The sequence below is a fragment of the Colossoma macropomum genome, unplaced genomic scaffold (assembly GCF_904425465.1).
Source record: "Colossoma macropomum unplaced genomic scaffold, Colossoma_macropomum, whole genome shotgun sequence".
Classification (NCBI taxonomy): domain Eukaryota; kingdom Metazoa; phylum Chordata; class Actinopteri; order Characiformes; family Serrasalmidae; genus Colossoma; species Colossoma macropomum.
Window position 1 is genome coordinate 4,773,061 of NW_023494800.1, and position 57,993 is coordinate 4,831,053.

At 41.2% G+C, this 57,993-nt stretch overlaps 1 protein-coding gene across 1 annotated transcript; it reads right to left on the reverse strand.

Annotated features, from left to right (window-relative positions):
* Positions 1-582: 582 nt before the first annotated feature.
* jmy (junction mediating and regulatory protein, p53 cofactor) lies at positions 583-55,189 on the reverse strand. The gene is made up of 10 exons (XM_036587742.1): positions 53,517-55,189; positions 32,191-32,364; positions 10,458-10,608; positions 8,944-9,113; positions 8,223-8,388; positions 4,478-4,665; positions 4,199-4,282; positions 3,888-3,974; positions 3,187-3,718; positions 583-2,338 (listed from the first exon to the last, which is right to left on the reverse strand). The coding sequence occupies exons 1-10, from the start codon at positions 54,345-54,347 to the stop codon at positions 2,028-2,030; spliced, it is 2,694 nt and encodes an 897-aa protein (XP_036443635.1). The 5' UTR covers positions 54,348-55,189; the 3' UTR covers positions 583-2,027.
* Positions 55,190-57,993: the final 2,804 nt, after the last annotated feature.

Sequence of the window (57,993 nt, forward strand, 5' to 3'; positions counted from 1 at the left end):
TTAAACACAGGTTTCAGAGAGGCTGCGGATTCTGAAGCACGGGTTACCATGGACGTTGGGAATTTTAATCATGAAGTATAATATCATCTGTCTGTTACTGACCTTACAAAAAGCATCCATAAAGGCTTTGATAAGTCGCATGTTCAAGACCAAAACAGCTGATTGTTGTGCTGAATTTTAAATGTGAATGTTACTGAAACTTTGTCAGTTCGGAATCGGTCATTTGTTAGGTGGATGAGGAAAAGCACGTCTCCTAACACCATAAAACATCATGGAATGGACGTTTAAGAACAATGAAAACAAAAACATTTCATAACCAGTGGCAGGACTGATATTAAACCACTCTGAGCCAGCGAGAGAGAGAGAGAGAGAGAGAGAGAGAGAGAGAGAGAGAGAAAGAGAGAAAGAAAGAGAGAGAGAGAGAGAGAGAGAGAGAGAGAGAGAGAGGGGTACACATGAAGGAATTTTGTTGAATCTCGATGCCCAGCCACTGTGTGGTCAGTGTTCTGAGCAAGTCGGGGAGTTTTGTAAAGAACTCAAACACATCTGGAGCTTCACGTTGAGGTAAAGACACACCTGATATTCTACGTAAACAGCTTCAAAACAATGTATTGAATAATTATTTCCTTCACAAAACAAATGCCCTTCAAGCTGAAACAGTGAGTGGATTCGTGGGAAATGATTACTAGGTCCTTTGAATAACATTGCATTTACATTACAGCAAAGTAAAGTGCTTAGCTTGCCCACTATTGGCCTCACTGTCGCTAAAATGCAGGCCAGCTGATCCGTCCAAGCAGAGCTCTACGCTAACTCTGTGCTCCAAAAAAATGCAGATGAGAAAAGGCCAAATATCCATTTCAAAAATGTGACTTCAGCATTTAGTTTGAATGTGGATGTGGCATAACACACCGTGGCACATCTGAACAATCTGATTGGCTGCTGCCCACCGAAGATGACTTATCATTTGAATAAAGTTGAGAAAGGCTGAAATTTTTATCGCTCCCTCTGCAAGCTTTTCACCACGCTTCCACGATCCTCCGTGCAAAACTTTGGTACTTCCACACCTTTAGAGGGCGACGGTGAGCAATGTTTGCATATTTGATGTTTGTTAAAAACAGCTTTAGAGGGTGACAGTGAGTGTTTGTTTCCTTGATGTTTGTTAACACCTCTAGAGGGCGACTGTGAGTAGTGTTTGTTTACCTTGATGCTTGTTAATAACACCTCTAGAGGGCAACAGTGAATAATGTTTGTTTACCTTGATGCTTGTTAATAACACCTCTAGAGGGCGACAGTGAATAATGTTTGTTTACCTTGATGCTTGTTAATAACACCTCTAGAGGGCGACAGTGAATAATGTTTGTTTACCTTGATGCTTGTTAATAACACCTCTAGAGGGCGACAGTGAATAATGTTTGTTTACCTTGATGCTTGTTAATAACACCTCTAGAGGGCGACAGTGAATAATGTTTGTTTACCTTGATGCTTGTTAATAACACCTCTAAAGGGCGACAGTGAATAATGTTTGTTTACCTTGATGCTTGTTAATAACACCTCTAGAGGGCGACGGTGAATAATGTTTTTTTTACCTTGATGTTTGTTAATAACACCTCTAGATGGCGATGATGAATAATGTTTGTTTACTTGATGCTTGTTAATAACACCTCTAGAGGGCGATGGTGAGTAACGTTAGTTTACTCAATGTTTATTAATAACACCTTTAGAGGGCGGCAGCGTGTAATGTTTATTTTTTTTTGCTGTTAACACTTTAGAGGGCAGCGTTAATTAATTAGTTAATTGCAATTATTTATATGGCAATAATATGTGAGCTAAAATGTGAGCTAAAATTTCATCATCGTGACGGGAAACAAAAATGGTCTTGCTTCGCTGTAATGTAAACGCAGGCTAAGTCGAGATTAAAACTACGCAGGGTTTTAAGGTCTGTTTGTGAACTGGTTATCGTACATGTGTGCTTGGTGAGGGTATACATGAATACATATTCTGTGTGCAGATGTTCATGAAAGAGTGACCTAGCTCTCCCAGTCTGTGCAGGGCAGCCCCTCGTCCTCAGACTCGGATTCGGGGGACGCTTCTTTGATGCGACGCAGGGCTTCGTGGATGCTCCGAGTCAGTGGGTCGCTGGAGTCCGACAGCATTCCCTTCGCTCCTCGGTGCTCCTGTCGCCGCACTTTCCTCAGCTTCACACCCTTCCTGATCTGAGCCAGGATGTTGTTCCCGTCATCCTCGTCTGGATCAGGTGCGAGGACACGCAGCTCAGCCTTACGCAGGTGGAAGCTTCCTCGCTTCAGGCTGGCCAGAACCTCGTCCATGGGAGAGCTCGCTACGGAGAGAGGAATGAAAATGGAAAAGGATAATTCGCTCTTTTGAATACATCAAGATTAAAGCCATGTGTTTTATGACTCCATTTGGGAGTATTAAGAGGTTAAATCAGTAGCTGCCAACTGCCATGCCTGCTTTTAGTGTAGTTAAATGAGTACTGTACAACAGGAAAGGCCACTTAAAAACACAGAGACTCATGTTTACTGTAAGAGTGCAATGGTTTACAACTGTTAAATAAAAGTATTACAGTATTGACAGTCTACTGATCACCGATATCTCATTTACCTTCTTTTGTGGAAACCTCTATCATTGGTCAAAACGAGCCATCTGGGTGCAGCTTACCAGAGTAAAGTGTGCAGACAGGGGGTGGGGCTAATTTTTTTGCATGCAAACACACTGGGACCTGGCTGTCCGTACAGCAGAGTCTCTCGCTGTCTTCAAACGCAGACTGAAGACCGTCTCTTTATACAGCACTTAAATGAGCACTGAATTAAGTATTGATTGTAATGTATTGTACTGCACTTATGTGTTGTATTGTATTGCACTGCTCTGTGCTCAACTCTGTTCCTTTTTCTCTGGGTATCAACAGTGACTTTTTGTTTCTAGCAGTATCTGAGCTCAGGACTGGCTTTCTCTCTAACCTATTGGTAACTAGCAAAGATACTTTCTCTAGATAGACAAAGCACTTCTTGTAAGTCGCCAAAAAAGTGTGTTGTGATACAGACTTACCTTTATATGATAGTCAATTTACAGCTTAACACCTAAACTACAGCAAACTGGGAACTAAGGACTGTCTTACACAGAGCAGCATGTCCTCTGAATCTCCTAAAGTACGTCCCCCTTCCTCACCTCTCCTCCACTGGGACGACTCCAGCGATGCAGTCTTCCTCAGTTTTTTCCGGGCGTTCACCAACTGGCTGCTGTCAAAGAAGCGGGCGGAGAAAGGGCCAAGAGGGCTCTCTGCTTTGGGTTGGCGCACTGGGCTACCTGCCTGCCCCTGGCCCTCTGTGGGTATGTCCTCCAGTGATGGAGGTGGTGGTGGGGGAGGTGGGGGTGGAGGAGGAGGCGGGGGAGAGATGGGAGAAGTGGAAGAGTCCAGCAATGTCAGCTCTCGAGCTGGGGGTAGGGAGGACGGTCCCAAGGTCTCCGGAACGGAGGCGACCACTGGCGGCAAAGACAAGAAGCCTTCAGGCCTCCGGAGCTCGGGGACGGCTATGGAATGTTCTAGAGGAGCTGGGGCGTCTTCTGTCTGCACGCTGGCCACCTGTGTCTGGGGCTGGTCCACTTTCACAGTGGTGGGTGGTTGGGCGGAACCATTTTTCTTCCTAGCGAATGCTAGCCGGAGTCGCGTGGACTTCAGGGTGACTTGGCCTGGGTAGCGCTACATTGAGGAGAAAATTAGACAAAAGAAATGGTCAAAATCTCATAGGATGTGCACATATAACTGCTCCTCTGTATAGTTCAGAAAATGTGTTAACATTTTTGAATTGCTTGGCTTTTAATACTATGAGACCACATTATTTGGGTTACGCAGTGAAGTGACATTTAACCTGTTTAAAGCTGCGCAGTCTGTCAAGTGTTTTCTGTCTCTCTTGGCTGACGCGGGAAATCCTCACTTCCTCCTCTTCCTCTTCATCCTTTTGGGCAGAAAGGCATGTATTGCAAGGAGTCTCTTTTTTCTATGAAATCTATGCATATTGAAATTCATTTCTAATTTGGAAAGTTGATTTTCTTTAAAGAAAATCGTCACAAACTGGTAGGTTAGTGAAACTCAAAGCTTTAATGGGTTAGTTAGAGAACTACAGGCTAACATCATGCTTGCTAACACATGGCAAATGGGAAAGGCAGCAAAATCACACACCTGCCGCAAAGCTTGTGGGGAGTCGAAGCCCTGGCCGCTCTGCCGTTGCTGCAGTTTCTGGGTGTGATTGACAATGCAGATCTCCTAATGAACAAACGCTCCAATCAGCACATATTGTTGCAGAGTTCAACTTTCTTGACACAATCTAATCAATACCATTTTAAAAGGAGAAATGCCAGACAGTAATCCGTGCATTTTGAGTGAAAACATCATAACTCCTATTTCAAACGATCTTTTTTAGGTTGTATTGAGCCATTCTGCTCTGTGACCGGCCTGTACCTTTTTGTTTTTGAGGTAGGCTTTTTTGGCGGTGATGCGGCCCCTCCTAGCCTCCAGCTGCCGTGTTCTCTGCTGCAGCTGGGTGACCTCGTCTCTAAGAGGTGGGAGGATGAATGAGGGGTCATCAGTGGCCTGCATGGCATCAGGACTCTCGTATGTGTCATAGTAAACCACCTCGTCCTGCCTCTCTGTGAACCAGACAACACAAAACATACATAAACACACAAAGATAAAGATTACACTGAACAAAAACGCATCTTTCACATACAAAATATTCACAATCCTTAACAGTGTTTATAGTCAACATCCTTCCTTAGGGCATTAAGATGTGGCAGAAAGCCAGAGAACTTGAGGTTTGATTCCAGCTAAGTGATGACATTGAATAAGATGGTGTTTAAGATGGACTGAAAATGGTTAATGGACAAAAAGCATTAGCCAAATATACACCGATCAGGCATAACATTCTGACCGCCTCCTTGTTTCTACGCTCATAGTCCATTTTATCAGCTCCACTTACTATATAGGTGCACCTTGTAGTTCTACAGTTACAGACTGTAGTCCATCTGTTTCTCTGCATACTTTGTTAGCCCCCTTTTACCCTGTTCTTCAGGACCCCCATGGACCCTCACAGAGCAGGTACTGTTTGGGTGGGGGATCATTCTCAGCACTGCAGTAACACTGACGTGGTGGTGGTGTGTTAGTGTGTGTTGCGCTGGTCTGAGTGGATCAGACACAGCAGTGCTGCTGGAGTTTTTAAACACCTCAGTGTCACTGCTGGACTGAGAATAGTCCACCAACCAAAAATATCCAGCCAACAGCGTCCTGTGGGCAGCGTCCTGTGACCACTGATGAAGCACTAGAGGATGACCAACACAAACTGTGCAGCAGCAGATGAGCTAGCGTCTCTGACTTTACATCTACAAGGTGGACTGACAAGGTAGGAGTGTCTAATACATAAGCTAGGTCACATTTTGGATCTGGTCATCACTAAAGGTTTAAAAACAAAGGTGTCCAAAATCTCTGATGTTTTCTTATCAGATCACTTCTGTATTTTCTTTCAAATCAATTTAGAAGTAAAGAAGAAAGTACCTGAAAGTTACTTTTAAACACATTACATAGACTCAGAAACAGTTGAAAAGTTTAAAACTGTTTATAATAGTTCAGCGAATACAGATACAACTCCATCCTGTAATGATCTAGTCTCCGATCTAAGTGCTAGATTACAGGAAGGCCTTGACCTTCTCGCCCCTATAAAAAGGAAGAAAAGCTCGCGCACTCTTAAAAATCCATGGATGAATGCGGAAATACGCCAGCTTAAGAGAAATTGTCGTAAATCAGAGCGCTTATGGAGGAAAACTAAACTGCAGGTTCACTATGATATTCTCAAAGAGCAGATCTCAGTCTATAATAATGCTATGAAAATATCCAGACAGTCATATCTCTCTAGTGTAATCAATAGACACAAAAATAATACCAAAATCCTTTTTTCCACTATAGACCGACTAATTAACCCTAACCTCTCTGCTAGTGTGTTTAATGATGATTTATATTCTAATATCTGTGAAGAGTTCGCAATTCATTTCCAAAATAAAATAGACCTGATACGACAGGGTGTAGCTCAGCAGACGCAAACAAGCTCCTATAATGTTCCTGATAGGTCACCTACATCAGTAATGACATCTTTCTCTGTTATCAACTATGAAGAGCTCACAACTATTTTAAACAAACTAAGCTCAGGTGTTTTTCCAGATGCTTTCAAAACTGCCCTGGTGAAGCCTCTGCTAAAAACAGTAGCATGGATCCTTCCATACTAAATAATTTTAGACTGATTTCAAACCTACCTTTTCTAAGTAAAGTTGCTTTCAAACAACTAAATACGTATCTAATATCAAACAATTTATATGAGAAGTTTCAGTCAGGTTTTCGTTCTAACCATAGTACAGAGACAGCATTGATTTGTGTTATGAATGACCTCAGGCTCAGCGCTGATGCACAAAATCCTTCTATTTTGATTTTATTAGATCTTAGTGCAGCCTTTGATACCGTTGACCACAAGATTTTACTCCAGCGTCTTGAATGCTGGGTCGGCCTCTCAGGCACAGTTTTAGAATGGTTTAAATCATATTTAAGTAATAGGCAGTTCATGGTTTCACTTGGAAATCATTCATCAAAACGATTTGCCGTTTCTTGTGGAGTCCCCCAAGGTTCAGTCTTAGGGCCTTTGCTTTTCTCTTTGTACATGCTACCTCTAGGTGATGTTATTAGGAAACATAGTATACATTTTCATAGCTATGCTGACGACACCCAGCTATACATTACTATTCCTTCTGGAGATCAAGACTCTGTAGACAGACTGACCAGCTGTGTGTCAGATATTCTCAGTGGATGTCGCAAAATTTTCTACAATTAAATCATGAAAAAACTGAATTACTGATTGTTGGTGCAGAAACTCAGAGAAAAATTATTTTTGAGAAACTTGGTTCTTTAGCTTCATCTACCAAACCTGAAGTACGAAACCTGGGTGTGATCTTAGACTCTGAGCTCTGTTTTACCTCACATGTAAACACGGTCACTAAAGTAGCTTTTTATCATTTGAGAAATATCGCTAAAGTTTGGCCTTTTCTGTCTCAGAGCGACGCAGAGAAACTTGTTCATGCATTTTTTACAAGCAGACTTGACTACTGTAATGCTCTTCTTGCTGGACTTCCTAAGAAAACTATACATCCCTAACAACTTGTACAAAATGCAGCAGCATCCTAACAAAAACAAAAAAGAGAGATCAGATCACTCCCGTTTTGAAAGAACTGCACTGGCTGCCTGTATCATTCAGGATAGATTTCAAGGTTCTGCTACTAGTCTTTGAAGCTCAAAACAACCTAGCACCTGCTTACATCACAGAGTGTCTGTGTGTTTATGTTCCGGTCCGCAATCTAAGATCTGCAGATAGTGGCCTTCTACAGATACCCTCTGTAAAATACAGAAAACATGGAGAGACTCTTTCAGTTATTCTGCTTCTAAACTGTGGAATTCAATTCCACCTTTTATTAGACAGTCAAGCTCAGTGCTCACTTTTAAGAAGCACCTAAAAACGTCTCTCTTTAAATTAGCATTTAACTAAAACTGAATGTCTCGTGGTTTTTATCTTGTAATTTAATCTTCATTTTCTTCTGATTCTAATTAAGTACTAATGATCTTTTCTATAATTATGTTTTATCACCTGTCTGTAAAGCACTTTGAGCTGCCACTGGTATGAAAAGTGCTATATAAATAAAATTATTATTACTATTATTATTATTATTATTATTATTATTATAGAGTGGACAGTGAGTGGACACAGTGTTTAAAAACTCCAGCAGCACTGCTGTGTCTGATCCACTCGTACCAGCACAACACACACTAACACACCACCACCACGTCAGTGTTACTGCAGTGCTGAGAATGATCCACCATCCAAATAGTACCTGCTCTGTGAGGGTCCAGTGGGGGTCCTGACCACTGAAGAACAGGGTAAAAGGGGGCTGACAAAGTATGCAGAGAAACAGATGGACTACAGTCTGTAACTGTAGAACTACAAAGTGCACCTATATAGTAAGTGGAGCTGATAAAATGGACAATGAGCACAGAAACAAGGAGGTGGTCATAATGTTATGCCTGATTGGTGTAAGCAGTACTTTGAGGACTACTATCCAGATATTAGAGATGCCTGATGTGTCCTGCATGTAGCAAGTGAGCAGCTGAGACTAACCGGTCATCTGCCTGCGCAGGCTCTGCAGCTGCGCAGTCAGCAACAGCTCCTCATACTTCAGGATCTCAAACTGGATCTCATATAGCTGCAGCTGCAGCTCGTAGTACAGCGCCTCCAACTGGTCCAAACGTGCCATTGCATCCTCTCCACCCTGCAGTCCCTGCATCTGAGAGAGAAATTGTGAAAGATTAGAACAGTAGTTTTTAAACCGTTCCTCAGGAACCCCAGAGCGCCCACATATCAGCTCCATCCCTACGTGTTGCGAGCTGGGCTGGAGCAAAAATGTGGATTGTGTGGGGTCCTGAGGACCAGCTTGAGAACCTGGATTAGAGATCTTCAAGTTTAGACCTTGAATCTTATTTCTTTTCCTGGTTTTTCCAATCACTGATCTGCAAACAGTAACTTTCGGATGTCATGTGCATTACCGTATTTATGTACGTATGTACGTGTGTATAATTGCTGTGATAAACTTAAATCTTAAAATCTCCAAATCGGAACCATTTTACAAGAATGCAAATGTTCTTAACTTTAATGTATGTAATTTTGCAGCTTTTACATTCTTCCATCATGAAATGTTTCCACAACATAACAGACAGCTGGTGTTTTCAATTGATTGGGGAAACAAATAACAAACGAAGCCCAAGGCGTATGGATGTAAATACATGAATGGTTGGGTGTGAGTGTATATATGTCTATATATGCATATGGATATGTTTTCTACCTCCTCTCTCAGTCCATGTTTCCTCTGTTCCAGACAGATCTCCTTGGCGCGCATTAGTTGCAGTGTTTCCTTGGAAACAGCATACTGCAATTTCTCCATGCGTTCCACTGCGGCTCCCCACGCAGCTTTACCAAACTTCCTCTGATCTGCACGCATGCGCTCATACATCACTGAAACACAAACACATACGCACACATGCTACTGTCTCACTGTAAACAGTCACCTAAGCATTTGCACATTCTAGTGAAGTCCATGTCCTCCTCAGTCTTGTGGTTTCCCTGCTTTAAGAAACCTCATTCAGCTGATCAGGTAATTGGTCTGTCTCTGCTTCTATCACAAAGGCATTCTTTCACAGTCACCGCTGGACTGGACAAGGTTGGACAAGCTTTACATAATTTTGCCATTCAAATTCCATTTAACCAAATGAGAACCTGTACAACTCAGATTTTGTCAAAATACAGAAAATATTCACAATAAATAGCTACCGCATGTGTTCAGCTGCTAACTAACATTGAGATTCCAGTTCAAAACGCTACGCTACCGAGCTGGACCATGTTGTCGTAGTTCATCAAAGCTAGCTAGATTGGAAACGTAGTGTTAACTCAAACAAATAAATAAATATATAAATAATATTCCTTACCTTTTCTAATAGTGACTTATCAAATGCTTTTCTAAATGTAGTTATTTTGACAAAAATGACTACAAATTCTCATTAGGCTGAACAGGATTTTTCATTTCAAGTTTTCATTTCCATTTTTTGACTAAAAGAAAAAAATTAAACGATTAAATTGGTCTACATAGTGTCAACATCTAATCTAAACTGAAAATTAATGCAATTCTTAAATGGAAATCACATCGCAAATTTCTTTTGGGAATAAACTTTTTTACCTCTCGTTTTGAAAGTTTTTACTGCAAACATGTTTGTTAGATAATGCTGAAGATTATGTCCGTTCTTTCTCTAAATCTTGAACAGTAAAGCTAATAGCACCCCCTGCTGGAGAAACTTCAGACTGCTAGACGTGTCCATGAGCATTACATATTAAAAAACAAGATGTTTTCCTAAAGTGCGGGTGCCCTGTAATTCAGCTTTAGATGCTCTTTGGGAAAACATAAATATTATATATTAATCATTTTACAACTTTTCATTTTTAATATTATTTAGCAATTTGTTTAAAGTTAAATTAGTCCTTAGGCTTTCTCAGTTCTCTTTCCCAACATGGTGATTATGGCGTCATCAACATTAATATGTTAATTCACTAGCATAAACAAAATGGCAAATTATATATAAAAGAGCCCTTTCCTTTCATTTTTGTTTTTTTGCCAAGTGTGTCCTGAATTTCGGTTTCAATCAAGAATCTTTATTTAGTTGCATCCCTACAAAGTAAAGATTGTCCATCTTCACAACAGCTGCTATGATGTGGCTGGAGCTTGGAATAGGTCAGCAATCAAGCCCTTGATGACCCGAGTCTGATGCAAATGCATGAACGTGCAGAGAAAGAGAAAGGGTGCAGTACCTTTCTGTGCTCGTGCTGTGGTCTCGAAGTACTTCACGGTAAGGTCCTGGATAGAGAGCACAGCCGTGTGGGCCTTCCTCTGCCAGTCCTCATCCTCCCTCCTCAGCGCCTCGACTCGTCGCGGGCCCAGGTACTCCGTCTCCAGCGAAATCTGCAGAGAAGATACACAAACACCTTAAACACCAGGATACACTTCAGATCAGGCAGTGTGAGCTTCAGACTGAGGAGGGTTTTCTCACTGAGAGAAGGTTGCTTTCTCCATCAAAAGGCTCAATATAACCTCCCTTATTTTGGTTGATTCACCTCTAAAGACACACATGCAGACAAGTCAGACGAGATCCAGCTTGTAGAGAACTCTCACCTGATACATGCAAACACACCTGGATGACAAACACCTGCCTATGAATCAAAGCTGGCCAAAACTGCAGCAGACCGGAAAAGCAAGATGGCAGCCCTGCAGGCTATGAGAGGATTCTGTGGTACTCAATGGCTGTTAAGAATGACAAACGTTTAGTAAACAAAAGAAGGATGAGGCCTAAATCAAGAAGCCCAATTATAATAAAGAATACCGATCAGGCATAACATTCTGACCGCCTCCTTGTTTCTACGCTCATAGTCCATTTTATCAGCTCCACTTACTATATAGGTGCACTTTGTAGTTCTACAACCATCTGTTTCTCTGCATACTTTGTTAGCCCCCTTTTAGACACAGCAGTGCTGCTGGAGTTTTTAAACACCTCAGTGTCACTGCTGGACTGAGAATAGTCCACCAACCAAAAATATCCAGCCAACAGCGTCCTGTGGGCAGCGTCCTCTGACCACTGATGAAGCACTAGAGGATGACTAACACAAACTGTGCAGCAGCAGATGAGCTATCGTCTCTGACTTTACATCTACAAGGTGGACTGACAAGGTAGGAGTGTCTACTAGAGTGGACAGTGAGTGGACACCAGTGTTTACCAGCGCAACACACACTAACACACCACCATCACGTCAGTGTTACAGTGCTGAGAATGATCCACCACTCAAACAGTACCTGCTCTGTGAGGGTCCATTGGGGTCCTGACCACTGAAGAACAGGGTAAAATGGGGCTAACAAAGTATGCAGAGAAACAGATGGACTTTAGTCTGTAACTGTAGAACTACAAAGTGCACCTATATAGTAAGTGGAGCTGATAAAATGGACAATGAGTGCAGAAACAAGGAGGTGGTCATAATGTTATGCCTGATCGGTGTACTAGTTAAATGGGCTGTAGTGATACACTCGACTCATGACTCGATATGATTTGCAATACTAAGTTCACAATTCAAGTCAAGTCAAATTTATTTGTACAGCACTTTTTTCAACGTTCTCATTATATTCAGAACAAAATTTGAATGAAGCAAATGATTTTTTAATAATTATTTTAATAATTATTCATAATCTACTAATGTTTCCACTGAATGGGAAACATTAGTAGATTAGAGTGTGTGTGTGTGTGTGTGTGTGTGTGTGTGTGTGTGTGTGTGTGTGTATATCTGCAGAGTGTTTTTAACTGTACTACGAATAGGGTACTATTGGCCACCGTATATATCAGTCAGTAAAGTATTATTATTAAGTATTAAGTGACCCTTATTTGTCCCACAACGGGGAAATTTCACCTCTGCATTTAACCCATCCGTGCAGTGAAACACCACATACACACTAGTGAACACTCACACTAGGGGGCAGTGAGCACACTTGCCTGGAGTGGTGGGCAGCCCTATCCACAGCGCCAGGGAGCAGTTGGGGGTTAGGTGCCTTGCTCAAGGGCACTTCAGTCACGTACTGTCGACTCAGGGGACCTTCCGATCACAAGGCTGGTTCCCTAACCTCCAGCCCACGACTGCCCCCCTGTTTAACTAAAACTTTTGGAGTATAAAATAAAAATCTTAGATGCAAATCTAAAATGATCTTGGCCAGTATTATCAGCTGTCTAGTTTTTAGCCCCCTAAAATCAGTAAAGGGACCACAATATTTTCATATTGGTCTAACCCTAACTGTTACACCTTTATCAACTGCACACTTTTTTTGTTGTTTTCAAACTGTTTTGTTAAGTAACGGACTAACCCAGCGCTGCATACCTGCAGGTATCGCATTGTTCTGTTTTGGTCCAGCATTTCCAGATCCTGACTGTGGGTTTCCCCATGCACTACATATTTTTGTTTTCCTTACCAGCTTTTGTGTTTGCTGCTGAGAAACAGTGGCGGACCCAAAACAAAGAGAGTTTTTGTTGGACCTGCTGACAGGAATTCCTTTCCAAAAGTCATGGCACTGGATACAATGAAACCTTGGCATGAACAAGGCTGCCACCTAACGAGCTGTACTCTACCAGCACTACCAGTAGCTTCCAGCATGGCTTAAAGAAACAGAGGAAGAGTAGGGGTGGGCCGCAGACAGCTCTATCCCAGACCGAGTTCCCATAAAACAAACAAGGTCTTTCCTCATCAATCTGCTTTCATCTTCTCTGAACTCCGTCTGCACTAAAACAGGTGTACTAACTGCAGCATGTGTGCGCCCATGAGCTCCTGAGAACAGAATGTACAGAAACGTGCACGTCCGTAGAGACCCTCAGCACGCAGCATCCACACAGTTAAAAATATTGTAATGTAAAACAGATGCTGCTGCGGCTTACAGTAGATCACGTGTGCAGGCATACCCACAGACACATACACACAGCTCTTATTACTGCAATAATTGAGCAGCATAGGAAAATTCCCACTCCCATGAGAGTTCTTAGATTTTAAGGTTATGTTCAAAGGTTTAGTGCAGTCACAGATCCAGTCTGGGGGAACAAGAGCCAGACAGGAAAGCTGAGGACGAAAAAGAGGAAAAAAGTAAGCAGGAGTCAGAAAGTGAGCCTCTACCAAGTCCTGTGAATTAGACACGACCTCATAGCTCAGGTATCTTTTATTTGAGATGGGCGAGCATGCGCACACATAATGGCTTTAAAAAAAAAAAGTCTCTCTATTTTTGTTGATTTTAATTTTTTGACATCATTTCAACAAAGTGGATGCCCTTCACATTCTGTGAAATGTTAATGATGAATGGACCAACAGAAATGTTCTGAAATTACTTGAAATAAGACATCTTTACATTAAAAGTTAAAATAACTTTTAATATAAGTTTATATAATCCCTCCCGCTGGAGGGATTATATCTCCAAGTTGGCCTGGGAGCGGTTTAGGGTCTCCCGGAATGAGCTGGAGGAAGATGCAGGGGACAGGGTCATCTGGGATTCTCTGCTCTCCCAACTGCTACTGTGACCCTATCTGGATTAAGCGGTTAATGATGAATGAATGAATTTTGAGAAGGTTTTAGTCTAAAACGTCATTTTTAAAATCCATTCATGGTGGAGAGGTATGTGCAGAGTGTTGTGAGGCAAAACAGTCTGAAAACATTATAAACATTAGATATAAAACTCAGAAGACTCGTGTTGGTTCACTGGTGGTTTTGGATAGTAATTAAAGCATCTCTAATTGTGTTGTAGTCATGGTGACCCCTGGTTCCTATCACCACCACTGTGAAGACATCTGAGTCTCTACAATCAACCATTTCACACCAAACCACTCTGAATGAACATTTCAACCAGTGAATTATATAGAAATTCTTAACGGTCAATGGAAATCAATTTTAGGTGTGGAATGAATTAGAAATAAAAAATAGAAATAGAAAAAACAGGGTTGATAATAAAATGAGTCTGTGACAAAGAGGCAGCGAGCGTTTGTGGTGGCAGACAGAGTAGTTAATCACCCACAGAAGTATGTAAGGTAATTTTGTGAAAACCAGATGGCAGGTTAGCAGCGTGACATCAACAAGGAGTGCCAGGTGCCCATGCAGTGTGGGGGATGATGTGATAATGTCTCATGGTTGGTCTCTGTATGGTAATCATAACCCTCCTCGGTTCCTGGCCACTCCCCTTTAAGAGCTAACACCTGTCTGTGGTCACAGACGTGCAACGCTAGCCACAGGGTGAACCTTACAGACTGAATTATATATGACCACGACAGAGTAAGAGCCACATAAACACACACATGTTCATCATGTCTACTTAACTGTTACCTGGCAAAGGACAATGGAAAAATGAAAAGGGATGATGGGTGATGTGAGTATGTTGGCGCAGAAAGCATACAGGCTACAGCAGACTAGGCTGCTCACTGTCCCTGAGGTTCCTGAGCTTCCTGTCCACACTCCTGGCTAAAGGAAGTTTTAAGCTGGCTATCCAAACCCCTCTGCTTTGGATCAGATGCTGGACACTAGTCTACATACTGATTATATCTCATTTTAAGAGATGTTGTAAGAATGTCACTGTTTATTTCTGGACTTTTTTACTTGTTTGAAGACACAGGCAATTCAGTTATTTTAAGAAATATTGCAGATAATTTTGCCTTTTTTCAAGAAATAATGATGAGGTAAAGTAAACCACCAAAAGAACAAGTAAGGCATGTTTGTAAATTAGTTAATAAATATTATAAAGCGCTTACAACGTTCTAAAATTGAGAAACTTTAGACAGTTTGACTCGATTTAAGATGATTTCACTTGGCAAGATAATTTTTGCAGCGAAGCTAGGAATTCTACAGCTTTTCCCATATGCAGTGGCTAGAGCTCAGTTGAGGACCATTATGTCAGTATCTGCAATGGCATTTGCATGATGGCATGTTAGTTAAAGGGGAATTTCCACTGATTTCTCAAAATTTCTGCATAATGCCACTGTAAACAAATTCACACGGAGTGGTATGATGTGAGATTATAAAACATTACAGAGCATTATACACTGTTAGAAATAAAGGTTCTGTGCAGGTCATCAAGGTACAAACAATGTAAATGTTCCCTCAAAGGTACAACAGTGGTTCTAAGGTCTGATTGCGAACCTTAAATCAGTTTTTCCAGGTGAAAAGTTTGTATTTGTACCTTTTCATAACCAAATGTTTTAAACAGAACAGTAAAATAAAAGCCTGGACACGAGACGGGGTGTGTGGAGTCAGTACAGCTTAGAAAATACCATTTCAGTGGATTATGGTTCAGTTATGTTCCCTGACTAAAGGTACTGAGATGTACCCTTGAGGGTCCCACCCCAGTAACAAGACGGCTACTGACAGTTTACTACCTTTTTTTCTGAGAGTGTAGAGAAACTACAATACAAATATAGCCATTTTATTTACTACCCAAAACAACCAGTGAACATACATTCTTTTTAATATGTAAACGTTAATGATGGTACAAAAGCGGCAAATCCGAAAAACAAAACGTTTTGTTTGGGAACTATTTTGCTTTGCATCGCCTGTATCGCTCTACCACAAATGGATTTAAAAATTACATTTAAGGCCAAAACCTTATCATAAAACGTCTCAGGCATTTGGTGATGTATATGTAACAACAGCTTTCCACGAGGGAACTTTAAGAGGCATTAAACTCTTCAGACTTCCGGTTCCCATCACCACCACTGTGAACAATTCTGACTCAAACCGCTCTGAACAAGTGTTTACATCTCAATGATAAAACCATGCTGAACTTTTAAAAATGAGTGGAACTCCCCTTTACGTTTATCAAAGCTCAGTCAGCATGTCTTTAAAAACTACAGAGCTGCAGAGTGTACAGTCAACTACTTCCTGACAGACTCATTAAGAGGGCCAGCACTGTCCTGGGAAGCCCCCTAGACCCAGTGCAGATGGTGGGAGACAGGAGGATGTTAGCCAGACTAGCATCCACGCTGGAGAACAGCTCCCACCCCATGACTGAGACTCTGGCAGCACTGGGCAGCTCCTTCAGTGACCGGCTGCTTCACCCCAAGTGTGTGAAGGAGCGCCATCGCAGGTCCTTCCTTCCTGCTGCTGTTAGACTGTACAACCAGCACTGCTCCCAGTAGAACCTCCTCCACCCCCCCATTAGACCTCACACACCTACTGAACATAAACTGTAAATTTATCACCTTTTTCCGTGTGCAATATAATCAATACTCAATGTGCAATTTTAAAAAATATATATCTTTATAGTGTAAAGATTTTTCGCTTTCTATTTATAATGTTCATATTGTTAATTCCTCACCATCCCATGTGTAACATAAACCAGTCCCACAGGTCCAATGCTCCACGTGAATTTCGGGTAAAATATCCTTACAGTGTAAATATCTTAGCTTTTTATTTTTTATATTTATAATTATATTTATTTATAATATAATTTATAAAACTTTATATTGTTCATTTTTTGTAAAGGATAGAGTTTATATTTTTATCTTATTTTTCATTTTTAGTATTATATATACTGTCTACAGTAACAAGTAACAAACTGTAAAGACCTTGTCAAGTACTTAAAGTTAATTACTTGCTTGTTAATTCTCTTCTTGTTACTTCTTTTCTTTTCTTTTTCTTGAGTGCCCTGCTCTCCCTTTGCTGCTGAAACACTGAGCATTTCCCCACTGTGGGACTAATAAAGAATTGTCTTATCTTAAATACCTAAAAACTGTAATCATGACATGTTTGTCATGGTAGAAAGAGGATCAGTTAGAACATCCAGCCATATGCCATACGACAATGCTTACTATGTTATGATATTTTCTGGGAAATCTATCCAAGGCTCACGGTCTGTGGTCTACCTTAAAGATAAAGTGTCTATACGCAGCAAACTATATATCAGATACCACATGTATCTATTTAAAATACAACAAAGGTATAAAAGAAGCTAGAAAGTGACCAAGAAACTGCCCCATCATTCTCTGAGTTCAGTGAGTGTGTGTATGTGTGCTCTATGCTCTGCTACATCTAAACCAGCACATATCTTATTCATGTACGTCCCCAGGACCTGTAGGAAATACGATAACCACAATGCACTTCTTATAGGTCACCTGATAGGGCCACCCCATAAGGCATCATTCATTTATGGCCATGTGGGGCCTTTTGTGTCTAACAGCCATTGGTTTCATCACTCATTCATCCCTTCAAACACTCTTTCATTCATCCATTCTTACCATTCATGCACTGATTAGAAGGTAGTTCAGGTGCCACATGTTTGGGTGACAGCTTCATGGCGGTTACAAAAGAACGACAGATGACCCGGATCTAGAGGCCATCAATTCTGACTTAACAAGAGACACTAGACTAAGCTAATGTACCCACCATACAGCCACCGTGCACCTGAACCAGGGGTCTCAAACTACCGCCCCGTGAGACCGCTTCGTACAGCCGGTCACAAATTTACGATTTATCCTTAAATCCGATCAACAAACCATTTTTTCACCCTGCAGCTAAATAAATATATCCGACGGACAGATTTGCTTCACCCACCAGACACCACGGCTAGTCACCCCACAAGCTATATAAAATCAGCTTAGGCTGGTGCTTATGTTATTAAAAGCAAAAATAAAGATCTGCATGGAGGATGAACCATTGAAATAAAAATCTCACGCAGCATGAATGCTGCACAATGTGCTGCTGGAGTTTTTAAACACCTCAGTGTCACTGCTGGACTGAGAATAGTCCACCAACCAAAAATAAACAGCGTCCTGTGACCACCAATGAAGGACTAGAGGATGATTAGCTCATACTGTGCAGCAGCAGATGAGCTATCGTCTCTGACTTTACATCTACAGGGTGGACCAACAACGCTGGTGCGTCTAATAAAGTGGACAGTGAGGGGACACAGTGTTTAAAAACTCCAGCAGCACTGCTGTGTCTGATCCACTCGTACCAGCACAACACACACTAGCACACCACCACCACGTCAGTGTTACTGCAGTGCTGAGACTGATCCACCACCCAAATGGTACCTGCTCTGTGAGGGTCCATGGGGGTCCTGACCACTGAAGAACAGGGTAAAAGGGGGCTAACAAAGTATGCAGAGAAACAGATGGACTACAGTCTGTAACTGTAGAACTACAAAGTGCACCTATACAGTAAGTGGAGCTGATAAAATGGACAATGAGCGTAGAAACAAGTCATAATGTTATGCCTGATCAGTGTACACTTACACACACACACACACAGATATACACATACATACATACATACATACATACATACATACATACATACATATGTCCTAAAACAACCAGCGAACATATATTTATTTATATGTAATGCTGATGATGGTACAAAAGCAGTAAATCAGAAAAACAAAATGTTTCTTTCTATTTTGCTTTACATTGCCTGTATCTCTCTATAATGAATGGATCTAAAAATTACATTTAAAAACCTTCTCACAACTATCATAAACATGTCTCAGGCATTAGGTAATGTATTTGTAACCATAGCTTTCTGTGAGGCATTAAACTCTTCAGTCTTCTTCTTCTACACACTCCTGGTTTCCATCACGACCACTGTGAACAATTCTGATTCAGTTTCTCTAAAACAAAGCATTTCACATCAAACCACTCAGAGTTTACATCTCAATGATATAACCATGTAGAACTTTAAAAATTGGTGGAATTCCCCTTTAAATGCAGCAAAACCCAGCTAGCATGTATATATATCAGCGACTATAAGGAACTGGAATGAATCCACAAAGGCATATATATATATGGTGTGTTTAAATGAGAAAATATGATGTTAAAATTCATACTTGGACTTTTTCCCCTGCATTTTTCCAACTGGCCATTCTCAAAAAAGACCATCCAGTCAGGTGCCCTAAGTAAGAGTTTGAGACTCCTGATCAATTACTAACCTTAACCTCAGTAGCAAAATACAATATTTTGGCTCTTTTAATAAAAAAAAAAAACAACAAATAACACATTTTTCTTTTAAAAACTGACCAAATGCCTGACTTTTTATAAAGTTCACGCACCATGAGGACATTTGGTTCTCACAAAGTACTAAATACAACACAGCACTCTTATAGTAAGTTCTGAAGGCTACACATATCCTGCCTTTCATCCAGTTCACACTTCCTGCTTCTATTCCAGACAGCCCACATCTTTGTATGTAAATAAACCATTTTCACCATGTCAGTTAAATTTAAGTACTCTGGCCACATAACAACTGTTGACTCCTTCCTCCCGGTGCTTAAAATAATCCACAAAAAAATATAGGGAAGGTTTTGTCTTAGAAAATAAAGAACTGACTTATTTTAAGAAGTCTCTGTTGATTGGCTGTTCTGAACAAAGTAATGATACGTCCCTAAGTATAGCTCATAGAAGAGGCATTTGGAATTGGCTCAGATACTCAGGCTCAGACTTAACAAAGCCTAAATGTTACTGAACAGCTGCTGGTGAAATGGCTGTTTGACCACAAATAGCAGGTGGTCACAGTGTGGGGCGTTTATCGTTGTGGATGTGTGTGTGTATGTACATGTGTGGGCAGGGGGTGGAGGTGCTGATCAGGACACTGAGTGCATTTCTGTCCATGTGCATGTGCTCTGCTGAGTGTGTTCTTTTTGTGTACACAAAGCAAATGTCGAAAGCATGTTTTCCTCACACATACAGTACTGTGCCAAAGTCTGAGACCACCCTTGATTTATTTCATTTCCAATCAAAAGGGCTATTAAGTAGGTTATTCATATTTCAGGCATCATTTCTGAAAAGACTAGATATAAAACGATCCACCTGGGTAAGAAAGGACAAAGAAAAAACAGGAGCTTCCAAAACTAGAGAAACCGGATTCCTAACAACCACCTGAAAGACCCGGTAGACAACCAAACTGCCCCCATCAGATAAACAGCACTTAAAGCTCTCATCTTTGAGAGAGAGGAGAAAATCAAGCTGCTTCAGATCTGAAAACATCCACAAGTGTTTCTGTCCATCCTTCCACTGTGAGAAGACGACTCAGCGCTGTGGGTCTGAAAGGATGTGTAGCTGTTCAAGAAGAACCTCACTGAGAAAAGGAGACGGACACATCAAACAAAGAAGCTGAACAATGGACTGACCACCCCAGGGTCCAGACCTCAACATCACTGAATGTGTTTTAAATTATTTGGATCGTGAGAAGCAGAAAATGAAAAACCAACTTTAAAAAACTTAATTTTATTGGTGTGGAAAAATATCCCTGCAGATTTCTTTAAAAATTTTCTGTTAAATATACCCTACAGTGCAAAAGTCTTAGGCACTTAAGCACATTGTTTTGCAAAAAAAAAACAACATATCATTAAAAAATACAAATGAAAACAAATACAGATAAAAGTAACAAGAATGTTTTTTAATGAGTAATAGAACAACAGTTTGGTTCCAGATTTCTCAGCAAAGCCCCCAGCATTTATATGCAGCATCTCGCTGTTCTCAGAAGGAAACCTCGTATCTCCATTTTTGATGTTTTTCAGTTTTTGACATAATTTGAAAATGACTGTTTCTCTTTACATTGTACGTAAATTTCATGATGAATGGACCAAAAGAAACGGCCCAAAATGACTTGGAAAAAAGTCTGGTTCCATTGACTTACATTAAAAGTAAAGTAAGTTTTTCCTTCTCCTGTAAAGTTACCATTTTGGAGATACAAGGTTTTCTTCCGCCCACAGCGATTTGTTAAATTCTATTAGCAGCACACTTAAAAAAATAAATAAATAAATAAATTAAATTAAAAAAAAAGCAGGTATTGGATAATTACTGTAATTAATACTGGGGTGCCACAAAGAGATTTTTAGAGATGGTTAAACAATGCATACACTTCCGTATGTAAAATCACTGCTTACAGTAATAATTTTATATGCATTTAACGTAATATTACTGTTTTGTAAGCAAATAAATGCAAACAGCAAAGATAAATAGCTTTTTAAATCTAATTTAGGCGCCTAAAACCTTTGCACTATATTGCAGGTTTTCTGCTTTTCTCGAGATGCTGAAAAATGAATAACGTGTAATTAATGGCTGTTTTAACTGAATTAAATAAACCAAGTGTGGTCTCTCACTTGCACTCTACTGTACGCGGTTCAAGATTTTGGCATGTACGTCTGAGCTCAATTTTTTCTGCTACTTTTATTCTCATTGACAGCATGTAAAAGACATGCAAATACTGCTGCCACCTCACATGCGCACACATACATACTCTGTACACACACACTGCTGTATTTACATTACACAACCCTGAATCATCATTTTAAAAGAAGAACCAACCGTCTAAACTGAAAATGACGCTTATTTGCATACACCTTTGCCAGGTTTGCACACAGTTGTGTGTGTGGGGGGGTGTATTTGTGTGTTAGGGTTATTAGAGTACACCAAGGCCCAATCCAATTTCTTATTTTTACCCCTATCCCTTGTTTTCGAGTGTCACTTTGCCCTTAGGGGGGTAGTGGCTGAAATCTTCCCCTATGAAACAGGACCCTCAAATAAAAAGAGCATTACTTCATTAACAGCTACTAGCGCTGCTCTGTAGGCAACCCTGCCAGTCTGCAGTGACAGCAGAGAAAGGTAAAGTTCAGCTCCTCACTGCTGGGTTTTAGTTACATTTAGGGCATCATATACCTTCAAATGGTGGGGGGGTGGTTATCGTAATTTTTTTAACTGAGAAAATTCTCACATTATGTGTTTCTTTGGTCGCTCGCACCGCCGTCTTGCCGTTTTTCTTTTTTCTCATGACACTCTGTTTGGAGTGAGTCTCTGAAAAACCTCCGTTTGGAGGGCCATGTAGCCCTAACAGTTCGCCCTACCCCTCTATCTCAAATAAAAATCGGGACACCCTACCCCTAGGCATGAACATGCAAAACAGTGGGGTAAGGGCTAAGTGGTAGGGGCGAGGGGTGAAATGTGAATGTGCCCAAAACTTGTATGATGTATGATGTAAACATTGTTTAAAAAATCATTCACTCCCCAGTCTATACAGTGCATTAATTCAGCCTGGACTGTTTTGAATGAGGCACAATACAGGATAGCCAGTCAGAACAGAGCTCATTTACATACATCTGTCTTGAAGGCTGAGTAGCCAAAACAACCTGTTTAATTCTAAGTGATAAAGAGGGGTTAAAAAATGGCAGCGTAAAATGAAGTATGACTGGTTTTGGTACAAAATGTAGAGTATGGGCCCTTTAAATTAATTTAAACTCACAGCTATTGAACAGCATACAAAGTGTTTTTTTTTTTTTTTTGCAAACGCATTCTAAGCACAGCTGAATATACAGAATATAATGTATTATCATGTCTATAAAACTGTGAATGGTTATAATAACAATCTTATAATGTATAATCATATAATGTATATCACTGCCTACAAGTTTGTGTGTTGTACTTTGTCTACTAAATAAAATTAACTTATTAAAACATAATTAAATCATAATAAACCCTAAAATAGAGCTGGGAAATATGGCAAAAATGTAATACCATGATACTTCAAGAGGTTTCACTATACGTGATGAGTCACAATATTATTTTTTTCTGACATCTGGTAAGTTGAAACAAAGTAGTGCCACATTCAGAAATACTAAAAACTACAAACTAATATCAAAAACTATTAATCCACATGCAGTGCCCTCTACAAATACTGGCACCCCTGGAAATCATGAGCAAAATTAACTGTACCAAATATTCTTAAATACTTATCCTTTTTGATCTTTCATTCAAAATATTAGCAAATATCTAACCTTTATTTAAGGTATAATGACAAAGAAAAAACTACATCTTGTCATGAAATAAATATTTTTCTTAAATCTATATGTGCCACAATTTTTTACAGCTCATTCTGCTCATGATTATCAGGCATAAGGCATACTGATATTTGTGGCACTTTACATACTGTGCTACACTAAATCCAGTTATACAGGACTAACTGTGCTCTCTTTGTAATCAAACATGCATTTAAAAAGTGAGACCACTGGTGGTTCCAAAACGCACTTCGTCATATTCTTCATAACTGTCTGAGCTGTAACTGTGTTCTTTCCAGTCAAATAGATGGGTGATGTGATTTTAAACCCTTATAATAAAAGAAGCTGAACTCACAATTTTTTTTTGTCTACTGAAAGTCGACCCATTTTTCCACAAATCTGGGCTATAAACTATAAACAGATGGCGTCTCTTCAGTGATCTGCTCTGTAAACATTATTTTTATAAAATAATACAAAGAGCGTCTAAGATTTTTGGCTTTCAGCAGTAAATTGTAAGCATACAGCAATATGTGTGATCATAAAACACGTTCTGTTAATTTGAGGGGAGCTTTTACAAAAAATAAATAAATAACTAAATAAACGTACACTTATTTCATTCAGTTACTGGATAATTTGCCTTATGATTTGGTCATGTAAATTCAGATGGAAAAACCAAAATATACCCTGGTGAATAACAATGCTATCAAAAACTGAGCACAATGATTTTTATTAAATATTACACTACACTGCACAAATGGCAGTTAAATAAGACTACACTCTCTTTGTAATGAATCATACAGTTGGTCATCGTTCTAATGCACTGATATCCACAATATGCTCAGAAAAGCGTACTATGATGAAATTTATCAAAATATCATCATATTGCCCAGCCTTACAGTGACATATAAGCAGCTTCTGCCACAGATTCTAATAAACTGAGGAGCATTCCCACTGTGCTGTTGATGTCCTCTGGGAAGGGCACAGTCACTCAATAATAAATGCCAGTTCAGCAGTTAAATCTGATATGAATAAAGTCATAACAACGTCTGGGAGCCGTGGCTGCAGTTCAGAAACGGAGGAGCGGAAACTTAGAGGGCATCACCCTCCACAGACTCCGCAGAGGGAGGCCTAAAAACACTGTGTTTCAACAATAATTAACACCCTCTACAAATATAGAATCAGAACTTCAGAGGAGGATGATTTGGATCTTGGGATGAGGGTCAGACGTGGTCTCTGATGTGAGAATCTTTAGCGCTAGCAGTTCTTCTGCCTGCAGAATCAGCTAAAGGAGAAGGCAAGGGCTTCGGAGAGCAGGCCAGAGCGTAAACGAGACCAGAGCCACTGCAATGGCCAGCTGTTTCTGGCTGTGTGCCACCTAAGAGAGCGCAGATCTTTACGCCATGGCTAAAACCTCTTCTACTGGCAGGAATCCTGATCGAAAACAGATTCACCAGTCTCTGTGCTCACTGCTGAGCAAAGAGCTCACAGGCTAACTAATCCACTACAGAAAAATAAACTAATAAACAAATAAAAGCACAGCAGCAGGTCTATGGCGGAGAACACTGCTGGCAGGACGGCTAATCCACACCAGATTCACCCTCATTTTAGAATGACCGTGCTTGACTGTGGAGAGCTGGCAGGCAGACGAGGCGAGCGCCGAGCTGTAGCGATGTGCTGCACGTAGAGTTAAAGGGAAAGGCATGCTCAACACAGAGCAGCACAGAACAGCAGAGCGCTGGGTAAAGCATGTGGAACAGAGGAAAATTATCAGTCAAATCAGCCTCACCTGGTGACCTGACCTCAGAGAGAGAGAGATGAGAGGAGGATAGAGAGGATGAAAGAAAGAAAAACAGCAGATACACACCGATCAGGCATAACATTATGACCACCTCCTTGTTTCTACACTCATTGTCCATTTTATCAGCTCCACTTACTATATAGGTGCACTTTGTAGTTCTACAGTTACAGACTGTAGTCCATCTGTTTCTCTGATACTTTCAGTGGTCAGGACCCCCATGGACCCTCACAGAGCAGGTACTATTTGGGTGGTGGATCATCCTCAGCACTGCAGTAACACCGACATGGTGGTGTGGTGTCAGTGTGTGTTGCGCTGGTCTGAGTGGATCAGACACAGCAGTGCTACTGGAGTTTTTAAACACCTCAGTGTCACTGCTGGACTGAGAATAGTCCACCAACCAAAAATATCCAGCCAACAGCGTCCTGTGGGCAGCGTCCTGTGACCACTGATGAAGGACTAGAGGATGACCAACACAAACTGTGCAGCAGCAGATGAGCTGTCGTCTCGGACTTTACATCTACAAGGTGGACTGACGAGGTAGGAGTGTCTAATAGAGTGGACAGTGAGTGGACACAGTGTTTAAAAACTCCAGCAGCACTGCTGTGTCTGATCCACTCGTACCAGCGCAACACACACTAACACCCCACTACCACGTCAGTGTTACTGCAGTGCTGAGAATGATCCACCACCCAAATAGTACCTGCTCTGTGAGGGTCCATGGGGGTCCTGACCACTGAAGAACAGGGTAACAACAAGGGGGTGGTCATAATGTTGTGCCTGATTGGTGTATGCAGGCTAAACCCAGTCATGTTTGGGAACATTCCAAACAACAATTTAACATCTTGTGCATCCAGCCAGAAACTTTCTTGATAAGGCTGAAAATTCTGAAGCCTAAACAATCAGATCACATTGAACAAGCTAATTATTTCTATAATACATTTTGCTACATTTTGTCTTACTACACAGATCACACACACACACACCGGGCCACTAGCAGTAAAGCTGTGAATGTAGCCTTCTTTTACAAACATCTATCACAATGTTTTCTACTGTTTTGATGACGTCAACAGGATATTCCAATCTAAAAAAGTTAAATAATTATTCATTTATTATGAGGGAGTGATATGAACTTATCACAACTTCTCACAATATTTTCCACTGCTTTGATATTCTGATAAATTTATGATAGTATAGTAATAATTATAATTATTATTGTTTTAATATTATTATAATTATTATCACTACTACTCCAAAATCTCACAGTAAAGCATTGTATCATTGCAATTATACTACAAATTCTACCTGTAGGTTTAATAACGAATAACTTTAACAAAATAAAAAATAAATTTTTATTGACATTTGTGACATAAAAACTGATTAACATGAAAGTTTGTTTATACTCCACAAAGAAAATTAGCTCCGATCTCACGCTGGTGCACATAAATGCTACTAAAAGTATTGCAACACACAAAAAAAAGGCCGGATTTCTACACTGGAACACAAAACACAACATAAAATGCAAAAAAAATGCAAGCTAATCAGCTGATAGCTTGAACTAGCTATGCATTTTAAACTGAAACTTCCAGCAGACTAACAACATCCTTTCAAACATTAGAGCTCACTTTTCTTCACTTGATGGATTAGTTTCTCATCTGTTTTTGGCTAGTTTAACTGTGCTTTGACAAAGATGACAGATGTAACCACAGTTTTAAGGTGAAACATGAGCGTGACGTGACGAAATGTGTCAAAAACAGAAGCGGAGCATCCGTCAAAAAGAAGCTGGTGTAAACAGTGTTATCGATTAACACTGGAGCGTTTTTGGTTTAGTTGTTGCCGCTCCCTTGCTTTCTTTTCTTTGTGCAAATGTTAAAATGTCTCAGGTAGCTTTTTCAGTTGCCTTAAAAATAACATACATACATACATACATACATACATACATACATACATACATCATCTAAACCGCTTATCCTTCTGGGTCGCGGTGGGGTGCTGGAGCCTATCCCAGCTGTCATTGGGCGGAAGGCAGGACACACCCTGGACAGGTCGCCAGTCCATCGCAGGGCAGACAGACAGACATACACAATCACACACACACACTCACACCTAGGGACAATTCAGCAAGTCCAATTGGCCTGACTGAATCGAACCCAGGCCATTCTTGCTGTGAGGCGACAGCGCTACCCACTGCGCCACCGTGCCGCCCTAAAAATAACATATTCACATAAATTAGTATGTTACTGTGACAAAGAAAGCTCATTTTTCCACATTTGCCAAACTTACCACTCTATCCCACCTTCTAGAGTGGGTTTTACAAGCTGATTTGTCCTTTGTCGTCTTGCACAACAGGTAAAGGTATAAGCTGAATGTTTTGCCAGTCCCATACAGAAGCAGGTCAAGCGTGAAAAAATAAACTCACTTCATGCAGGCACCCCATACTCAAATTCGGCAAGTGGCACTCTGCAGTGTAGTCGTCTCTTCTCATGTAAAAATGTTCTTTTATTGAGTTTATAAGACTTACTGAAGCTGTTTAAAATGATGTTTACCTTGTCTGAGGGCTGTTTTGGACTTATCATGGTATCCACAGCCTGTACTACTCTCAGAATAGTAACCAGACCACAGCTTGGCATCCAGGCTATGTGTGAAAAATGGATAATTACACAATGAGCAGTTACACAATGAGCAACACATCACTACATCAGGAATAAGACTGAACTAAGACACACTGTCTCTGCCTTTAGTTACACTTCGCCCAGCTACAAAACATGAATCCACAGCAAAACAATATTGCTCTTCGTAAAGTGAGCAACAAACTGAGTGGAAAAAGGCTAACTGTTTCAATTTCTATATGCAAAATAGTGCTTAAAAAGAGATGAGAAAAGAGAACGAAGGATCAACAGCCAACGCATTCCAACAATGAAACTGGATCCGCGTAATCAGTTAATGCGTTTGGCCTCCAGTCAATGACAACTCACATCGACCTCTGTGTACAGTGCACCAGCTTTACAGAGGACCATGTTTGTGTGCGTCCTCTGTAATGTGTGTGTTGTATACCAGCATTACAGTAAAACAAACTTAACCAGGCTCCACTCCCGTAATTAGCTTCACTACGCATAATGCTGCTGACAGGCCTTAAACACAGCCAGCAGGAGCAGCTCCAGCTGATTCACAGCCTCCCTGCCTACACAGACATTACTGTTATGATGGGAACTGAATTACAGCATTCTCAGCGTGAACCAGTGCACCACTAACACACATTTCAGACAAAGAAAGAGTGAGAGAGGAAGAAACAAAGGAGAACAACAGTAAAGCCAGAGAAAAGGTCTACACAGTAAGAGAGAGAAAGCTATTCTGTATGCTCAGCAAGAAAAATGCTAAATATTCAGATTATTTTGTCAAACAGAACAAAAACGTATTTTTTGAGAAATGTTTTTGGCAGAATTTTACTGTGCTGAAAACAAAACCAAACAAAAAAGGGCCATAAATGGTCGATGCCATAGAACAGGGGTCGGCAAACCCAAGTGTTTTAAGAAGAGTCTTTCTGTCAAATCTCAACAAAAACCTAACCAGATTTCATGTCCATTTTATTGAAGTTACGTTTCACCATCTTGGCTGTAAACATGTCTCAGTATGTGGTGACGTGCTAGTATAGGCTAAAAAAAAAATAATATAAACGAAAAACAGACTAACTTTGCTCTGCTTTAAGCTTCAGCTCAGCTATAGCCGCCTTTCTGACATCTCCGGCAGGAAACGTTCCCGCAAAAATAGAACAGCTTCTTGCAAAATGCCTCTTAATATTTGACTTTTTTACAAGCTTAAGTCAGCTTGTCATTTGCCATCTCGTACAAATTTTCCCGTTCCACCTTAAATGGTGCCTGAAGTGCCAGAATGTTGCTAACTATGTAGCTAGCTAACTGCTGCACCATTTAAGGTGGAACGTGAAAATTCAAATAATAAGATGGTGAGCGAAGCGGACTTCAGCTTGACTTTTTAGTGTTTGACAGTTTCTTGTTGCAGATTAAACGTATCAGGAAACCAGCTGGAGTGATTATAAATGCAAAAAAAGTCCATTCATGCCAAAATTATGGTTAGCTACTAGCTAGGCGAGACTATTCTGTGTTGCTATGGTGATCAGCAGTCTGTGCACCAACCTCCAGGGTTAAAGGGTGAATTAGCAGTTCTACATGAACTCCAGTGTTTAAGACCATTTATTGTTAAACTGTGTTGAAGATCAGCAGAGCTTTATTTTACTGTAAAGGAGGATTATTTTATTTTTACCTACAAATCTAATTCAGCTGTGGAGCCACAACAGGGCAGTAAAAGAGCCCCATGTTGCTGACTGCTGCCACAGAACAATGCTCTGTGTGTTTGGTTCCCTACAGAACATTAAAGACAACAGTTATTGGTCAGTGGTAACTGCTGCAAAAATTGAACAAAGATGAACGTAAATAATTAGGGATGATATTACATTCATAGCACCAAAAAGCGTTCTTCTATTGTTACAAGCCTGTCATGGTAACCTTTTTGATGCTAAATAGAACTCTTTTCAAAAAGGTTCTATATAGACCCATCACATTCTCCATCCATCTGAAGAACACTTTGCAATCATGCAAAGGGTTCTTTGAGTGTTCATGGTTCTATACAGAACCATTTTCTTTACTAAAGAACCATCTTATTTTAAGTGTGTACTCCAGAAGAACAGACAATTTTGCGCTACTAAAAAGTGTTTATTCTATTCCTTTTACTGCATTTTTAATGCTACTGAAAATAAATGTTATATATTCTATGTAAGCCTAATCCAAGTATGTATAAGTCTCAATTTCTGCATTTTACAACCGATCAGGCATAACATTATGACCACCAGTGGTCAGGCCTCCCATGGAGTGGTCTGATCCACTCGTACCAGCACAACACACACTAACACACCACCACCACCACCACGTCAGTGTTATTGCAGTGCTGAGGATGATCCACCACCAAATAGTACCTGCTCTGTGAGGGTCCATGGGAGGCCTGACCACTGAAGAACAGGGTAAAAGGGGGCTAACAAAGTATCAGAGAAACAGATGGACTACAGTCTGTAACTGTAGAACTACAAAGTGCACCTATATAGTAAGTGGAGCTGATAAAATGGACAATGAGTGTAGAAACAAGGAGGTGGTCATAATGTTATGCCTGATATATATATATATATATATATCGGAATCAACCTCAGGCCAGAATTCCCATCGGTGCATCCCTTTATTTGATGTCTCATTTCCACCATCTGGGCCCAGTTTTCCAAAAGCATCTTAGTGTTAAGATCATCTTAAGTTGTAGAGAGAGTGCTCACTGTGATGCATGCTCTCTCATTTCATTCTCATCTCTTTTTGCGCTAAGATGCTTTTGGGAAATAACTGCATTATGCAAGATATCAATTATACATGTGTTAACCGTACAAACAGATAAAATCGGTACAAATCAGATAATTTATTTTACAATAAACTGTTGAATGAGGGTCAACAATGAACAACAGCTTAGGTAAACACTCTGAAAGCCGACTTGGCACTTTAGCTGATCAAAACCTAGTAAGATCTAAGGGGGGTAGAGGGTGTTAAACCACATTAGAGCTGCTTAAGCTGATTAATAACACTAACACAGAGAACTCAATCATTTTACCCACTTCTCAGTATTCTTTTTGTCTTTTTCATCCTCTCTAGTGCACTGTATGTGGCTGCTGTCCTCCGCCCTGTTTCTTCCCTTCTCTTCTATCCTCCATCTCCAGCTCTGCATCATTCTCCCACTCTCTGTGTTCCAGACCTCAGTTACTGTCTGCTCTTAATAGCATTACCTCAGGGGCTTATGGGGGGTCACCATGACAACCCAGAGGGAGCAGGAGGTAATGGTCACTTAAATTAAACAAAGAAACATGTCACCATGTTTTGAATGAGACACTCGCCAGTCAGAAAGGCGGATTAAAGATAGAATTCTGCAGGTCTTTCAAAGGAATGTGTCTGGAGAAAGTCCTTGAGCAGTTCCTCAGCAGAAGAATGTAGGACGCGTTAGGGCTGCACAATAAATGCTTTATTCGTTATTGCAGCAACGATAGGACAGGTGGCTCAAATATGCAAAAGAGCCCTTTAACAAATCCAACAACATATTTTATGATGTGCTGCGAGAATCCTGATCGATCTCAGACTTTCCAGATGAGTTTCTGTGGGTGTTCTGATGAATGAAGGCATTTAAATGATCCAACAAACAAATATTTTGGTCAAAATAAAGGATGCCTGTCTCACAGAGTCCGTTTAAATTAGACGGGTCTCCTGACCAAGTTTAAGCTTCACAAAACCGAACACATGCAGCTGCGTTTAACTCATTTCTCAACAGTGGTTAACAACTTTCTCTGTTAAACCAAGTTAAGATACTCAACCTGTGATTAATCCTTCTGCACATGTTGTTACGACAAACAGCCAATCGCAAGAAGACCATGAGGACGAGTCCGGCAACTTACTTTTCAAAGAAAAGATAAAGAAGTCAGACTATGTAAATATGCTGTAAGAATGCTGAAAAATACTGTCACTACTGTTGTGCCTACTGGACTAATACCTGCTGTATGCTTTACATATCTAACATCGCTACTAACACTGTGTTTACTAAATACTGTGTATATCCTACCTCAGTAACTGCTGTGCCCACGTATGTTATCTGACTGCGTTCACTCACATATCACAGCATGTTAAATAACCTTTGCACCTTATTCTCACTACTGCATGCTCAGAATGAGTGCTGTGTCAGCGCTGCACTGTCGTGTCTAATGTCTGTTTTATTTATCGTATTTATTGTATTGTTTCTAGGTTACATTTTTTTGCATGTTTGCACTTTGTACTGTCTATTTTGTTCCATGTTGTTCCTGGAGGAATGTAACTTCACTCCACTGTGAACTTGTACATAGACGGAATGACAATAAAAGCCTCTTGACTTGACTTGATATCTGTGAAGTATGAAATGGTACCTTCTCTGAAAAGCAGCATTTTTGCACATGATTGATGCCACAAGTGTCACAAAGAAAAAGAAGTGACCAGAAAGAGACTGCAGCGGTCCACCTCTGTCAGTGGGCTGTCCCTGATTGGTCAAAATCTCATCCTGATGGCTCCAAGAGCAGGTTAGGCATGCAGCATTAGTTGCCACGGTGAGAAATAATTAGAATAAAAACTGATTCACCATCACAAAACAGAAGATAAAGGGTTATACTGAACTAAGCTGAAGTGAGCTGGCCAAACAACACGTGAGTCTTCTTGAGACAGAGCCCTGATGTCACATCAAGCATTTACTAATGTATTTTTAATGTACTGTTAGATACATGTAGCAACATAATCATCATATGGTATTTTGGTTTGTGCAAAGTTGTAAATGTTTGTTTAGCTGTGTTCATGTCCTTTTCTGACCTTTATTTGTTGTCTGCGCAGCATGGCGAGCTCCCTCATGTCTCTGAAAGGCTGCAGTAGGTAGTGGTACAGCTCGGTGGTGGCCTCCACCAGGTCCCCATATGCCTCGTCCTGCTCTGAATACAGCTGCAGCAACTCCACCATGCTCTCCATCCCACGCTGCTTCTCCAGCAGCTACAAAGAGAAAGAGCGAGAGGGAAAACATCAGTACAGTGAATAGCTTACAGTTTATGTCAGCTGCTATCAGGCCATCGATGAGCATCTGCAGCTGACCGTCACCCACAGCTTTGGAGGTGTATTCGTCCCTTGGAAACATGGCCCTTGTCAGCATCCTGTAAGGGTGGCCAGTTTTCTTATACAGTATTTCATTGCTGAATTGACATGATGAATTGATTTTATTTTTTTTATGTGCCACTTGTGCATTTTGTTCCAACTTTTCAGACAAAAAAAATCATGAAAATGTCTTCAAGTGCAATATTATTTTTTGGGGATGCATCAATATGGGAACTGTGAGCCAATGGCAATAGCCGATAATTTTTCATGAACATATCTGCCAACATTGATACGTATACATTTATAAAATGTAGAAAATAATGTAAATCCACCTGGATTAGCATCACAGATAAATTTTATTTATTTCTATTAGAGATTCTGACTCACTTTGATATTTGAGCATCTGTAAGAGTTCATGAATGGAAAAAAAGAAAAAAGTGTAACACAAATACAAAACTTTCATTTTTTACATTTCTGATAAAACATAAAAATCGGTGTTTCACTGAAACTTTTGTCTGTGTATTTTTTCTGTTTTCCTGAATCGCGACAAATACCCAAATAGAGATTTTAGTATTCAAATACTGGCACCTCGAGTGGTTAACCAAGTACTTTAGTACCCATGTACTTCCTTAATTTCTGCAGGGTTACAAATATAGTAAAACAGACTTCTTAGCACAGTAACCCCGCATTGCCTAAACCAGGGGTGTCCAAACTTTTTTCAAAGAGAGCCGGATCATACCGCGTCAAAATACCTGAGAGCCAAAATATTCTTCACAAATTATTCAAAATGCTGAGTTATTAAAATATTAATGCACAGAATCAGAGCTTTCTGTGATCATCTGTGTTTCCTATCACTGTGTAAAAGATGCACAAGGCTCCTTTTATTGTTGAATTCTTCAGAGCAGTTTGGATCAACAAGCACTTATAACAAATTAAACTATTTAAGAGTAACATTAAAACATGACTAATGTATTTATTATTTTCACATTCAAGAATATGATGCAAAAATATCATTTGTGAGACAAACTAAGCAGATTTGTGAGATAAACATAACGACAGCATCAGAAATCACTCACGAGAAGAGCAGGTTAAACAGCACAAATAACCACGTTAAAGTGTTAATATTTACTGATCTGAATTAGCTCTGATGAGAAGTCAGTGCTGTGAGACTTGAGGAGCTGCAGCTGCTTTAGTTTCTCTCCTGAATATATCCTGAATATATTCATGCTGTGTTTTATGTCTGTTGATATTAAATTCATTACAGTCTTTTGAAATACGAGGCTCATTTGCTGCGTCTCTCTGAAAAAGTTCAAATATCCATCAAACTCAGTGTTAGTTTGAGCTTCATGGCTGCAGTCTGGACTAAATGTGGTCAGTAAATGAAGCTGCAGGTCAGTCAGAGAAGAAAGGCTCTTTAACTTTAGCTAACTTCGTTACCGCAGTGCAGCGTGTTACACTGTAATCTTACAGCACTGCAGCCGCCATCAGGTGAGAGGAAGAACTGCAGCGCGCTGGCTGGAGGGCCACTTATAACACACTCTAAAACAGAAGACACGAGCTGATCAAAATCTGTCTGAGGGCCGCGTTTGACCCTGGGGCTGGACTTTGGACACCCCTGGCCTAAATGATCTGCTCCTCCGTAGTAGTCGATTTGAAATATAGATCAAATCTGATCATCTGTACAACACAGATTATTTTCTAAAGCAATTATCTGAGAAGTGAAACAAAAGTAAGCAGAGCAGCTGGGCTAGTCTGCTTGTCTTTTCACCACACTAGGTCTCCCATTGTTTTTTGATGACGAATAAAGACTCCTGCCACCTCCTGTATGGAGACTTATTTCCTTGCTGGCACAGAATGTATGTGCGGGTTAGTTGTCAGCTTTGTGGTGTGCTTAAGCGCAACTTTCTCAAAGAAGACCTGAGGCGACAGAAGGCGATCACCAGTCTGCGTCGGTTGATGCTAGGGCTGAAAGATTGTTTTTATATCGAAATCGCAATTTAAGAGAGGGCAATTTTCAAATCGCAAGAGCTGCAATTTAAAAAAACCATTATAGCCAACATTATTAGTGGGAAAATTTAACCTAATAGTACAGAGCTTGTGAACTGCCTGTAGATAAATAAGATGCAACCAAACCTCCATGTGTTGTGACATCACAACCACAACTTACTGGCTCTCTGGCACACTACATTCACGGGTCAAGCCTCAAACCAGAAAAAGTGGATATTCTGGTCTTCTCAACAAAAAAAAAAAAAGCCCGAACCTGAATTTATAGAACATAACTGCAATTTAAATCGCGGTCGCAATATTAGTCAGAAAAATCGCAATTACATATTTTCCCCAAATCATTCTGCCCCAGTTAATGCTAGTTCTTCAAAATCAGCCTGGTATGGAATAGTTAGGAAGGAAATCTGCATTTTATTCCATCACTGATGGTAGCTGCGAAAACAAATGTGTCATGACGGCAGACACTGTCTGCTTAAGAGAAGCGAAAACGAAAAAAAAAGTCCAACTGTGATTCTCACTCCTTGAGTTCAGAGCTCAAAGCAGTGCTGTGAGCCAAGAGACGGCTGGCTGTGTAATAACAGTGATCCACCACATTACTCTTGTACCAGAATGAGCTGCATACGGCTCAGCACTTAGCTTTAGCGCCTGCGCTACTATTCTTCCCTACTTCAGGGGAAAACAGAACCTCTGTGTGCCTGCAGGACTGAGCTTTCAATGATTCACCATAATATGAAATTTCTCTTTGTGCGTATGAATCAGGCATTTGTCCACAGCACAGCGTCTGTCCAGCAAGCCCTCTGGTTCAGACGCAAATCTCCATTCCTCTCCTGCGTCTCTCTAGGCTGTGCGAGCGCTGAATGCAGGAGATTGCTCTCTGTACAAGGAGATAATGTGCACCTCTGTTCTTTTCAGCACTGTTCTCAATGCCTTAGATATGAATGGGCCCTCTCTCTCTCTATACCTCTCATAATGTCTCTCGCTCTGCACCTCCCTCTCTCTCTCTCTCCGATTCTCCCTTTCCTCTGCTTCTATTTTTGTATTATTCTGCCTGCCGCCGTCTCTGTCTGCCTCACCCTAGTCTCTCTCTGCTGCTTTCTCTTATTTCCCCTCCATTTCTCTCCCTCTCTCCCTCCCTCTGTGCTGTTAACTCTCACTCTCCCTGCTCCAGGGCAGTAACACTGGCTGATTCAGCTCCAACACTGCTCCCACTGTTTACCTTGGCCGCTGGTCGCTGTGGAGACCAGGCCTCAGCCCCTGCTGAGGGAAAGCCCGCTGCCGGAAAGAGGGGCAAAGAGCGTTACATATGAACTCAGCCAACCTGGATCCAAACCGTCTTCATTTCACCTGCCTTTTTATTTACAATGTATGTTTACAATGTATGTCCTCTCTTATCGGTCAGCTACTGTGATGCCCCCACCAGATACACAGAATCAAATCAATATGACCTGGACAACTGCTAAGGGGTGGTGGGTTTAGGCAATCGCTTTCCCGCTCCATCAGCGCGTGGTCTGGGCACGTTTACAGAAAAAAAGGAGCAGTAAATATGGACCGCAGATGGACTTCTCCTTATAGTGACAGATGTCTAAGCGATATCCAGGGCACCTTTTTCCAGTAATCCATTTCAACACGGCAGGTTGTGGTAACACCACACTACCTGCTGTTCCTGCTTGAACTAGGCAAAAAATATTCTTTCACGTCAGAAACTTGGTTAGAAGAATCTTTGTTGACATTATGGTTTGGTAGCTTTTGCTATATGTTTAATAAACTGTGTGTTTACAGGCTACAAAAAATTCTTTAAGTAACTGTAAATCGGCTAAATCTTAAAGTCAAGTATCCTAAAGGCTACCATATGCGCCTTACTGCATCTCCTCTTTATATTTTTTGCCCCGATGGTAGATATGGTACATTTTTACATATGTACTGGGAGTGTTTATATGTGCGCAAGTTTTGGACTAAGGTTTTTTACATTATCAGACATTCCCAATAAAACCGTTCCAAAAACAGCCCAAACATCTAAACCAGGGGTGTCACACTCAACCAGTACAAGGGCCAAATTAAACAATCTCAACAAATCTGTGGACCAGTTTTTATTTCATTTTTAATTAACATTTTGTTATAAACCGAACTGACCACTGTTTATTCAAAATACGCACAAACAGCAGTAAAATATAAGCGTGCAGTAGACCTTGAAATATTACATGAATACTTGAAATATTCAAAATTTAAAGTACCCAGGAGCTTTGTTTTTTTAAAACCTGCCTATCTGCTTGAACTAGACACCTGACATCCTTTCTTTTCTCCATTAAAACTTGGGCTCAGTTTCTGAGCTGCTGAGCTGACGTTGGGTGTTTATGTTGGTTTAACTGCAGCTGAAATGCTGCTGGTGTGTTTGGTGATATGACTGGTGTAGAATTGTGTAGAACTGAGGTGTAACCGCTGTCCCATAGGCTGTTGTTGGGGTAGGAGAGTTGGAGCGCACATTACAGCGCACGTTGCAGTGCATGCTGGGGACTGTAGTGCAGCACATTGTGAAACGGGCTAATATTAATAGAAAATGAAAATACTTTTGCGGGCCGGATAGGATTGTGTGGCGGGCCTGACGTGGCCCACGGGCCTTGTGTTTGACACGTGGGATGTAAATGATGACTCTGAATGTAACTTAAATTGTGCCGAAAAGTGAATCTGATTGGCTGGTTTCACTGCTGCCAAAAAAATGTTAGCTTTATGCTGGCAACCTCCACATTCTCTGTGCTAGCAGCGATGGATCCTCACCTTTGTGGATATTATTAATATGGAACTTTCAACTGCAAGGATCCATGAAAGGATACATGAAAGTGCAGCTAAGAGGATTGGTAACTTATTGTGAAACGCGTTTTACTTTTACCATTTTGTTGCTATGTTCTTTGTTGCCCACAGTATTTGATATTACAATAGAGCTTTATCTTAAAAATAAAAACATTTGATCACAAAAAAGTAGCCTAAAGGCTACTGTAACTGCAAACTAGTTTTATTTTTAACAACAGACATAATCACAACACCAAAATTTTTAAGTCCCTGTTCATGTTTCATGAAAGAAGGCTGCGGCACGGCTTTATCAGTTTAAAAAGCACAGCAATGGGTGGGGGGAAGATCTACTTTGCACTGCTACAGAATGTTATGATGTCAGACAACATAGGCAAATATCTTGCCTGTACAAAAAGAAACCCATGCTACGGTTTTTTGTTTCATGACATCAGTAAAAGCAGCATCATGTCTCAGCTTTCGTACAATTTGTCGAAACGACCCAGACAAAAGCAGCAAATCAAAGTGCGTTTCAAACCAGGGAAGTATTGTGTGACCCTGCTATAGTCACACTGCAGACAGTCATGATTGCAGCTGCATGACTGATTAGAGGCTCAGGAAAGAAAGACCATGCCCTACTCTATAACCAGATGAGTTTCCGAGTATACAGCCCTGTATAGCCCTAAGGGTTAAGTTGAAAGTGCTGAAACATGTTCGCTCCAGCCGTGCAAACTAAACGACTGAATTTTTCTGTGTTCAATTACATTCATAAACTTCACGCAGACGTCGCCTTCTGAGCTCTATCCCCTCTTTAAAATCCACCGCACTATGTGAAAACTATCATCTCCAAAGCTGAACTTAAATCTATGTAACAGCGAATCCTACTGAGCAAAAGTAATGACGGTAATGCTGAATGCTCAACTCGTCTGCCTCTTCTCAGTTTCTGCTTTGCATCAATATCACTCTGCACATTAACAGTCTACAGTGGAAAGAAATATTAAAGCATTGTACTATGACATAACTTCCTGTATCATCCCTATGACTTATCTATGGCCTGCGAGTTGGCTACGTCACTCCGAACAGGAGGAACAAAGCCATGGCTGGACAAGATGATCTCATTCACAGAATATGTTGTGGAATTACAGCCAACTTGTTGCTGTCAGCTACCTACATGCACCAACTTCTCAACTGGCCACCAACAGCCCGAGCCAGTCGTGGTTTACCCTCCAGCTGCTACTTTACATACACGCTGATGATGGATGGTGAGGCACGTCCCTTCTTACTGAAGCTGCTGTGTCTGTTCTGCAGGTTTTCCCTCTTTAGTGACAGGATGGAAAACAAAGGAAAACATGTTTTGTTCAAACCATGAACCCCCATGATGCCCCAAGACCAGCTCAGAGTTTATTAACAGAGACAGAAGTCAGATCACCACATTTCAGTGGACGCTGTCTTATGGTACCTCCTCTGCTGCAGTGACCAAACCCAGTCTGCCACCTCACAATAGCCAAATCCTGGTCATCTTGAAAAAATAAGTCATATCTCTTTGTCCATAACCAGAATTTAGTGCTAGAAAAAAACTGAGAATAAGTTTTCTCACACTGGCCATTAGACGCTAAATTCAGCTGCTGTTTTTTTTAACTGGGGATCACCAGTAACTGCAATAACACTTATTCAAACACCTCTTGCAGATAAGATAATCCTTTATTAGTCCCACAAACAGGGAAATGTACAGTGCTACAGCAGCAAAGGGACAGCAAGGCACGCAAGAAAAGAAGTAATAAGAAGAGAATTAACAAGTAAGTAATTAACCTTGTTAATCACTTAACAAGGTTACAGTTTGTTACTTGTTACTATATAGACAATATATATAATATTAAAGATAAAACTCTATCCTTCACAAAAATTAATAGTATAAGATAAAATAACCCTATTAGTCCCACAACAGGGAAATTCTCAATTCTCAATATAAATAATTATAAACAAAAAAAGCAAAAAACATTTACACTGGAAGGATCAGACCAGTCCCAGTCCTAAAATTCTCTTATTTTGTTTGTTTTGAAACATCAAGACGATACGTTCACTACACACTTAAAAATGATGGTTCTTCAAGGGGTTCCTTAGTAAAGAAAATGGTTCTATACAGAACAATGAACACTCCAAAAACCCTTTACATGATTTAAATACCCAAAAAAAACAAATAAAGGGTTTGTTGCATCATGAAAGAGTTCTTCAGATTGATGGAGAATGGGTTGTGCATGGTTCTATATAGAACCTTTTGAAAAGAGCTCTTCTATTATTACAAGCTTGACATTGTAGCAACGGCAGATCCCTTTTTGAATACACACTAGGGGGCAGTGAGCACACTTGCCCGGGGCGGGGGGCAGCCCTATCCACAGCACCCAGGGAGCAGTTGGGGGTTAGGTGCCTTGCTCAAGGGCACTTCAGTCACGTACTGTCAGCTCAGGGGATCAAACCGGCAACCTTCCGGTCACAAGGCTGGTTCCCTCACCTCCAGCCCATGACTGCCCCCCTAGTAAAGGCAATGGCTCTGTTTAGAACCATGTGTTCTAACCATTTCAAACCTAAATGGTTCTTTGCATGGCGAAATTGCTCTTCAGTTTGATGGAGAATGTGCTGTATATGGTTCTATACAGGCTTTTTTGAAAATGATTTTATTTAGGGGTTCTTCTAATATTACAGGCTTGACATAATTCTCTATTAATCAGAAAAAACACTTAAGCATGAAATGGTTCTATATAGAGGCACTGAACAGAACCATCCCCTTCACTAAGGTATCTTTTTAAGTGTGTGGAAATTGCAAACGACTGCAGAAAAGGGCCATCCATTTAAGTTTTAGTGTGAGCATGCATTAACCCCACCCCCTACCTGACCATTTCGGTCAGAGAGGAGGCATCCACATGCCTAGTTTTCATCAATGTCTGCAGTTTCGATATGGTACACTAAGTGAGAAACTCTTAGAAGAGACAGAACTGCTATATACTCACTATTTCCAGTGTTTATTTCTTTGATTTTGAACGATATGCTGAAATCATTACAACCTCCATAATGTAGCTCACCACCCAGAAGCTGCTACCGAGATCATGTAGAAAGCAGCGTGTTATTTTTAAAAGGAAACAAATCTGCAAATAACAGCAAGTGACCTGACATGTAATTAGTGAGACTATAATCACTGCAGATGTATTTGGATCCTACAGCAGAGAGAAACACCAATTCTATTACGCACATCAGTAAATCTGAAGACCAGGAACAGCCATATTTGGGTATTATTTGATCCAAATGAGCTATGTAGGCTTTCAGTGGGCTTTCTATTAGGGCAACACAGCATGTTGTTTGTTAGTCATTATTGCAATGCTGGCTTTTACAATAATAATATTGCAGAAGGATGTAATATGCAAATTAGCTCGAATGTGACCAATGTGACGTGGGTGTTTGGATAAATCAGGACACATGACTCATTAAACAAACAATTTCAGCCAAAATGCAGGCCAACCTTTAAAGCTGAGGCTTGCTAATATATTTATATTATATTAGAACAATACAATCCCATATGTAGCAATGTAAAGACAGTAGGTCATTTTGTCCATATCGCACAGCCCCACAGTGTGCGCCTCTGTGTGTTTTTCGGTTTTTATGACACATTACTGCATTAATATGGATCGCACTCACACAAGCTGTTAAGAGGGTGTGCGCGTTGCTCCTCCCCTCACATTAAATTCACACATTAGCAGAACACGGCAAAACAGATGCTTTATAATTTCACCATGCGTGACTCATTCTCACTCTACACTGTTGTTCTTTGTCCTGTTTTTTTAAACTATTATCAGCCTAATGTGAAAACAATCAGTATCAGTAGCCTAAGTATGTATGGAGGGCCTTCGCAGCATCACGCTGCAAGCTCCAGTAGCACTAAATTAAAACGCTTATTTATTTTTTTGGGTTCACATTTTACTCTCTTTCATACAGAACTTAAAATATTTGTCTGAACCCAAATAGACCTGATGCTCACTTTGGTTCGGTCGGATTCAGCATTTCCCAAATTTCACACTCAGGTTCTCACAGCCCACCTTCTGCTTTCCACTGCTTCTCACTGCATTTTCCTCCTGCTGTAGTTTTTCCCCATACTTTATTCTTCCACTGTACTTTAATTACCTTAAAACTGGTTTTAATCTGATATGCTGGAGGCAATGTGTTGTTTTTAGGGCCAACGTTGAGTCAAGTCAAGTCAAAGTTTATTTATATAACGCTCTTTAAAACAGGTGTTGTCACAAGGTAGCTTTACAGAGACTCGCGCTCATAAGGAAACGCTCATGTGTGAATCGCAGAAAATCAATTCAGGATAGGACATGTTAGTGTAGCCAAAACGATGTTTATATTTGATTTGTTTGGCTCAAAAATATCTTGATATGTTCAATTCATTATAAGTAACATGCCCTGTGTAAAGAAACAGAGCTGTAGAATTAAACCGGTGAAAGCTAACATCTCACTACACCAGCAAAACAGCACAAAAACAGCACATTATCCAAAGTTCATCCAGACTAAAGAACTTTGGGACGTTGTTCTGAAGCTCTGTTTGATGAATGAATTTGCTGAAGGGTCCATACAGTTTTCCTGTTTTCCTTAAAGGGCCACTTAAGATGCCTGCGTAGTTTCACGTCCCAAAAACAATCACAATTCATTTTTTTATTACTAATTTCCATGTTCTGTCTTTGATCCCTTGGAATTAAAAAAGACTCCTTGTTACTGTGCCTTTTAGATAATATGTGGTGTTACAGAGCTGATCGGCTGCCTTGTGCTGGGCCTTGTTCAGACTCCTACCTCTTTGAATGTGGAGAGACTTATAAAGCCAGAACCAAAATCTATACTAACGTTTTAAATACATATTTGAAATCAATGTTAAAATCTGACAAAAAGAGCATAAATAGTTTGTAGCGTTTGGCTCAAATAACACATGAAAAACACAATCATGCTGAGCATTACAAGTTTCCTATTAATATTTTAACCATTCACCATATTTTAACCATTTCAACCAGCCTCATCCTTTATAATGTCTCTGATATCATCGCTGTCCAAAGAAAAACATGCATCTCTATTTTCATAAATTTTTATTTGTCTACATAATTTAAACACGGCAGCTGTCCTTTACGTCGTGTGAAAATTTCATGATGAACAGACCAATAGAAAATGCTCCCAAATCACTTGGAATAAACTATTTTTACATTAACTTACATCAAAAAGTTAAAAATGTTTTTGCCTACTCCTGTAAAGTTACAATTTGGAGAGTGATGTTTTTCTTTGGACGGTGATGTTATGAGCAGACTGACACTTCTGAACAGCTAATTATTTCATCATATGATTTTCCTTTTTAAATGTTATTTATCCATGATCTAAAGATGCTTTTATTGTGGTAATGTAACTGCTTTTATTAGAAATATCAGGTTTTATTCTGCACTTGGGGTGATGGCAAGCCAGTTTGGGTCCGTTTGAGACAGAATTTGTGGGGCTTTGGTCATTTACAGGCTCAAAACTTAAAGACTGGGTTCGCACAAAATTGTCAGGCTCTGGTCGGGTTTGGACTCAAAACTTGCTGACTCACAGAAAGTTCTCAGGCTGCATTTACGGCCCGAATAAGGCTCTACTACATTCAGAGAAATATAATTCACGAAAAAATGGTTCTGTATTAATAAGTACATTTAAAGCTGCTTAGTGTGGGCAGCCCCTCTCTTACATACACAAAGTCTGACCCTAAGGCAGGGCCCTGCGAAGTAGGGTGGGAGTCCCCATTTTGTAGGCTAATTTGAGCTAATCCCACAGCAGTGGCTACCATGGTCTGATGCTGGGAGTGTGTCTTCCCCTCCCTGGTACACTCCAGGAGTGAGACAGAGAGAGAGAGAGAGAGAGAGAGAGAGAGACAGAGAGAGAGAGAGAGAGACAGAGAGAGAGAGAGAGAGAGAGAGAGAGAGAGAGAGAGAGAGAGGCACTTTCGAACACAGTCTGAAACAGTCATCCGTCACGCAAGGCTGAACCAGACCAAATTCAGCCAACCAGACAGACGTCTTGGCATTAACTCGGTTTAAGACATCACACAGGAAGTTCATCTCTCACACATAACCTCTCTCTATTGCTCTCTACACAGCACATGCAACTCAACCGTGACCAGAGCAGTCAGTCACCGAGGTCACACATGCACGCGCACACACACACACACACACACACACACACACACACACACACAAACACTTGGTTAACCACAACCAACTCTGAGAAATTAGGCTACCTCTCACTCAAACTCACAGCCAGGCCGTAGAGAAAGGGCAGCTCAGTTTGCTTTAGCAGTCTAAAATGAACTGCACCACTGCAGGCAACATAGCACCGACATCAGCATTCTCTAGAGCAGAATTCCCTATTTCACATCTCCCTCACTCTTTCAGAGCCTGTAAAAACATGAAAACTACAGCACTCAACTGATCTATCCATGCTATTTCATTCCATATCGTCGAGTTTCCAGTTTAAAATGCTATTCTGCAGAGAAGGAATGTGCACGGCTTAACTGGTCAAGGTGCCAGTACTCAAATACCAAAACAATACTCAGGTATTCATTACATTTCATCATGGGAAGATGGAGAAAACACAGACCAACAATTCAGTGAAAGGCAACAGTTTTGCTCGTATTTGCGAGTTATGTTATGCTTTGCTAATCCTGAACATGAGTGACTGAACGTGAGCACGTTGCCACGCTGTAGAGATTACTGTATCACATGGCACATCGTCCACTGAGGAGAAAGGCTACGTTCACATTCCAGGCCTCACTGCTCAAATCCGATCTCTGTGACACGATGGTTCACACTCGTTTAGGTAAGTGACTCAAATCTGTCATAATGTGATGACCCGACGTCCTGAAATGACCCGCATACACGCATCCTACTCAGTAACGTCACGTGAATGAATCACGCGCATCATCAGCACAAACTAACGAGCAGAACGAGCTTCGCTGAGAAGATAATTAACTCTGATCAGGTGAGATGTGTTGCTTTTCCACCGGTTACAGGCTTTAACTTCATGTTCGGCGCTGCTGCCATCTGTGGGAAACACTGCATAATGTAATACTGAAATAACTACTCTGTGCAACGCTAAATACACAGCCATGTAAGAACATTACAGTGCTATAGCTACGCTATGTCTTGACTTGTTTATAACATGCTATAGACCACAAATGAACAAACTGACTATTTCCAGGGACATCTAAAGCTACGTTCACATTACCAGGTTGAAGTGGCACAAAATCCAATTTTTTGCCCTAATGTGACTCAGATCTGATGTTTCAGGGCTGTGTGGCCACGCAAATCTGATCTTTTCAAATCCGACCTGAGTCACTTTCATATGCGGTCCTAGATCGGATACGTTTTCCATTCGTGGCCATGTGACCTTAACGTGACACTCAGATCGGAATTCATGTGCTTTTTCTCTGCTGCGCCATCATTCACCGTTACCATGGCAGCAGCGCCGAACATAAGTTAAAGCCTGTAAACGATGGAAAAGCAGCTCATCTCACCTTTTTCTGCTTCGTCTCGCTCTAATAATGAAGCTGAGAGCTGATCAGAGTTAATTATCTTCTCAGCGAAGCTCATTCTGCTCGTTAGTTTGTGCTGATGATGCACGTGATTCATTCACGTGACGTTACTGAGTAGGATGTGCTCATGAGGGTCATTTCAGGACACCGGTTCGTCACATTAATGACAAATTTGAACCACTTACCTAAACGAGTGTGAACCGTCGTGTCAGAGAGATCGGATTTGAGCAAAAAATCGGATTTGAGAAATGAGGCTTGTAATGTGAACGTAGCTTATTTTCCCTGCAGAGTTTAACTCAACTCTAATGTAACACAGTTGGTGCTAACATGCAGCTCATATTCAGGCTTTCTGCAGGGTGGAAGATCGTCATCTTACCCATTTCACTATCCGCTATAATGCAAAAGGAAAGCAATTACAAGAACACTGCTTATACCCAACAGCAGCCTTAGCCCAATTATGTGCAGCAGGCCAGGTGAAAGAAGAACCAGAATAGTATCTGTAAAGGTATAACACACAGTGATCTTAGCATGCCCTCAAACAAAGCCTGACAGTCAGACAGAGACGAAAGTCCCAGACACAAATTCTATTTTAATTAGCAAGGCCCGATTCACTTACACTGGGAGTTTCCATCTGACATATGACCACTCCACACACACGCACACACATCTAGGAATTACCTAAAGCAGGTCCTTGGCTGAGGGAACTGTAACAGTCTCCTATAAATTCTTTCAAGTGATAAGTAAGTGTTTAAGAATCCTAACACTTGGAATATTCAAATGGCCCAACTTTCTCTGTGACAACAGAGGAGGCCACAGTGAAGGCCTTTGCATATTTTATATTATCAGCCAGTCCCAGCTGTGTCTGATAAGACAGCACTTTACTGCCAATCTGACCCAGCTTCGACACACTCCGTCATTCTGCAATCACAGAGGAGTCTGGGAAATCTCAGCTCTCCCCCCCACTTCCCACACTGAAAACTCTGACACCAACAGCTGACGGAAGCTGGCAGAATGTTCCAAATGGGGCTGTTCCCGCGAGAACCAGAGCAGAGAACAGGACCGGTGATGCCATAAAGGAAGCGGTGAAGTTGTGAGATTAAATGTTCCAGTACACTGGGATGGAGTCCCAAAAGGCCCCGTACTGACATAGTGCACTGTCCAGGACATGAGTTAATGGGCTAGTGCCAGTGTCAAACAAGCAGTCATTTCAAGCCTTTTTCAATTGTTAAAATCTGAACGCAAGACAGAATCGAAATTCCAGTGAAAACCGATGCAGTAGTTTACCTGCACATGCCAGAGTACAATTCCTGGGACAGCTTATGTGTAAACAGAAGCTGATACTGAAGTTTCAGTTTTTTGCGTGAGAAAAACACCACAGGAGTGTGTTTTATACACTGTAGTGAAGAAACTGCCCTTCATGCGCAGCGGCTGCTACTGCGAAAAAGCGATGCAGCGCGGTCGACAAAGCGTGTTTTTGAGACGCTTTTGTTTGTACAGTCAGGTTTTCAGTTTGAGAGAGAACAATGTCACAGCACCGTACCTTGTAGACGATTTCAAAACAAAGGAGCTGCTGGACGTTCATGCTGAGGATGTCACATTCTGTTTATTGGGACTTCGATGGCAAATGTAAACGTGTGCATGGCAAAGGTGTGGACTCCAGTCCAACTCGAGTCACAAATTTGATGACTTGAGACACGACTCAACAAAACTGAGAAAGACTTTGACTTGAACACCAATGACTAAGACTTTAGCCTCATGACTCGGAAAGACTCATGACCCAAAGTGAAGAAACATAGGGAGGCGTCTGTGAGAGTTCAAGTTCGCCTCCATAAGCTAGAAACAAGCAAAGCTGGGTCATTCTGCTTTCTGTTGTTGTCTAACTTTACTAGCGGCTCGTTTTAGTGCTGAGCTAGTTTTTATTTTCAATCCTATGCGCCCAATCTTCCCAAAAATCATCAAAAATGATCTTCATATACATACATATATACATACATCATCTAAACCACTTATCCTTATGGGTCGCGGTGGGGTGCTGGAGCCTATCCCAGCTGTCATTGGGCGGAAGGCAGGATACACCCTGGACAGGTCGCCAGTCCATCGCAGGGCAGACAGACAGACATACACAATCACACACACAATTGGCCTAACTGCATGTTTTTGGAACGTGGGAGGAAACCAGAGTACCCGGAGAAACCCACACAGACACGGGGAGAACATGCAAACTCCACACAGAAAGGACCCTGGTCACCCGGCCAGGAATCGAACCCAGGCCCTTCTTGCTGTGAGGCGACAGTGCTACCCACTGCGCCACCGTGCCTCCCCGATCTTCATATAGCATTTTTAAATTAAATTTAATAGCACTTTGAAACTTGTCCTCATGTGAAGCTGCACTACTCTTTGTGTACACCAATATGTCTGTCATGGTTATCTGTGTACCATGGATTTTGCATTTTATTTGGAGAAAAGGAGAAAATACTAATACCAAAATAATACACAACCACACACAACTAACATGCTGCCATTACCATTATTTTGGTGATCAGTGTTGAAATGGCCTTAAATCAGCTGAAGAATGCAAAGCGACTTGTTTAGGACTTGAGACTTGTCTCTATCGACTCGGGACTCGACTGTCTTGACTTGAGACTCAGGACTTGAACCAAGACTCCACTGTCTTGACTTGAGACTCCACTGTCTTGACTTGAGACTTCACTTGAGACTTGCCTGTATTGACCTGAGACTCCACTTGAGACTCCACTGTACTGACTCAGGACTTGAACAGAGACTCGAGAGACTGTCTTGACTTGGGACTTGACTCGGGACTCAAATGTCAAGACTTGAGACTTACTTGTTACTTGCCACTCAGTGACTTGTTCTCACCTCTGGCGCATGCGTCCTTGTAAAACACTGTATGAAAAAATCAGGCTTTACCTTTCAGAGCAGTGGTGAGCCTGCTTCCTCAATTACTGTTGTTTGGTAGAGTCACCGATCTTGCCCTGTCACCCACCCCTTACTGCATCTGTTTATCCAAGCTGCAGGCATGACGACAACCAGGCCATTTTCACCGGCTGAACCAACAGCTGGCCAATACACACTTAGGACTTTTCTATGTCACGGCATCCTGTCTGGAAACCATTCACACCGGCCGCAATGGCTTCCTGTCTTTGTTGATTTAAACACCCTTTAAACTTTGATTCTCTTCACACCTACAGCATGATCACTCTCGCTCTTTACTTCTCAGTCCTTATATCCCTTTTTTCCCTTCACACCTTTTTTCTATTCCACCTCAAATGCGCGCTCACTCTCTTACTATCCTTCACCGCGTCTGTATTCGGTGTTCCCCCTGCCTCTTTCTGCATTGTTTATTAAAGAGTACGGTGAGCACTAGCTTGTGTTTATGTCTGCGAAGGCGTATGTATTTTGGTCACTGGTATTGTTCAGCCTAGGCACAAGATAATGGCCTCCCCTGGGGTCAGACAAGGTCACCATGGTAATATAGCACTTAGATTTTATCGATAAAAACAACTCCAGAAGGGCAAAACGCCAAATATAGAGCAATAGAGGTGTAATAACCAATCAGACTGAGCTGTATTGACAAGGACAGCCTGATGAATTATTAACTTACACAAATCATGCCATCTCTGCTCTTCAAACAACACTCCGCTGAAAGCCTAGATGTACAGGTAGTTAAAGCTTTTGCATTGAGTAAAGTAAAGCTCATTAATAATTAAGGTTGCATATAGATCATCATCGTGGCTATAGCTACAAGTAGCTCATGAAAAACAAATCATAGTCCTTTTTTCTTCTTTAACCTCTTCAACTCCTTGAGACCACCGGTGGTTCCAAAACGCACTTCGTCATATTCTTCATAACTTTCATATTTCATAAGCTACTTTCAAAAGGTGGGGGTCGTATGAGAGCTGTAACTGTCTTCTTTCCAGCCAAATAGATGGGTGATGTAATTTTAAACCCTTATAATAAAAGAAGCTGAACTCACTATTTTTTGTCTACTGAAAGTCGTCCCATTTTTCCACAAATCTGGGCTTTAAACTATAAACAGACGGCGTCTCTTCAGTGATCTGCTCTGTAAAAATTATTTTTATAAAAAAATTCAAAAAGCGTCTAAGGTTTTTGGCTTTCAGCAGTAAACTGTAAGCATATAGCAACATGTGTGATCATAAAACACATTTTCTGTTAATTTGAGGTGAACTTTTACAAAAAAATAAATTAATCAATTAAATAAAAATTTACATTTATTTCATGCAATTACTGAATAATTTGCCTTACGATTTGGTCATGTAAATTCAGATGGAAAAACCGAAATATAACCTGGTCGATAAGAGGTTAAAAAAGAGATCAATCAGATCAATCCTCTCAACTTGGTAGACACTGGAAGCTGGAGCAAATAAAGTATTTCAGTTTAGTACTGATAATAATGCAGACAGTGTAATAAGCCTGTCTCTATTCTGAAAATACTGCTTCCTCTGTACCTCAAAATTGACAGCAGGGAGGAAAAGCACACTGCTCATAAGCGTATATTCAGCTCTAGGCTAATATATTCACATTCATTATAATGTTGACTGCTCAAAATGCTCAGAAAACCAAAACATTAACTTAAGGCAGTTCACATGTTTGTTGTGTCGTAAAATGTGTTATATTGAATTATGACCTAATGCTAAGTGTATAAAAGAAATCAGGACTGAAAAGACTTCAGAAGCTGGGACTGTTTACTGTCCAGACTTCCAAGAAAACGAGAAGGTAACCTACTTAAGACTGTCATGAGAAAATCTGATTTTTATGATTTTATTGCCGGTTTTAACAAAGTCAACCTCCTTAAGAGCCTAAAGGAGCCGAATCATGACTAAACCACTGTGTGAATGTGTGTTTCCACCCTGTGGCCGGAGGGGTCAGAACCGCATGGGTCAAGTAAAGTTCTAATGAGCCGGCCCCTGGCTAATGACTCACACTAAAAACATGACAACAGCACTGAAAGATACAGGGAGCAAGAAAGAGAGAAAGAGACGGAGAGAGAAAGAGAGAAAAGGATGTACGAACTATGCGGAGGAAATGATAAAACACAGGCCAAAACCGAGCTGAAACTCGGCGGTTTGTGGCAGACATCCTCCACTTCTGTTTCCCACTGCACACAAAGGAAACTGAGGCTGGAGATGCATCAGTCAGTGTAATGAGACCAGACATATGAGGGGGGAATCAGACTGCTGGGCTGTCTCTCATTTGACATAGTGCACTACATGGGGTGCAGCTCAAGCCCTAAGAAGTGCACTCTGTGTTCGTCATTTTAGGTTCATGTTTTAAGACTTTCACCTTTACATCAAGCCAGTCTACCCTTGAACGATGAGTTCCACTTCTAAAGTTTTGACTAGTTTTTTACTAATGAAACCTGCTGTTAAACATTGCACGAATGCATTTTTGTACAAACAACCAGTTTGTTTTGTTTTAAACATGTATGTACATTAATTAAAATATTATTTTATTTTGCTTTTAACTGTGTTTCTCATGTCCCCCCACTGTAAATGAGACCTTGGTCTCAGAGGGTTATCAAATGTTAAACAAATGATTGATTGATTGACTATAACAACCCTACTTTTGTCTTAATAATATGCTCTTTAACTAAACTTCTCACTTTATTATTCCACAACATGAATCAGCAAAGAAATTCCTCACCAGGAAGTTATACTCTGGCTTTGTTAATCATTGCTTGATTCCTTGTTTGTACACTAATTAAAATGTTATTTTATTTTGCATTTCACTTTGTTTTTCCATGCCTCCACTGTAAATAAGACCTTGGTCTCAGAGGGTTAACCCTTCCACCTGTATAAATAAACAAATGACTGACAGACTGATTGACTGTAATAAGGGTATATTTTGGTTTTTCCATCTAAATTTACATGCCCAAATCCTAAGACAAATTTTTCAGTAACTGCATGAAATAAATGTAAAGTGTTGGTGTTTTTTTTTGTGGCTCCCCACAAAATTAACAGAAAATGTGCTTTATGATCATAAACATAATGCCATATGCTTACAATTTACTGCTGAAAGCCAAAAATCTTAGACGCTTTGTATTTTTTTAATAAAAATATTTTTTTTACAGTGCATATCCCTGAAGAGACACCCACCTTTTGAATGTAGCTCATGAAATATGACAGTTAAGAAGTGAAGAATATGACGAAGTGCGTTTTGCAACCACCGTTGATTCCACGGAGTTAAACAGGTTAAAAAATGTTATACGTTCTTTCACCAAATTTCCAAAACCAACGCAAACTCACTGTGTGTTTATTTAGTATCTGGAATTATCGCTCCACGACATGAATCAGCAAAGAAATTCCTCACCAGGAAGCCAAACTTTGGCTTTGCTAATTATAGCTTGATTCCTTTACAGGCCTTTCGACCCAACCGTCCTCAGAGCAGATCGTCTCCATCACTGACCACGCTCACTCTAGCCTAACGGTAGCACCAGCTGATCATACCCACGTACTTTACAATGCGCTCAAGTGCCGAACGCTGACAACAGCAGGGCAGATCACATTTCAGTGGGATAAAGGTCAACAGATGGCAGCTCAGGGGCTTTCGGGAACAAAACGATATTCAGAGCTGCGTGCGGCTCTAGTGGACACTCAGAAAGAGTCCTGCGTGTCTACTTTTCACATCAGCAGTCCGTGTGCTATAAATTAAGCCTTTGTTCGCTGTGCAATTAAACATGCCCTCTGTTTTCACTGCGTTTGGCATGAGCATGAGGATACAAGTTTCTGACTTAACGCACCAGAAGGCAGTTTCAATATGACAATCTTCCAAGACACAAACATGACACTGCAGTTCTTGGTTTGCAAATCAATCAATGAAGTATTAATAGCAGATGCTTGAGCTCTGTTTTGGAACGCAATCCGTAGAGATGCTCTGACAGGACTGCCAACAATGACAAGCATTTTTAAACACAAGAGGGACAACAAATTGGCACCAGCACTTGGCTAAAGCATATGTACCTCGGATTCCGCTTGGTTTCACAGCTCCAGTCCTGCAGTCCACCTGCACAGCAAGGTTTTATACTTTTTCAGCATCTGAGATGCATCATCAGCTCATATCCAAGTCATCTGTGAGCCGAAACACGTGTTAAGGCAGGGTACGGGCAGGTGGGCCTGCAGAACTGGAGCCGGGAAACACCTTCACTCCACATCTTTGTGTTTTAGCCATCTAATGATGCGCACAAAAGTTCTTTGTGAGCTTAACCAGGTGTGTTAGAGCAGGCAAAGTGCAGGTGTGTCTCCAAGACAGAAAAACAGTGCATTAGGTTTATTTCCAGGAAATGAAAAGACAGTTTATGGTGCTGTTCTGAGTTTTCCTGGCACATTAATCACACTCAATAAACCTAGTGCAGTGTTTCCCAGCTCCAGTCATAAAGTCACACCAGCCAGTTATCTAGTCCTTCCTGGGTTGAATAAGGTGTTAGAGCAGGAAAAGTGCAGGTGGACCCCAAATACTGGGGCTGGGCTGCCGTTCCATGAGATAAAGAAGCAGTTTGTGGTTAAAGAACCTGACAGTGGATTAGACTCACTTCCAAGAGCTAAACGTATAGTTTGAGGCACTGTTTCCCAACTCCACACTCTTAAAAAGTTCTTCAAGTGTTCTTTAGTAAGGGGATTGGTTCTGTGTAGTTCTATACAGAACCATTTCATGCTTTAATGGTTCTTCAGATTGATGGAGAATGTGTTACATGTAGAACCCACATGAAAATGGTCCCACATAGCATCAAAAAGCATTATTCTATTGTTATGATGTCAACAATAACAAAGTCCTTTTTAGTGCCATATAGAACCACTTCCAAAAAAGTTCCATATAGAACCATATATAACACATATATATAACCACGTATAACAAAGAACACATTCTCCATCAAACCGAAGAACAGTTTAAGCATCAAATGGTTCTATACAGGATTCATGGTTCCACACAGAACTATGAGTACTACGTAGAACCATTTCATGCTTAAGTGGTTCTTCAGATTGATGGAGAACGTGTTCTATAGAGTCTTTTTGAAACTGGTCCCATATAGCACCAAAGGGGGTTCTATTATTGTTATCATGTCAAGCTTCTAACAATAGAAGAGCCCTTTTTCACGCTATATAGAACCATTTCATGCTTAAGTGGTTCTCCAGATTGATGGAGAACATGTTCTATAGAGAGTCTTTTTAAAACTGATCCCATATAAAACCAAAAAGAGTTCTACTATTGTTATAATGTCATGCTTGTAACAACAGAAGAGCCCTTTTCGGTGCTATATAGAACCATTTTCAAAACAGTTCTATATAAAACCATGTATAACACGTTCTCCATCAATCTAAAGAAGCGTTTAAGCAGGAAATGGTTCTGTATAGGACTCATGGTTCTACACAGAACCATTCCTTTTGCTAAAGAACCCTTGAAGAGCCATCTGTTTAAGAGTGTAGCCCTGGAATCATATCATTAGATAATTAATGGGTCTTTTTTGAGCAGGAAAAGTGTAGGTGGACCTCCAGAGTTGGGTTTCTTCCCCTGGAATCTAGCCTTTCTGGATCTGTTATGAAGGTAAAACACGAGCTGGTCGAGTGCTGGTGGACTACAAGACTACAGCTGGTCATTCTTTCCATAACACCCATAAAATAAAGGGGTAACTTGTGAACCTTCTCACCTCCTGCAATCTCTTCTTGGCTCTCTGCAGCGCGTCCTCATAGCCTTTCTGCCTCAGCTCGCTCAGACTCTCATAGTACTCCTCCGAGTCGTCGCCGTCGGCGAACAACACCTGCGAGAGGATCTTCCAGCCGCACGTGTCCAGCGCGTGGCCCAGGTAGACCTGCAGCTGGTAGCAAAGAGCCTCCATCTCCCTCTGTGTGAGCTGCGGGTGGCCGAAGAGCACGGACCACACGGCCGAGGGCTCCTCGGGGAAGGCGGGCAGGCAGGGCTCCAGGTCCGAGTTGACGGCGCACAGCTGCAGGTGAGCGGCCCGCACGTCCTGGAAGGAGAACAGGCCGGCCCAGCTGAAGTCCTCCCGCAGGCCCGCGTCCGAGTCCTCCGCGTCGTCCGCCGCCGCCACCGGAGGAGAACCACCGCCGCTGACCGGCTCCACCACCTCCACGTCCCCGGAGACGGCGTCTCCAGTCCCAGTCCCGACCCCAGCTGCTTTACTGGGACTCCGCGCGGGCCTGCTCTTGTCCGCTTTCGCCGCCTCAGCCTTCTCCTTCACCGGGCTTTTCACAGGCCTCCTCTCCTTGAGCGGGCTTCGCCGGCTTGCATCGTCCGCGGCCGCCGGAGCCGACTCGCCTTCCTCGGCAGCATCAGCGAGCGAGTCCCGCAGGGCGGTGCGCTTCTGCACCGTCCGGTCGTGGCACGTTATGGCGAACTTGCCCTCCACGTCGTTCCAGGCCACGATGAAGACGAACTTGTGCTTCTCTTTCTCGTCGAACACGTTCGGCCGAACCGAAACCCAACCGGACTCCAGAGAATCCTCCATCGCGAATGACATGTCACGGATGCGCGCGGCTCTCCGTGTGCGGCTGCCTCTCCTCTTCAAAGCTAATGCTAACCGATATTTTGTAGCAGCTCCTTCTGTCCCGGCCGACAAAACTAACCAACTAACCGAAACAAAACAACGCGACTCGGCTCGGCTCGGCTCGTCTCCTCCGCCTCCGCTCGAGCCTCGGAGGCTAAAAACGGACCGTGTTTTGGGTCGAAGGTCTGCTCGGTTAAACTGAACGGAGCCGACGGATGAGATAAACACCTCTCTCTGACTCCTCGCCGCCTCCCGAACTACAAAACTCTCCTTTCTCGTTCATCCTTCCTTCCCTCGCGCCGTCTTCGCCCTGGTGATACCGACAGCTAACGGCTTTCCTGCTCGCCGGTTGTTTGTAGCTGTCGGTTGTTTCTAAATCTGTATTCTTGCTTTATTTATTTATTTTTCTGCTCGGGCCTCTTTTGTGCTGCTCTGCTCTAACGGACAATGCGGACTCGCGCTGCTCGCCCGTCACGTGGGAGGATTTTGTTTACAAGCGCGCGGCTGGCCGTGACGTAGCAGCAGAGCCCGCTCCCCTCCCTTCACTTTTTAGCCCCGGAAAGTTCGATTCAGTTAACCGAACCGATTCCTTAGAGCCGTTCGTTTCAACTAATGGAAAGCTCGTTTGAACCGATTCATTGATCCACAACGTCAGCGTTATTCTCATCCTCTTATATAGGATGACGAGCGGATCTGATTCCGAAAATGGTTTTGAAATGGATCCTTAAATATGATGAATGATGAGAAGAGCAGTGCTTTCCTCAATCATTTCTGCAGCGTTTGAATTCCTCAATGTCTGAATTATTGACATTGACACGTTTTTTAAAATTATTTTTTATTATTGTTTGTTTACTCATTTTATTGTATTCCGCTTTGTGTTATTTTTGATTATTTTGCTGCTGTTTATTTGTCCTTTTAGTGTAGTAGCGATGTGTGTAGTTGTAATTGTTATGAATAATTGCATCTATAATAAAAGGAAGTTTAAAAAAAAAGTGTCTTCATATGCGATGCTATTGATTCGCAGTGCTAAGAATGTGAACTTTATTTACCCTGATTAATCTTTTTTTCAGACTACTTGTATCCTAAATCCAGTAATCGACGTAAAACTGCAAATAATTTTGAGTTAAACTGAATAAAAAAAACGTGTGAGTCGGTTGGACGGATTCACTGAAACGAACTTGTTCAAAAGAACCGATTCCTTCGCGACTCCGTAAAGCCAACTTCAGCCTGGCAGCTAAAAATCCTTCAAAACAAATCGCTGAGCGCGCGGTTTCGGTCTTATAAAGGCCAGTAAAGCTCCGTAGCGCTCTGATACGCCGTTACGCCGCATGTTGTCAGATAATCGGCCTGTTCCCCCCTTAAAAAACATAAACCCCCCGTTTTCATCTGCCGACGTAACACGTAAACATCTGCACGTGGGGCACGCACTGTACGTAGTGACGTATGAAGCCCTTTAAACCTCCTTTCTTTCTCCTCCGCAGGACTGTAAACATCTCTAACAAGCAGAGCAGCAGATCAACCCCAGACCACATTCGTGAAAATACAATCAGCAGATGTTTTACTGTCAATGTAGGATATATAGTGGCCACCAAAAATATTTGGACACTTTAACCTTTTATTAACCCTCTACTGCACGCATTATGAGAGCAATTGAAAAATATCTATATATTTCTTGCATAAAATTGACCTGATTATTGAATTCAAAAACATTTTTTAAATAATAATGTGTGCAGGAGTCCTTTTGGTGTACATTGTGTGACAATGGGATGAAATGATATAGAGCCGTGTACCCTGAAGTGGCGAGACCTGGCTTGTGACTGGCTAAATCCATTCCACTGTCGCACAGTGTTGCTTCTAGGCAACAAACAATATTTCTACAAATTTGCATGAATAAAAAAATGATACTGAATGTTAAAAAGAGGTTTAAAAGTGCCCGCTATGAGATAGTATGACCAAATACATGCTTGTTTACTGACTTACTCAAACTCTGCCATTTATTCTTAACCCTGTCAAGTCCCAAAATATGTATAGTGTTATTGTAAAGTGAAGAAAATGTTTGTTGCCTTGAGGCAACATCATGCAATAGAGGGTTAAATTTAATGGTAAGTTTTAATTTCAGCCATGAGTCGGTTACTATAAGGGATGTCAATGGACAAATAATAACAGGTGAAATAAAAAAGATGGAAGTTATGTCATTATTATTATTATTATTATTAATAAACACTTATTATTATAAATTCATCTTCTTTGCCGCTTTTCCTCCTAAGCGTATCTCAGCAGTCATTGGGCGAAAGGCAGGAACACCCTGGACGAGCTCCAATTTACCTGACAGCATGTCTTTGGACTGAGGAAAGAAACCCACACAGATACGCAAACCCCACACAGAAAGGTCCCCGGTTGCCCAGCCAGGGAATCAAACACAGGCCCTTCTTGCTGTGAGGCAGCAGTGCTACCATGAGGCCCTATTATTATTATAATTATTATTATGATTGTTGTTGTTGTTGTTGTTTTTATTATTATAAAAGTTCTTTTACTTCATGAAGTGTTTAACAAAAAACACTTTTCCCGCTGCTCTCACACGCTCACTCAAGTTTGCTGACGGTGGAGTGGAGGGGTGCTGACATCTCAGAGAGCCTTATGTCTCTGTTACCTTTCTGGTTTCTCCCTTTTAGTTAGGCTGTAATAACTAGACCTGCCAGAGTCTCTGCTGCTCTGTTAATGCTCTAATCTGTGATCAGTCACTCATTACAGAACTGACTCTCTGTGTGTTTCCCTTCTTTGCCGAGTTGAACAGCTGCCCATCCTGCGCATCTGATGCTGTTGCTTCTTCTGCCTTGATTGGGTGCCACTGCTCGCCAGCCTTCTGGACCGGCTTGACCACCATTGAGCTTCATGCTGTACATCTCTGTGCAAACCTCACCATCATGACCCTCCCGATGATGCTGCTGCTGCATAAACTCAAACTATCTAATTAACCATTGCTTCACCTGTTTTCCCTGTTTTTGTACTATAATACTTTATACTAATGCTGTTTGCTATCCGGTGTCGTCCAGAGGAGGATGGGTTCCCCTTTTGGAAACGACAGCACTTAATGATAATAATAATAATAATAATAATAATAATAATATTATTTTTTAAAGTTATTTAGTGAAATGTTTAACAAAATGATATTCATTCCGCTTTTAGCCCTTCATCAATCCGATGGTGGACTCTGTGTGAAGAACTCCAACCAGGCTGCACTAAGGCTGCTGTAAAGGTGGAAATGTCAGAGTCTGCGGCTGTTTTTCTTTGTCATGTCACTGAGCTGGTGTTCATGAATGGGATCATGAACTCAGAAGTGTACAAAGGCATTTCATAATACATGTTAAGTATAACAGAACTGTCTGAATAGTTTAATAGTTTTGTGGTTGCTGTATATCGCTGCTGTCAGAAGAAAACCTCATATCTCCATTTTTGTCATTTTCCGGTTTTCAACAAAATTTGAAAATGCCTGTTGTCCTTTACATTATCTGTTAATTTCATGATGAATGGACCAAAAGAAACGACCCAAAATGACTTGGATAAAAGTCTGGTTCCATTGACTTACATTAAAAGTAAAGTAGGTTTTTTCCTTCTCCTG

What these genes read in the sequence shown, in the direction of transcription:
- jmy (XM_036587742.1), bottom strand. Translation starts at nt 54,347, where the DNA reads ATGTCATTCGCGATGGAGGATTCTCTGGAGTCCGGTTGGGTTTCGGTT. An exon ending in CACAGCACGAGCACAGAAAG is followed by an intron (nt 9,114 to 10,457) that starts GTACTGCACCCT and finishes TTTGTGTTTCAG; the next exon opens with TGATGTATGAGCGCATGCGT. An exon ending in AACATGGACTGAGAGAGGAG is followed by an intron (nt 8,389 to 8,943) that starts GTAGAAAACATA and finishes TTTCTCTCTCAG; the next exon opens with ATGCAGGGACTGCAGGGTGG.